Source organism: Caloenas nicobarica, chromosome 22 (assembly GCF_036013445.1).
Source record: "Caloenas nicobarica isolate bCalNic1 chromosome 22, bCalNic1.hap1, whole genome shotgun sequence".
In the NCBI taxonomy this organism is placed as follows: Eukaryota; Metazoa; Chordata; class Aves; order Columbiformes; family Columbidae; genus Caloenas; species Caloenas nicobarica.
The window spans coordinates 3421370-3491564 of NC_088266.1; the positions used below are offsets into that span (position 1 = coordinate 3421370).

General features: G+C 43.5%; 5 protein-coding genes across 5 annotated transcripts; 2 read left to right on the top strand and 3 right to left on the bottom strand.

Moving 5' to 3' along the window:
* Positions 1-6345: 6345 nt before the first annotated feature.
* Positions 6346-13105, bottom strand: MIIP (migration and invasion inhibitory protein). The gene is given in 11 exon segments (XM_065649949.1): positions 6346-6471; positions 6780-6788; positions 6791-6887; positions 7751-7847; positions 8195-8324; positions 8755-8819; positions 9020-9131; positions 9589-9691; positions 10102-10593; positions 11154-11341; positions 12971-13105. Coding segments are annotated over 10 exon segments (1314 nt in total). The 5' UTR covers positions 11325-11341; positions 12971-13105; the 3' UTR covers positions 6346-6433.
* A 525-nt stretch (positions 13106-13630) lies between these two features.
* MFN2 (mitofusin 2) lies at positions 13631-26343 on the bottom strand. Its single transcript, XM_065649912.1, has 19 exons — positions 26266-26343; positions 25759-25906; positions 25349-25527; positions 24556-24691; positions 24040-24202; positions 23372-23496; positions 22941-23049; positions 22743-22850; positions 22175-22328; positions 21868-21935; positions 21577-21698; positions 21113-21239; positions 20690-20794; positions 20085-20187; positions 19218-19438; positions 18920-19069; positions 17805-18001; positions 17293-17427; positions 13631-16656 (listed from the first exon to the last, which is right to left on the bottom strand). The coding sequence occupies exons 3-19, from the start codon at positions 25521-25523 to the stop codon at positions 16587-16589; spliced, it is 2268 nt and encodes a 755-aa protein (XP_065505984.1). The 5' UTR covers positions 25524-25527; positions 25759-25906; positions 26266-26343; the 3' UTR covers positions 13631-16586.
* Positions 26344-26547: 204 nt separating this feature from the next.
* PLOD1 (procollagen-lysine,2-oxoglutarate 5-dioxygenase 1) lies at positions 26548-42695 on the bottom strand. The gene is made up of 19 exons (XM_065649948.1): positions 42534-42695; positions 38268-38359; positions 37990-38126; positions 37272-37435; positions 36826-36938; positions 35436-35499; positions 34219-34316; positions 33785-33886; positions 33552-33683; positions 33156-33277; positions 32373-32477; positions 31807-31932; positions 30844-30985; positions 30394-30507; positions 30060-30125; positions 29604-29708; positions 29061-29207; positions 28634-28759; positions 26548-28360 (listed from the first exon to the last, which is right to left on the bottom strand). Exons 1-19 carry the CDS (start codon positions 42613-42615, stop codon positions 28205-28207), a joined length of 2193 nt encoding a protein of 730 aa, XP_065506020.1. The 5' UTR covers positions 42616-42695; the 3' UTR covers positions 26548-28204.
* Positions 42696-44371: 1676 nt separating this feature from the next.
* Positions 44372-49418, top strand: KIAA2013 (KIAA2013 ortholog). The gene is made up of 2 exons (XM_065650092.1): positions 44372-45484; positions 46237-49418. The coding sequence occupies exons 1-2, from the start codon at positions 44506-44508 to the stop codon at positions 47094-47096; spliced, it is 1839 nt and encodes a 612-aa protein (XP_065506164.1). The 5' UTR covers positions 44372-44505; the 3' UTR covers positions 47097-49418.
* A 2865-nt stretch (positions 49419-52283) lies between these two features.
* Positions 52284-57333, top strand: LOC135997475 (chymotrypsin-like elastase family member 2A). The gene is made up of 8 exons (XM_065650093.1): positions 52284-52326; positions 52927-53015; positions 53500-53597; positions 54576-54704; positions 55495-55631; positions 56321-56466; positions 56608-56760; positions 57274-57333. The coding sequence occupies exons 1-8, from the start codon at positions 52284-52286 to the stop codon at positions 57289-57291; spliced, it is 813 nt and encodes a 270-aa protein (XP_065506165.1). The 3' UTR covers positions 57292-57333.
* Positions 57334-70195: the final 12862 nt, after the last annotated feature.

Sequence of the window (70195 nt, forward strand, 5' to 3'; positions counted from 1 at the left end):
GCAATGGCTTAAAACAAGAGTTTGCAGCAGAAAAAAAGCTGGTTATAATGGTCTGGGGTCATAGTAAAATCCCAATTCATAAGGGAAATCCCAAGTCATTTCAGTAACTGTAGTTTCAGTAGATGGACGTTCTCACAGGGTATTTCTGTTCCCTAGTAAAAATAATAGAAAAAGAAATCAGCTTCCTTGTTTTATATGAAGTTTCATACATATGCAAACCAGCAATCTAAAATAAAAGAACAGACTAGTTCTTGTTTGTTTGCAACTCGGGACTTTTGTCTCAATTAGTTGTGCTCTTGCTGAGCACAGAAAATTTATTGGCAATTAATGAACAACCAACGGAAGGATACACATCCTGGTCTGTTCCCAAGCAATTATAAGGTTACTCTTTTTCTTTTTTTTAATTACAGAATGTAATGTCAAAAAGTACTTACGTGAAACATCCAATTCCCGACTGTGGGAAGCTCAGAAATGCTGTCAACTGTAATTATTTTTGCAGACTCTGAGCCATAACATAGCTATTGGAAGAGTTCTCCAGACAGCAGAGAACCTAGATATACTGGGGGGGGGGGGGGGGGGGAACACAACAAAACAAAAAACCAAAAAACTTCTCAGCTCACATTAGTCTTACTGCAAGAAGTCTTGCTTCAGCCAAGATCTATAAATCCCCCCCCAAAAAGCCCATTGACACCATTCATACCCCCTAGTTTTCATTCCAATTACTTCCAGCTGAGCATCTCCTCAGTTTAAATAGTACAATATATGGCAGTGCTACCCTCTGGCTACACTTCTGGAAGCAGCAAAGTCACTCTTAGTTTTGTTATGCTTAAAAAGTGAAATTTTCTGGAAGTGTAACCATGCATTTCTGCTACCAGAGATTTGGATTTGGTGTTAATATGCAAAACAATATATGATGATATGTCTTGTCATTTTATTAACTTTTTGATTGGATTAAGTCATTCAGAACTTTGACACAAAAACTTAAGCAGCTAAAAATGTGTCAGACTGATCATGTTAATAATAATGATAACATGGCTTAATTTACAATTAATTTCTTTTACAGATGTCATTTATATAAAGTTGATGTGGATAACAAAATTTTATAATTCTGTTTTTGTTATCTCAGCTAATACTACTACATTATATACTATGATAAAATAACCAATGTAACAAAAAAAATCTGTATAAAATGTCTTTTTTTTTCTGCTGTATAGTAGCTTCAAAACTAAAGTGCATTTTGAGTCAGACTGAAAAATGAGAAGAGCTGACAGAGAACTCAGTGCTCTCAGGAAAGACTTGGCTTCCATGAAAGAAACCAAAACCATATCACAGAATTACTATGCCCACAGGCTCACTGAGAGAGAGAGACAACCTTAGAAGAAAGATCACATCATGTCTGTACTTTCAGTAATTCTGACTACAGCTTCTGGAAGCTAAGAGTGGTAGATTAACAGGTTGTCATTCTCCACAGAGAAAGCTCTTGACAAAGATGTTATTATCTGAATATCATTTGCATTATGCCCTTCCTCCCATACCTTGCTAGAAATGGAGAGGCTCAAGGGTGAATCTTTCGTGGTCCAGATAGGACAGCCACTTGATCGTTACAGCTTTAAAGAAAGTGGTGGTAACACAGATTGCACAGGTAACAACATGTGAAGGCTGAGGTGTTTTAAAGATCCTTCATGCCTTTTCTTAACACCTCCCTAGCACTGGTTTAATTTAAAACACAAGTCTTCTCTGCTGCTCGTTTGCTAGAGTAATCATACTGTAAATCTAAAAGACTCGCAACAGCATTATTTGGTTTGGGCCCCTCTCCCCACCCCCAGCCTTTGCACAAATTCATCCAGGAGCACCAGCTTGGACTTCAGCTCAGTCTTACCTCCGGTCAAAGTCTTTGTCTGGAGTTCTGTAAAGCTCACGGTTTCCCCTACCTAACCAGAAAGTGCAGACAGGCTTCTATAAAGCCATCCATTACACAAAAGGACCGGTAAAAAGCAAGAAACTAAGTACATACCTGCCTTTAGCTAGCAAGTTTCTGAGCATACAGTATGTCTGTGCAGAGAGCTAATAAAGCAACTGCCAGTTTACAGTAAATTCACACCTTTTTTATTTCATAGTAATTCTCCCCATGTAGAAAGTTTACTTGAAATACTTAAGTTATGGTCAAGGCAGCACATTCAAGATTTACATTATTTGATTTTGACGGCATAGTTGTTCTTCACAAGTCTGGCATCAAGCTTTACCTGGCACTCAGAAAATCCTGGTTTTCAGCTACTTACCAGCCAAACTCCGCAGTGTTAGAGCAGACATTTGCCTCAGTCTGAATTCTTGAATTCCCCCACTACAAGGTAACTCTTGTATCAGGAATGTGCCTTTCGAGAAGCCATGAAAGTCTGCCAAAAACTGACCAACCTAAAACCTCATAAAATCCAAACCTTGCACAAACTTGATGGTGAATGCATTTGATTTCCACTGTCTCTAAGCATTCTCAAGCCACTCACAGCTCCCAAAGCTGCCTGTTGTGCAATATCTTCACATCATTGAATTCCCACATGGAGCTTCAGAAGCAAAACCAGACTTTCTCTAATGCAATTTCTCCTCACCAGCATATAACTTTTGCTTACAAGGAGACCTTCAAAGCAAAGTTTTGGAAAGAAAGCACCATATAATTCATATAGAGGACAAAGACAGAACCAACTGAAGAGATCAGAAAACTTAGACTAGAAGAAACTCATGAGTAGGACTGGAGGGGAAGGAGAGCAGCTCACTAGGGAAGAAGACAACCGGTGTGGGAAGTTTGGACTGACCTGATACTGTAAACAAAAACCGCGTTAGAGGGAGTGGAAACGTGCAAAGACATTTTAATGCAAGCATTTCTTAAATTTTGAGTAACAGCCTGAGAATTTATAAGGGTGTTTTTGTACTTCAGTCTAGGTGTTACTATTTGAGATTGGTTAAAACTAAAATCTAACCCATAAGATCCAGTTTTCAGCTACAGTTTTTGGAAGATGCTATTCAACCGCGAACAGAACCAAACCAGAAAGTATAATCAGGCACTCAAGAATTCCAGTCTATAAACTCTTGGCAGAAGATGCTAAAGAAAACTTCAGTGAAAGGTACTACAAAGGGAAAGATTCAAGCATAGGACAGAACCAAACTGAGAGGTAAAATAAGCTTTTGCAGAGCCTAGCCATTTCACAAAAGATCTACTTTCAGGTATTTTGTATGTGTGAACTGATAGACAGGTCTTTTGTAGCCACATTCACTTATTTCAGCAAAGTATTTAACCCCTGAAGTTCATCTGTAAGTCAATAAACAGTTCCCAAATAAACCATCTGTTTCAGGATGAAACATTACTCTGTCATTTACTGGAAATTACTTACGATCTTACTTCACTCCCTATATTAACTTTTTTTTTTTTTTTTAACTTTGGGAATAAATACACCATTTTAGAAGATTACTGGAATTAAGAGCATTTCACTTCCTTCCAATAAAAAGAAATTCTGCTCACATTTACATAAATATAAACCCAAACAAACTCTGGTGAATTCAGAGGAACTCTGGATCTCTATTACTGGAAAGACAAAGAATCTGAGTTCAAAATAATAAGAAGATATGCCAAAGCTTTCCTTGTTCACTACCCTTTGTGCAAATATTTTACATTTGTTCACTGATATGCAATTGTTTATGCTATTGTTGCAACTGAAATGCACTCTATGTATATGCCTGAAAAGTAAAACAAGGAAATTGAGAAAGGACCAAGAGTGCAAATTCTACACATTTTTATCCAAAGTTGAAAATAAAAATGTTTGGGGAAGACTGGCCTTGTGGTTAAAACACAGGAGTGGGAGTCATTTGTTCCCAGTACTGTCACAGAGTTTTGGGATAACTCATATCCTTTCCTCGTACTCTAGTTCTCCTTATCTAAAAGCTGAGACTGATAAAGCTTATCTATTAACAGAAGCAAGATGAGCTTTCCTTTGCTGAAACACAAGCAAAAGAAAGTCAGGAAATACTTAATATTTTTGGTGAAAGAAACAAACGGGAGGATTTTCAGGACGCAGTTTTTTCAAAGTGTAGCTGAGCATCTCAGCCTGACAATTTAGGGTCTTCTTTTTCTTGTACTACCAGCACGTGTTTGCTCTGCAGAAACCAATGGAATACACCAGCTGAAGCAGAAAACAAAATCTTTACATTTGCTGTGGCAAAAAAGAAAACTGGTGAAAATACGGTTTTTTAACTCTGAAGAGAAGGGGCGGAATTCCTCTCGTGTTTTCAGATTTGACACATTCTGAAAACAAATTCTTCTGGGCTTTGAAAATGCAAGTTCCAAAGAGATGAAAGCTCCAAAAACCAAAGTTGGCAAATAATTCAAAAAGCAAGCTCATGCCATGTGGAGATGTTTCACCTGAGGGTTCTGGAGACAGTCATTCCTTGACAGGCTGGTAACTAAACAGAATGAATAAATCAGCACTACATTCATTCAAGACTCTTGATATTAATTCTTACAATGTACTGACAGCAAGGAACGCCTGATCCCAAGACATCACCGAAACTATCTTACAATAACTCTAGGGGAAGCAAAGAGATGAAACACTGATGGCAGTCTAACACTGTCACTGAGAAGCTACTATGGACAAGACCTGGCACTGTCAGGCTGAGCCTTGCAATGGAGAGATTAAAAAAGAAAGAAAAAGAGGTTCCATAAACAGGCAGCATTTTCAGTCTGTTTCAGCTTGCAAAGGAGGGCAGGATCAAACAGGCCAGACCCAACAGACAAAGAGACCAACTGAGGTTAACTTGGGTAAGCAGGTGCAGTGTCACCTGTTTCTAGTGGAGGAAGAGTCATAACCCCACTCTCAGTACTTTCACAGGTGTAAAAAATTGAATGCTTTCCCAGCTACCAAGAGACATTTTGAGTTCTATGTTGGTTCTGTCCTGCATCCAGCACATACACCTCATATAAGTCACTTATCTTACATTTTCTCCATTTATAAAGTAGAATAGGCTTGCTGTAATTTATTTCAGGATAAAATAAGAAGAGGTTTTTGACTGAAGGTAGTAAAAGTCTTGAATTTGCCCTATTGGCAGCTAGTGTTTTATATTAATTGGATTCATTTCTTTTAAAAATCAGTACTTTCAATAATGCAAATAATGCAACAAATTCCATTCACTTTACCCTACACATGCACAACCCAAAGCTAAACTGATCAGTCATGCTTTTCATTTTCCATTTTACGTCTCACAATAAAAATTCATAAACTTGCAATATTCCTTCCCTTGCTTAAAAAAAAGTATATTTGCACATTTGATTTAATAACTAATGTATTTGATATATAAATAATAGTGAATGCCAGGAAGCTGAAAATATCACTGGTGTAAATCCAATTCCTTCTGTCAAGTTAGGTCCCAGAAACAAATTTGATCCAAAGTTTCTGAATGCAACTGCTAGTAAAGAGTTCACAATAACTTTCAAAACCCTTAAGGCAGGAATTTCTGTTTCAGGCTTATTTAAGGCAAAATAGAACATCAGTTTTATTTGGTTTAGACAAGGAAAGTAAGATCAGTTCAAACAAATCACACCAGATAATAGATTTTGTTTTGTTTTAAAAACTCAATAATGTTTTTTGGTTCAACTCCAAAACACTTGGAAAATCAGACAAGCATAATTTGCAAACATGTTAGGGCATTATCTAGCTTTTTGATGAAAAAAACCCCTCATTTTACTTCAACATTCTTTTTCACATTCATAATTACTCCGATGTAATGCACCCTGTAGCTACAGACATTGCACTGAAAAATCAGACTCTTTTTGTTTTAACTGAAATATTGAGTAACTCAAGCTTAAGGCACTAGGAAATTATGTGTCATGTTTCAAACATTTGGAAATGAACATCTTTCTATGCATTGCACTGAACCAGGCCATTGATAGGCCAATTCCTCACCCTGGCATTCAGAGTTAACGTTACACTTCTGGTTTACTTAGTTGAGGTGGCAGGTGAACTCTGTAGCTATGGCTGTCCTAGTGGTAACGGTACTAGTTAGTCATCCTGTACACATCACTTTATCCAGCCCTAGGTGGGAAAGCTCACGCATCTGCTTAGAAGTAGCTGCAAAAGGTAAAAAAAGAAAAAGGGAAAAAGCACATATGAGAGTTTGTACATTCAGCTATGTGCATTGGCTGCTCACGTATGCACATGACTATGAAAACTAGGAAAAAATCTGTTCCAAGTTTTATTTTTATCCAAATAGAGTTGTTTCCACACCCTGCACCCATTCCTTCCCCAGGGGAATCAAGTCAGTGGTTCACAGAGTTGAGGCAGTCGGATTTAAATTTGGAGCTGCTCTGTAGCGTCCAGGTTTGCTTTGCTCCCTCTGCTGAGAAGCACTGCCAAATCTGAAGTGTGCCAAGCAGGTCAGGTTCAGAAGTTGGTCAGTTCTGGTTCCTCCTGACAGTCTGGACACTGAGTTCTAGAATCCAAATGAAGAGGATACTAATCAAAGAATGCCAAAGTGACTTTTCCCATTTTGATGAAGACTGATGAGCTGAACAGGTTTTTGCCTGTTATCCAGCTCCATTTGCCTTTTTCTGTCTGTGCACACTAGTTCACACAGCAGCAGAAGGAAAACATTTCCCTGTAGAGATAAGGAGATAATCTGCCACGCATTTTCATTTGTCCAGCCATTGATTATTATCAGACCCTTTAGAGAGACAGGATTGCAATTCCCATCCGTGCAATTCACAGCATCTCCAGGGAGTCTTAACAGGCTGTTCTTACCAGGTGAGGATGGTGAGAAGGGTTCTCTTCCAGTGAAGCTCGCAGATCCAAACAGCTGAGGGTGGGGCTGCTGGAAGGAATGACATTTTCCCAGCCAGCCAGACAATGCTGTGAAAAGAGAGGGGAATGCTGCATTAGAGTGCTTTACCCTTTTTAATCTATTGTGGCCTGTTAGTTCTAAATAATAACTTCTGCACAGGGAGGTTTTAGCAGGTAATTCATTAATTTTTGAGGAGTTTTATATGACTAACAGGAAAGAGAAGAAATCTCTATTGAAGCAAAACTGCATAGCTTCCCCTCTTCCACCTTTCAGTGGCTAGTTATTTCTAAAACAACCTCCTGCTTTGTGAACTCAAGCACCTGACCTCTCTGAACCTTTCTCGACTGACTCATCCAGTTCCCTAAATCTCAAAACCAGGCTTCTTCCTGCCTCTTCCCTGGAAATCTCTAGGCCAGGCCTAGGTCTGATTAATAATATTGCCTGTGGCATTGCGTAGTGGCTGGAATATGTGACTGACTCTATAAAACCAGTTTTGAAGCCAGCTTTGCCACAATTTATTTTGCCTGGCCCTTCTACGCTGTGAATACTTCAAGAAACCTTGTCTTTTAGACTCTCTAACATCTGTGGAAAGAAATACAGGCACTCTTACGCATAGCTCATTGTGTTGAAATGTCAATGCCTGAAATAAGTCAGCTGAACCATGCCCCAGAAGCATACAGCTCCATGTAGCACTTTTTTCCTCAGTGTAATAAAGCATTTGGAGATGTGTCATATACTTTATTCCTGTTACACGAAAGTATGAACTCAGAAGCACACAGCAATGGCTTTTCTTGCTATCTCAGTGACACAGATGAGAAATTCTAGCGGAAACCCTGCCAGGAAGGTAACAGATTCTCTTTCCTTCTTGTGCTGTAAAACAATGCCCAGCCTGGGCTGTGCCATCAGCATCAGTAACAAGACAGCAACTTACCGAAGGTAATGCTAGATTGTCTACTGGTTCAAGGCTCTTCCTGCGATGGGCTTTGTATTTGTAGGCAGGCATAAGGGTGGACCTGGGAATACTGACCCTGCAACCACACAACGGAAAATAATTGCCTATACCTTTGACAAGGCAGAGGAAATCTGCATGCCTTACCCACTTGGAACCCAAGAGTCTAATCCCAAAGTCAATCAAGCAAACCAGTTTTGGATTAGGATGTTAGACACTTAACAAGTACATTCGGATTCTGAGTTCAAAACTGCTTCTGCTTATGGGAAAGATCAGTAGTGAGTTTTTAAGCAGGAGATATCCCTGCCTTGAGAACAGCAATGTTCTACAAAGCTATTTTGATACCATTTTCTCCCTCACACAATCAGTTTTTTCTTCCTCATTGTCTCAAGTTTTGCATATTACAAAGCAATAATTCTTACCTACCTGACATAGGCTGGCTCTTCCAGTGTCTCTGGGGGCTGGTGACTACGTGGGATCTTACACATGGGGCACGCAGATTCTGAATCCACAGGGACAGTGAAGAGGCGCTGGTTTAATTGATAACAGTAAACACCTGCCACAGAGTAACGAACAATTACAGTATTTCTAGCTTGTCAGAAGGTTCCTCAATCCAATCAACAAAGCTGTGTTCTACCACAGTGCCACACATGCATTCTATAGAAAGAGCTGCTTTTCCTGAAATATCTTTTACATTTCCTGTCCCCAAATTAGTTCCTAAAAAGCAAAAGCAAAATTTCAACCTCAGCTTAAAACCAGAACATTAGCCAATTACAAGAAACCCTGACAAAGATGACACTGAGAGAGGAACCCTAGAAGGCTCAAGTATCTTTGGAGTAGGAAGTTTAATCTGGATTAGAAGCTGCAGCGAAAAATAACACATTCTTCCTTGTGTTGCATGATTGTGGGGCTCTCTCAGAACAACAAGAAAATACTGCTCAGTTGTTTGTTCACAGAAATTGGATTAGGACAAAATCTGATCTTACATTTATGGGAACCGGTTATCAAATCTGGTTCTTGTTCAGGATCTATGCAATCCAGAGCTTTGGGCCTAAAGAAACACACAAATACATCAGTTAGTGATGGGGGGCAGGCCCTCTGAACAGCCCCTTTCCAAGCATACATTTCTGATTGGGAGGTAAATAAAGGGCTACAAAACCACTTGTACCATCTTCCACTCCAATCAGATCATACTTCTCATTACTGTAAAGGGATACATTGCTGCTTCAGCCCTTCCCCCTGCCCACTTACTCCAGGTGTTGCTCATTAATACACGCGTCTTTGTTGGCCTGTCGGAACTCATGTAGCTCAGCAAAATATTGATCAGACTTTTCTGCTACTGTAGAGTTGGTATCTAGGAGCCCTGAGAACAGCAAGGAAAGAGAAAAGTTCAAGGATTTAGCAAATTTGGGAAATCACCAAAGTAAGTGTCACGCAAAACAGTCAAAACAACCAAAGGTCTGAAGCACCAAAATGGACAAACGAGAAGAGCATGCCAACATGTCAAACCAGAGATTAACTGCATGGTTTGGGTCCCTTATTGCACCCATTCATTTGAGTGACTTGGTGTTCCCTCTGACTCCACTTGGCTTTGCCATTTGCTGCCTGGATTCCCACAGCGCTGCCACTTCACTGACACACAGGCCACCTCTGGCCTGGACAGGGAATGGCTTCTGACAAAACTGCAGCTCCTCTGCTGACACATGCTACATGGGCTCTAGGTCTGCAGTTCTGTCACATATCAACTTAAAGGGGTGATAAACTGTATTTTAACTCTTCACATTACCACATTATGCCGAGCCTTCAGGTTTAGGATTCACCTGCAAACCAGTCATAGCCCAAGAAAGGACACGCAGACCAGCTGCTCACAGGTACGGTATATTCTTCAGGGTCAGGCTGAAAAGTCACAAGACCAGCTTCCTTCTGGGAAGAAAACAATTCATAAAGATATCCTATACATCTAGCAGGACATTCAAAGGTACATTCAAAGGAAGATGATCATAGCAATACCCTGTTCTTCACACTTACGGAAACAAGCTCTGGAGCAGCAACACTGCACCAGCCTGTTCTCCCTGAGCATCTGAATCATATACGTAGATGGCAAGGAGTCTTACAGCGAAGTGCTCCAGTCTTCTGGACTTTGGTTCAAGGGCTAAGGAAAGAAGGGCCTCAACACATTGCTAACAGCCCCTAGCTGCTAAGGCTGGGAACAGTTCTAACCCCAACTTCCAATTTGCACAGTGAGAACAGGGTAAGCAATGTTCTCCTGACCCTTTCTCCCCATCCTTCTATTGAATTATGAAAATAAGCAAAGCATTGGTTTCACTGTTTACCTTCAACTCTTTAGACTGAGATGTCAGTGAGATCGATTTACAGATGACGGGCTCTTTAATGACCACATGTGGCTTGCCAGTCTCTTCACTTTGTATTCTGCTCACTGATGGGTCCAGATGATCTTCACCCTGTTTTTTCTCATGGAAACCATGTAGCAGAGTGGACTGTTTTCTGTTCTCTCCACATCCCAGACAGAAGGATTCTTTCTCTGGACTTCTTTGACCATGACCATCTCTCTCTACTCCAGAAGTTTCTCTGCCACGCATAATGATTGCAGACGCTGGCATAACATTCTTTTCATTCCCAGGAAAGCTGGAATCCAAACCCACTGCTTCCTGAATCTTCACTCGTTGTTGCTGAGTCTCTCTGTCATTGCTGCTGTATTTAAGAGATGAACAGAGGGCTGCTCTGGCCACGTAAACTCTGGGTTCCACAGACACCAACATTGCAGGGTCAGATGTAGAATTCACAGCATTGTCCTGATTTTCCTTCTGTTAAGGACAGACACTCTCATACCACATGACACTACAAATACCTTTCATTAGGACAGTTCACTCAGCACATGAAAAAAAACCAACCTCTCATTCTGGTCTGCTCACCCCTTTAAATTCTTGTACAGAACAAAACTCTAAATCCTTATGTTATTCATGAGACATTGTGAAGTGTTTGGAGAAGATAAGAAAGGGGTCCACTTCCATCTAAATGCAGCTTTTCCCAGTTTGAGGAACTGCTAAACTTTCAGCCTTTGTGCTTAGAAGAAATAAAAGGATTATGTTCTGCAATGTTCACTCCTACCATAGATTAAAAAACCCTACATTTGTTAGGCAGGATCTGATCTCTGAACCCTTTACAAGGAGAACACATTGGAGACCACAAGATAAACAATAAACAAAAGTCCAGCTACTTTTCCAACAGACTCCATATTCCACTTTCAACCAGCTGCTCCATGTCCATATGTCTCCTTTACCACAGCGCTCAGTAGGCAGAGCTGCTGCCTATCCTACAAGGCCTATGTGCTCCCCAGAGCTCCCAGCACAGACACAACACGTACCCCTCTCTTGTGCACAGGGACAGATCTCTCAGTAGCTGCTCTATTATGAAGAGATGCTGGAACGAGTGGCTTGCTGGGAAGTCTTTTTCTGATCTCTTCCTGCTTCATTCTGAGCCTTTGTAGAAGGTCCAGGTTAGCCTGACGCAGCCTCTTCAGGTGCTCTAACTCCATCCTATGAAAACAGTTTCCTGTGAAGCCAGAGGAAGTGCGAATGATATAAATGGAAGCATGAAGTAAAGGAGACGACTCAGGAGAAACCACTTTCAGGGGGCTTCTCATAAAAACCACTTACACCTGTTGAAACATCGGAAGTGTTGATCATCGCTCCTGAGAAATCAGCCAGTCTCAGAACTCTTAATGCTAAGAACTAGCACCACTGCACACTTCTCTCCCTTCAGATGTACTGTCAAATATTTGCACCCAGAAACTAGTAGCTGACTGGACAGAGACAAGACATTCTTACAGAGGGAACCTTAAACATGAAAAAAGTCACATCTAAAAGCCAAATAAGAGACATCTGATTCAGAGGCTGATTTTTAGGACAACCTTATGTAATTCTGCTTTAATGTTCTTTTTTTATCAAAATGTATATTGTGATAATACCAGGATGCTCATAAGTTCAAAATATAAATTGTGAATATGAATATTTGTACTACATCCAAAAGAAATATTGAGTCAAAACCGTCCTCTATGTTCCATAGGCAGGAAAACTCCAAAAGGCTCAATTATTACTCAGGATGAGGGCTCAGACAATTCCAGTCCCACACATTAACCACTAAAGGTTACTGCCCTTTATTAGAAGGGGGAGGGGAAGTTAATAAATAAATAAAGCTTAGTTTGATTGGAAGGTTGTTATGCTGTTCAGCATGTTTACAACATTATAAGCTCCTCTTCTTTAAATAAAACAAAGCAAAACCCAACCCCTCCCATTGTTTTTGACCAGAGTGATCATTTATGTGCTCAAGTAAAACTGTGCTTCTCTAGGACCTTTTGTTCTGAAGGATCCCTAAACCTTTCTCCAAAACTCATCTGGTTTGTTTTTGTGTCTGCTACCTTGGTGGCAACTGGACGCTTGGAGTCAAATGCATATGCTGTACAAAAGCACTGGGAGGAATGAAGAGCAGTGCTAACAATCAAAAAACTGCAAATCTTTTTGTTACAATAAATGAGAAGCACGCTATTAGGCATAAAATAGGAATATCAGTCTTGAGGAACTGAATTTGAGATCATTTGAACAAAATAGAAGTTCCCACAGTATTCACAGGACAAAGCTAACAGCATCCTCTCATCATTTCTCATCGAAAAGCAAATACTCTGAAAATAACATTAGTCAAGGGACTTTTTGGAAGGGTTTTACCAGATGAGATCCACTCTTGGCATAATCTGCAAGAAGCTGTTAGACCTTCACGCTCAACCCCAGGGGCTCAAGGTTATGAAACTGCTTCGGTCTGAATACTTTGTGAAAAGGAGCTTAGCTTCTCACAGCTAAGAAAAATAAATAGTGGGTGTCTTGCGAACTAAGCATTCTCGTCTCTCCAAGAAAATTGTCTAACACCTATGGAGGGCTTCCCAGAGCTGTTTGTGCACAGGCACGCTGGTTCGGCTCTCCCGTGGCCAGGAGGAAGGGCAGATGGCCGTTGGCACTGTAAAATTCCCCTTCCCTCTTTAAAAGGCAAGTGTAGCAGCCGACAGAGATCTGGTAAAGCCTCCCTGCAGGGTACGGCGTGTGGAGCCTGCCAGTCTGGCCAGGCCAAGCATCTGCAGCCGTTCGAACTCCCCCCACTCCCCTCCCGCCGCCTCCGCGCGTCCGGGCCCACCTGCGCAGCACCCCGGCGATCCCGCAGCCGGGAGGGTCCCCACCGCCGGGGGGTCCCCGCCCTCGCCGCAGCCAACGCTGGGAATGCCCCGGGCGGCCCCGGCCCGGCCGTTCCCGCAGCGCAGCGGGGCTGCCGGCGCGGCTGGGCCCGCCCCGCGCTCCCGGCATGCGCGGGGCTCAGGCACCGCCCGGCCCCGCCGGGAGCAACCCCGGCCCCAAACTTGCTCCTTTTGGGTTCATTAAATGGCCACAGCTGATCTTCTGAGCTCCCCCAGAAGCTGAACGGAAGCTGTTTTGAAAACGCATCACTAGAAATCTGCCGCCTTCTCACACACACCGTGTAATCTATCAACCGAGAGTACTGGTTCACCACAGTTAACACAGTATTTGCTGACCATTATTTCCCACACAATATTCTCAAGAAAGCACTGATTCAATACCGACATTTTTAGTATAGCTTAAGAAGGAATCTCTCAAGCCTCCCATCAGATAATTCAGTATCAGTGGTCTCGTTAATTTACATAGCCAGAATACAGATAACAGGTCACTATCATCAAACATGCAATTTACTACAACAGGGCAGCACATCGTCCTCCAAATGTATTATACTTACACTTGAAGACTTTGTATCACAACACGCAGAATACATCGGGAGAAATGCTTTTCCAATTCATTTTTATTTTGGTTTCCATTGTTTACAGCGTTGATACAGGAATAATTCATGCAAATTTATCACCTTAAATACAGCAGAGGGAAAACTCACTGGTAAGAGTATTTTGAAGAGCTCCATCAACATAACACAAGGAAAAATAAGTAGCAGCAATAAGATAAAGTGCATTTAGCTGACCTTCTTTAATAAGAGTTGGAGGATGATTGTTTTTGAAATTACCTGTTCACAGGATTAGTTTATTATTCGTTATGAAAAGCAGAAAACAGCCTCCCTGCTGATAGTGTTCATTCCTCCACCACTCTGAATTAAAGAAATACAGCTGTATTTTATTTAAGAGGAATCCAGCTCATAGGGCTTTCTGTTAAAAGATCGATTCTCAATCACTCAGGCTTCTAGGGACAATGGTTACACACATATGTAAAAATTCCTCTCTCCCATGTTCGTTTTGCTCCTTAAAAAAATCCAGGTTGTTCTTTCCTTCGTTCTATATGTTGGGTTTCAGCACAACAGTGAGAATGCCTACACCACCAAAATCTGAACAGTGTCAGAAACATACACATTGGCAAGACACCAGATTCTAAGAACCCATCAATATCTTTTCCCTTTACAGATCAGAGATGCTAAAGATGAGCTCATTTATCAGATTTCCCCTAAAGGCTGCTGAAGACACGCTAACAGCACGTCTTCAAAAGCAAGGTCAGCGTTTTGGGTAGCCCAGAGCTGCTGAGCGGTAGTACATCATCATCTCCTTCTACCTGGAATTGACAATTTTGTAGTGTATCAGGGATGTACTTAACATTTTAACTCAACAGCATAGTTCAAAGCCTATCACGAATGTGTATGTGACAGCTTGAGAGACTAGACATCCAAATTTATTTACACAATACCTGCAGCACAGTAACAGTGGATGATTCCACTTATTCTGGTATACTTCATTACAAGCCTAGAGAACACAGTTCCAAAGGCAAGAGCTCAGATTTCTTCCTTACTCATTCTCTGATCTGATCCAAGCCACATTTATGTCCTGGTGGTTGCCTGAGGAAACCAACCAAGGCCAGTGAAGCCCTCTAATGAAAATGGCTTTTCAGTCTGGGTTGGATTCAAAGCTGTCTACTGGAAGTGAAAGGTTTGTTTGCCTCCTGCGTTTCAGGGACATAACAAGAGTCTCACTGCCAGCTCCTACACGATCAAGATACTTCAAGTCTTACTGCAAATCTTAAAAGAGCCTAAAGTACTTACTGACATTTCACTATTTTTACTCTCTCAAGTATCAGGCAGCTGCTTCTTTCTGGAACTTTTGCGACACATGAACCAAGGGACTTGTCACATGCACAAATATTCACACCTGAGCAATGAATGAGGAATCTTAAGGCCAGCTGATAGCATTTTCGAGTGAAAAGTCTCATTGTCAATAAGAAAACAAGACACACTCTTAGTAGTTCTGAATTCAGCTGGAACTCCTCAAAGATAGCCCATATTCTCTAAAGCTTGATGCTGAACAGATTTAGGGTGTCACTAACCTCAGAACTACAGGATATGATTCTGGATTCCTCTGACATTTTGTGGGGAATAGAAAGGTTATACTTAACAACATGGCAAAATACTGACCCACCAAGTGGAAAAGAAACTTTGCAACATTGGAACCTGAATCCAGTACTACTGAAATCAGTGGGAATTTCTCATCTATCGGTTCCAACAGGAAGAGACTCAAATCCTTCTAGTTCCAAAATCTTACACTCCAAATTGAAAATTGCTTCAGGGCAAAACTAACAGATTAACTTTATCTATTTGCAAATAAAAGCCATCTTTAATAAAATTAATTGCCTTAACCTATTCTTGCCCTGTCATGAAATACAAGGGACAGATCTCCCCCCTGTCCCAGAGGAGCTGCACTTGCCAGCTCATTCTCATACTTTAAAAAAGGGAAACAACAGGAGATCAAATTACTGCACGGACTGTAACATCCTATGGGAACTCTACAAGAAGCAAAATCTCTTACAGCTTGTAATCCACATGCTGTTCTTGTGGCCAAACGGTGGTTAATGGAATTCCAAAGGCCTGCTTCCAGAAACACAGCCGTGCATTTCCAAAACAACCCCACATTCATCAATTTATCTCATAAGGCAGTTCATTACATTCTGTCAACTGGCTTTTCTTTCCTATTTTTCTTCCTCAACAAGCTGCCAATTCTCAGCGCTTACCTCCTTCACAGGAGCTAGTTATGTCTTTGCAAACTATTTGTCCATGATGTGAAATGGGCCAGACTGCGTTACTTAAGAGGAAGAACCTAACTCCAAAGACAATAAGCTTACCAAAGCAAAATCTTAGTCCCTCTTGCTCTGGAAGAGAACTGGGGTTTGTTCATAGGTCTAAACATACTGACGGTAATAACTTTTCAATGAACATGGTGATTCTCTGTCATGTTCTATAATAATGGAATATTAACCTAGGAAATGGGCCTGCACGTGTTATAAATACGTTGTGAAACCATCATTACATCTGTGTGCATGGGGTCTGTGTTTAGACAAACTGCTTGTCACACATACATAAACTTGGGGCTTGGAAGTCAAAAGTTTTATCTTTATGTAGTAAAGTGAATGACTCCATAAAGAGGTGTCAGAATAACGTTTAACCTGATGAACACTTGTTTTAAACTTGTTACTGTACTTGATTTTGCTTTAAAAAGCCCCCTGTAAATGTATGAAGCACACATTCCTCCTGAAGTAGCCTAGTCTCTCAAGAAGGAAAAAGAAGAGTAGTAATCAGCTAGTGTTTAGAGGTGGGACACAAAACCGGCAAGCAGAATCCTACTGTTCACACAGCAACTGGAAACGTAGCAATAGGCTTTTGCTCACTCCCTTTAGGGAATTCCATCACCCACCACGTTCTCTGCAGTAATTAAGAGAGCACTGAAGGGGAACAGTGTTGGTTTTCTCTTTTTTCCACACTATCTGCTTTGCTGCAGGTACTGATGTGTGAACATGTTGAGTTCACTGTCAAGCCAACCCGCTTTATTCCTGCAAGGACAGAAAGTTTCCATTAGGCCAGTAAAACACCTCTTCTCACAGCAATCTGAAGGAAGCACAACTAAAACAAGTGAACAGCAAAGCATGCAGAGGAGAGCCAGAAGTCCATTCCAAAATGCTGCTGCTGTTCCTTGACCTTCCCCAGGTCAGGAATGCCTCCCTGCCAAAGTCCCTAGGCTTTGACATTCAAACAGAGATCTCGGTTACAACTTCACATTGATCTTGTTGTGTAGATATGGAATGTTTGAAAAATTCTTCCCAACAACATTTGCAGGGTGAAGAAAAACATCAGACGACTGTGTACAAAGGCAAGGGTGAAACTTTTTGCATAATTTTATATTGGCCTGAAGGAGTTTCTAGGAAGACTGTATGTTTGATAAATGGAAAGCAACTGTAATTCCAAACAAACCAAAAGCAAGAAGGAAAAAGTGTTTTGTGGGAGATTGCTGACAGTACATGGGAAAGTACACTCTGAAAGGGAACACAGCTTGATAGAGAAAGCTGCTGATGTCTGCACATCAAATGCTATGACAGAAGAAGGACTGCATTCAAAGATACACCCTAGTCTGAACATCCTGGGGCAATCACATAAAAATCAACTGTATGCAAATGACAATAAAATCTCACCTGAGCAGTTTTGCTTTGCTCTGCAGTGAATCCAGAACTTCAATTTTTTTATTCAAGGCAGAAATTTCCTGCTCAAGATTCTCCCGTGTGACATCCACTTGCTGACACAAATGAGCAAACGTTCCAGCAAGCTCTCTATGAAACAAAGAGAATAGTTGGATACGATGAAAGGTAAGAAAGGTCAGATCAAGCAGCAAATTCAAGGAATAAATCCCTTGGTGTACACTGATGATGATACTGACTCGGGTATTCATCTTTCCACTTTTGCACAAGCATCAGTGCAACTTGATTTGGGAGACAGAAGTACATTAACACTAAGCCTTAACAGCACCCAAATACTACATTGGTGATTCAAAACCTCTAATGTTCTTTTAAAACACATGTACTATTACACATTTTCAACCTGGAATTCAATATGCAGACTTATCTTGTTTTAACAAGGAACATCATTAAAAAAAAAACCCCAAAACAACAGAATTCAGATAAGATTTAACTGAATGCAGGCAACTCACTGTTGAACTTGGTGGCTGCAATTAGAACCTGTGTAACTGACGATGAGCTGCAATTTCTCACCAGCATACTCTACAAACTGTCGTTTGAAAGCTCTCTCTTTCGCTTTTGTGGTCCAGGTGAGTCGCTCATATACATAAAGGAGCCCATAAAGGCCAAAGGAGAGAGCAATGAGTCTCCAACCCACAGCCTTCCAGACCTAAAAAAAGCACAAGGGAAAACAAAAGACATGATCACCACCTAGGAATGATGATAACTCCTAAAAACAGTGCACAGAGCATTGCCCTTACGTTCTAGGCATGTGAAAATGAACCCTGACTTGCAAGTGGTTTCATTGGTCAGACAGCTTACTACTGAGGTCCAGTCCATAAAATAAAAATACCCAACTTAAACTATTTGGGTTCTGTATGGGTCAACCTTCCCAGTATGTTTAAATATCTGCAAGTGCAAATGAATTTTGTATGTTTCACAGAATGCCTGTTTCTGAAGTAAAAGACATTTTTAAGCAACCACCTCCCCTTTGAGAAATCACCTGTGACACTGGAACAGCATGTAGGTATGGAACTGGCACTAGAGAAACTCAGACCCTTCCTGCAACAAGATTTGGAGTTACCGTGCAACTTGAGCTAGATCTCTTATGCCTCTGCAGGTTGGGGAGATTTGAGATTAAAAACGTTCATTATTTTCAAAAGACAGAAAAGCAGGAGGTACTGATTTTCTCTTAAATAAATCAGGTACAGTATCTAAAATTAAGTGCTCTCTTCCCCTTCCAGGAAGGAAGATACACACGATCAGAGGCTCTTGGTAGATATTTCTGTCCTGACTCCTCTGTAAATGGGAAAAGAAAAATACCAAATTTTATTTTATTCTCATAAGAGAACCAAAGACTATTTAATACTTTTATAATATACTTTGAAGGGTTATCTTCACAACAACCCTGGGTCCAAGCCTAACTATTATGCAAAATAAGCTCAATATTTATACCCAAAGGGAAGAACAAAGGAGGAAGTATTTCATTATCTGTGGATAGCAAATATTTACACTCAGCAGTGCGAGCACTTTTCAAGTTAGTGCTCCAACTTTATTTATATAAATACTGCTCAGATTGCCAACGCACCACGCCACCAACCACGATGATCCCCATGGAAGTTCGGGAGGTTAATGAGGCCAGTCCTGTCACCATCGACACCATGAGCTCTTCCTGTGTCATAGAGCCCTGAGGCAAAGGAGGCAGACTGGGATTTGCTGGTGTTAAAGGCCGCTGAACCTAATTAGAAAAACAGTGACAAAACAAAAACAAAATACAGAATAAGAGAAGGCAAGCCACTGCCCTTCCCACCAAGAAGACTTCAGCAGCCACCAAAATGATGAATATCACATCTACCCCTGACCACTCAATGAGGTATCCTACCTACCTGGTCATTATAGCCCATCAAGGCCCGACGACCATTCTTTGGTCCCAAAAACCTGTTCACCAGCATCGTCCATCCAAGAGAGAAATGGAATTCTATGTCCTCTTGGAAGTCGGCACAAAGCTTGTCACAGTTCAGATCATAGCTGAGCATGAAGCACTGTCGGGGAATTAACATGTCTACCTGGCCCCGCAAAGAGACTGGGAGAAGGGGTTTTAAACCATCTGCACAGATCAAAAACAGAAACATTCAAAAAATGGATGTTGAGTTCACAAAAATTAACCGGACTTGTATTCTGTAATCAGAGTGGTTCTGGGTTGTTCCCTCCTCCACAGTTATTTTTCTTAGTACCTTAAATTTCCTAAAGTCAAGTACTTTGCAAAGCAAGAGATACACCACAAATTACTATTCAATTCTTAGTTCTTCAGATCAACTCAGAAGGAAATCTTTCCACAGACTCTCCCAAACCTTTACAGGTAGCTGGTGAAGTTTACAGTTTAGCAATAACTTGGAAAAAAAGAATCTGAAGGCCAGTTCTAAAAGCGTTTAGACACCATACTCCTCTTAAAGCTTATATTCAGACAGGCACCTAGTTACAAGTCATTCACATTTCATTAGATCTTGGTCTGTGAATCACCCAAGTTTCCAATGTCACAGTTCCTCTCTGTCATGAAGGATTAAGCTGATTGTATGTATTAGTTAGCAAATCACTGCACAAGTCCAGACAGAGTGGAAAAAAGCAGGAGTAACTAGTCCTGATGCCAGCTGCACATCAGCCATCAGATTAAAGAAAAGCCCAGAACACCTACCTAGTTGGTTTGCATTACAGTTAAAGGAAAGATAAAGGGAAATATTGTCTGCTGAACCGACCTATCATTTCTTGTTGCATTGCCTGCAGGGAAGTTGCAATTGCATTGGAGCAACGATCCGACATGTTACGACCCAGGCCTTCCTCAATATGTTTATGCAGCTCCTGACAAACAAAGAAAGGGTTATTAAGCTTAAAATAAACATAGGCAAGATGCAGGCTGTGGGTGCTAGAGCTTGCCAGTTAAAAAAACCCCCCCAGAATAGTAGCATGCATTCCATCTGCTCACTGTTCTAATATTACTTTCATTTTTCTTCCCCATTCTTCAGTGGAGGAAAAAGCAAATCAAGAAATCTCACATGTACTCTGTAGTCTAGGAAAAGTTCTGTTTGATCTATACAATGTGATACAGCATATGCACATCAATTTATCACTAAGATTGTTAAAAAATAATCTATTTTTTTTTTTATGACGTTTACTCTTCACAGAAGCTATCCAAACATAAGAGACATTCTAACAAAAGATTTTTCACAATATGAAAAGCTTAGCTCATATCCTACTTGAAGAATGTTAAGCATTTCAAAGAGCTGGCATAACAACTGACTCAGAGCAAAAAAAGGCCACTTTAAATTCCTTAAGCGACCTGTAAGACACAAACATCACTTACGCTCTTATAAACTTTAAGAACTACTTGAGAAGGATGGAAGTCTGCTTGGTATTCATCTACCAACACTGAAAGCCGTCTGATTTCTTCTGCCATTGCATTTGACACCTAGAAAAACAGCGCAAGACAGTTTCTATACATTCTGTCCTAAGGAGAGATGGAAAAGCACCAAAGACATGCACTTCTTAGTAAGCACTACTGAACACCAGACACTATGATAGTGCAGTGCCATGTGGCCATTGTGTGCCAACTGCAAAATGCGATGTTGGTGACTTGCAAACAAAGAAGGTGGCTGAGCAGCGTGTAGACCTATGCTCTGTATAACAACATGGACAGAAAAAGACTGAGGCAATCTAACACTTGTGAAAAATGAAGTGCTGGTAGCTGTTCTGGACAATCTCTTTTTCTGCAGCCACTCTTCCTTACCTGCCTCTCCACTTCTTCTGTGATCTGTTTTATTTTCCGCTTGTAGTCTTGAGTAAGGAGCTCCAGCTGTTTGTCAATAAAACCTAAACGTTCCTGTCGTTCCTCTCGCATTTCCAGACAGTAAACTCTGGTGAAAAAAAAAAAAAAAGTGCCCATCAAAAAGCTAGATAAATGCACTTTTGATCACCAAATACCATATGAATCCTAGAAAAAAGACAGAATCTCCTGCTCAACAACAAAATGTGTCACTATCTACAATACATTACATACACATGGCACAGGACAAAAAAAGGTTATTCACCCAATACTTCCACAATTCAACAGAAGCAAGACTACTGGTACTTGTCCTTCCCACTCCCAAACACGCTGTATTCTGCTTTGCATTTCAAATGCTCATATTCCCTTAGATTTCTCCCAGAATACAAGCCCCAGTTACACCAGCACCAAGCATCAGCTTTCCTCACCGCTGTTCCTGTGCAGCAATATGCACAGAATCCATGATGAGCCGAACGTCTTCCGCAATCTGCTTTGCTCTCACCGTATGCTGCTCAAATTTTGTTTTTACTGCTGACTGTGAGATACATTCCTGTATACGAAAGGCAGCCAAGATTAGAAGGCAGAAGTACACTAACACAACTTCCCCTTCCTGTATAAACTGTTTCCAAAATGCGATCCCACTCCATGTTTATAAATTTCAGTCCCTAGTCTTTCAGGAGCAAAATCTAAACAGAAGGTTAGCACACATTTACACTCACCTCGAATCTTCTCTCAAAGTTCTGAAACTCAAACATTCTTACTTGAAATCCATCTGCCAATGCTCCACCTGAGAGAAAGTACAAAACAACCACTTGAGTTTCCACAAAGCAATCACATGTTGGACATCAGGAAATGCTTCTGCTTTACCTTGAAGACAATGCAAAAGTGCTGCTAAGTCACTTCTTTTTTTTTTGACCGTTCTATTAATAATCTGATCTGCCCCAATTTAATCCATTTTTTTGGAACAAGGTATTCTCTATTTTCTTCCGTATAAGAAAATGGAAAGTTTCTGTTAGCTTTCCTCACCTCCTTCTGGCATCCCTTGAGCCTTCTGAATCCTGGCATTCAGCACTTCTTTTGCTGACACAAAGAAAATTCGATCTCCTGCCTGGGCTCGATCCACCACACCCAGCTCATCTACCAGGAAACTGGTACAGCGCTCCATGTGCTGCCGACGCACCTGAAATATAAACAGGATAAACTCCACATGCAGTTAAATCCACTTTATGCTCCATTTCTTAAAGGTTAATCCAGGTACCCAGATGCCCTCTGCTAGTCTAAGCTACCAAAACCAAAGAATATTAAAAAAAAAAAACCAACTTAGCTTCTGGCAGATTCCATAAAAGAGCAATCTAAGTGATCTAACTTTGAAAGTCCCCTGTGAAACTCCTGATTTACAGCTCAAAAATTCCAAGAGTCATGTCCTGACCACTGCTCTACAGTCTATACTCCCTCTAGTCTCCACACTGTGGTAATAAAAATCCAAACTGTAAAACAATTACATCCAACACTTTGATTCTACCTGCAACAACCAGAGTCAAAACGGACTCGATAATATCCATACAAAGAGAAGGAATTTAAACACATCACAAACCTCTTCCATGTATTCTGGTTCAGAGGCAGATGCATCCCAGCGGTTATTTAAAATAAATATATTGGGTCGAGACAGACGTTCATTCACCTTGTGAAAGAACTGTTTCTCCTAAGCAAAATGGGACAAAACCTCTTAAGATTAATGTCATTTTTAAAAAACTTTTAGCTAAATTCACTGAACAAGTGGACTTGAACGTACGGTTTGCATCAACGTTGATTCAGAATTTGCCACAAGGACAAATACGTCAGCATCTAGACAGAATTTGTCAATCCAGCTGTCCAGCTCTGTGGTTACATCAATGCCAGGGCTAGCAATAAAAAGAGAAGAGACATTACTATGCTGTGAGAACAGCAAAAAATAGAATCAAAAAGTTAATAAGAAATATGTTTCAGTTTTTCAAGGCATTAATTTCCCACCTCTGAGCTACATCGTCCTGAGGCGACACAGAGTACAGACTAAAATGAAGTACCCATCAAGAGACACTCTGACTGCTAACTACAGCAAAGGACTTTAGTCACTGTCATAGATAGAACAGGGTCAATTTCCTTGATGTCTTCCAATACAAATTTAACGAACATTTCTGTAATTAATCTGTGATAAGCAGGAAAGGAAAGAAAGCTATTTCTCACCTGTCCATCAGCACCAGGTCATCCTTTAAGAGAGGACATTTGGAATTAGGCCACATTACGCTGACTAGGCTGCCAGCATTCAGAAGTTCATCTTGATGAAGGGCATGAGCCAGCTGGTTTACCGTCTATTAAAAAGACAGATAATTTATAACATTTTGCTTATACTAAGACCCATTAACACAATTATCTCACCTTCAGGGCTGTTCACAGTCAATTCAAGATAAAACCCAACTCCAAATCACTTTCTCATAAAACATAAAACTTGCTTGAGTCTCCCAGTCAAAAGGCAACCACCTAGGCAGAGTTTATGAGAAATTTTCCTCAAGAAATTTTCCTGTCACAAAAGGCTACCGAGGAATTATCAGGAAGTCTGTGCCTTCTGTCGGTCACACAGAGCTCAGAACCTGAGTCATCGTGCTGGTTCCCTGCTATCACTAACAAATACAACATATCATCTTTTTCATAAAATGAACAATTTCCATGCTATATCTTGCTCCATTTCTCCCTTCCTACATCGTAAAAAACCCTATTCTTCATCTCTACTCCTTTAATCATTAAAATTCTTAACTGCGAAATCTATTAATAGTGCTTTAATTTTCTTGTTTCTTCCCAGTTCTGGCACTTCTGAAGAGCTCTTCTCCTTTATCTTATACTTAAGGAAATGGTACCTTAACACTCTTCTTTTCCTCTGAGCCTTCCGTGAGCAGGAAAGCTTCATGTCCATCAGTCCCTTCTACACGCAGGAAACAATTAGTCGTGTGTCCAATTCCTGAAGGAAGGACTTTGTCCCATAGCATGGCATTTATCACAGTGCTTTTTCCATTGCTTGTCCTGAAGTCAGATTAAAGAACATTATGGCTAGACTTCCAAGATTCAGATATACTCGTTTTCATACTACAGAAAGCAAGTTCCCTAAAACAAGCAGTATCAAAAGTATTAACAATTTAGATGCCACAGGCAACTTTAAAGATGACTTTCCTATTTTCTAAGAATTCTTCCAAATCAAAGAATTATGTGCTGCAATATTTGTTTCCAATTTACAAGAGGACTAATACCAGGGACATGCAAATTACAAGCAAAAGGAGCACTAGGGTTTCTATAAATATTTTTTACTGGCTACAATCCTAAAAATGCCAGTCACTTTACTGAGTGGGAAGCGTAGGCAACATAAGCACGTGACTCACCTTCCAAAAAAAGCAACTTTCATGTGTCGTCTTGCCAACACTTCACTAATGCCACTGACTTTTGACAGGTAGCCTTTGACTTCCAGTACCTGCTCTTCTGTGGTGACAGGATCAAGCTCTATGTTCCTGTGTGTTTCTAAAACCAAAAATATATCACATCTCTGAATTCCAAAAGTCACCTGCCTCAGTACTGGGTGTACTTTTCATGATGTAACACACACAACTAGAGGCTTATCTGTGTTCCAAAGACCGTGTGGGTAATCTTGACACACGCAATTACACCCTGAGGCAATTTTATATCAGCTCGTCTCTTCTGTGTATCTAATAACCACGCTCATCCTCAGGACTGCCTTAAACAGAACACAGCCAACCCTTCCAACACTTCAACACCCTCAAAAAATATCTTCTGTCTGTGTCTTAAGCTGCTAAAGCCAATTTTGGGCATAAGGTACACATCACTAGCAATGACACGTCTAGGCAAGAATATTGAAAGAATTACAGGTAAAAAACCTAAAGGGCCTTGTATAGCTCAAGCGTAGCTTAATAACTAGCTCTGTTTCATAAAACGTTTGTGAACTTGTCTCCTTTAAAATATGAACCTTGAACCTCATCCAAATCCAATCAAATAATTTTCTGTTCTTCTTGTAAATACCAACATATAAGCACACATGCACATATAAATAAGTACAGGTCGAGCGATGTCATTTAACTGAATAAGGGTTTTTGGTGTGTGTTTGGGGAACTGTATGTGAGTGAAGCAGTAACACACTTGCAGTTCAAGAATCCAACTTACCTTCCAGGAACGAGGAGCTCTCATTGATGTATGCAGCCAGCTGTTCAAAGATACCATTGATTTTCTTCTTTGCAGTGACAAAATGTTTAAGCGGAGAAGCATTTACCTCAGCCATGTGTCTTTTATCCTTCTTCACTGCAACTATTGACTTGGAACGAGTGAACAACAGGGACATTGCGCTACAGGGAAAAATCCAGCAAACGGTGGCTCACCAAGTGCCAGCTAGCCAACTAAGCATCCTACCAAGAATTAGATACACATTTTAAAAATAACCTTCTTTCTTCCACAAAGAAATCGTTCCACTTTCTACATGAGCAAATTACTCAAATATCAGAAATAATAATAATAAAAATCCATTGTTCTCCCTGCAGGTCAACAGCCCCCCAGCGATCACGTCTCCCTCCGCTTACTTTCAGGATGAGTTATGTTTTCACAAGTCAGGCATGGTCAGCTCGAGTCCCTCTTGAATACGAACGACTGCAGTTCTCCCGCCTTGTCCCTCGCCAGCCTCCGGCCCGCAGCTCTTTCAGTGACACCGAGTCCAGCCTGTCCCTGTCCCTGCGGCAGAGCGACCAGGGGATGAGGAACACGGGCTGCCGAGCTCCCTGATGGCTCTGCTCACCCGCCATCCCGGCGCCCAGGGGCCGTGCTGGGCTGCCGCTCCGGGCGGCCCCGCCGCCTTCTCCTCACACCTCAGGCGAAGGGCGGGAGGGCGGCAGCCGGCGCGCGCACGGCGAAGGGCGGGAAGCGCCCCCCTCCCGCCCCCACAGGGCGCCGCGCACCTCGGAGGGCAAAAAGACCCTGCCCCGGCGGGTCCTCCCCGTCCCTGCCGCCCGGGAGGCGACCCCCCCAAGAGCTCGGCCCGAGCTGGAGCGGCTCCCGCCTCCCCTGTCATGATGCGCCGCCCCGGCTCTCACCTTCACCGCCGCCACCGTGAGGCCGCCATGTTACCCCCGCGCCACCGTCAGGCGCCAGGCGGCGCGTGTCATCGCCGCGCGCCGGGCGCGCCCCCTCGCGGGGCATCACGGGAGCCGTAGTGCGCGGGCGCCGCCCCGCAATGGCCGCCACAGGCTCGATCCCCGGAGAGGGCACCGGGCCGGGGGTTAACGCGGGTTCCGCCGGCCCGAACCGCACACCCCGTGTGACAGGCCCATAAGGAACCCCCATCACCGCACCGAGCAAGGAAACACACAACAAAATAAGTGAAAAAACAACCTTGCTGAATAAATACATACACATTTTTGACATCTCAACGATTGGCCTATCATGGCCTTCCATTTGGTAACAGTTCTGACTTCACTTAGCAAGATTTATTACTGTTTTATTTTTCAAATTGATTGTCTCTGGCTGGATTTTTCTCTCCCTTGTGCACGCGTGAGTGTGTATCCTTGAAATAGACCTAAAAAGCACGTGGAAAGCAGCAGAAAAAGGTCAACGTCGCCTTCCTCAGGTCCATCAAATTGTATAAAGTTCCCCGCTGGAGTTCACAGGTCTAAAGCTATTCTGCCTGCATTAACGCAACCTGTCTGAGACAAACCTGGCAATTAGACAGTAAAACTGGAGACACAGAGAACTAAGATGAAGATTTTTTTTTTTTTCCTAAGGACAATCATGATATTAATTTACTGCTTGTGAAACCTGTTAGTCTGAGACACCCAGAGCATAACACTGTCTGAGAAGCAGAGCAAATATCCCACAGGCAACGGCAGAAAAGGTTTCTCCCAATTCCCTCTCTAACCATGGGCCTAGTCTAGACAGATTTTTATACCTACGAGCTCACCACGATCTCTCAGCACTTTCCAAACACCCATTTCTATCAGCCTGGACCCCACTGCAGAAGTGGGGAATTTGCATTTTGGTTTAGAATCTCAACTAAGAACCACTGAATACGGATTTTCTCTAAATACTAGAGAACAGCTCTCTGATGGTCTACTCAAGTTGGATGCAAAGAAAATTATCAAAACTATCATTGAGAACTGGAATGAGGCCACTGGGGCCTCTGGGTTATTATCCAGATTGATCAGAGCTTTTGAACATGGGACAGAACTGAGAGGATTCAGCAGTGAAGCCCTCCTGACTGATCCAGTTGTTCTCAGCCTTCCCTTTCTTAGATTTTATCTACACACACTGATATGGTCTGTGTTTGTCTGGCTATGCATGCTCCTTTTAGCTACAGTAACAGAAAACAGGGAGGCTTTTATCTCTTCAGTCTAACCCCAGAGGTAAAATATCATTAGCGGACTTTCCTTTAGCAAACCAGAAGCACTTATATTGCCACTGCTGCTGAACTTTGCAATACGCTTCCAAGGACTGCAAAGAGGTAAAGAATCAGATGATCTTCAGGCTCTTATTACTGAGTTTCATCTGGTATAACATTTAACTGCTATGACTCCTGGAGTCAGCTCCCCGATTTGTTTACATTTGGAATTGTATCCAGGAATTACTGTCCAGTCCCATATATATGCTGTGGATGAAAATGGGCTTTCAGCTACTTGGAGAGGGAGCTTGTGACTTGCCTCCAAAAAGCTGGATTTCCAGTCCAAGAAAACATTTTTGTAAAGCCAATCAATCAGTGAACGTTCAAGTAAATCGCATTTCCAAGACACAGCAGATGAGGAGCAGAATCAAAAATGAAGGCACAGAATCTCCTTCCAAATTCTACAGCAATATTCCTAGATATTACCTGCAGTATCAGAGAGGGAGATCTTCCAGTAGTGGAGTCTTAAAATATTGTTAAAAATCAATATCCAAATAGCTTTGATCAATGCCTCAGAAACTCTCAGTAGCATTCCCTGTTTCCACTCAAAGTCAGCAGTGAGCAGGGCGAGGGAAAGGTCCTTCCTGTGAAACACGGCTCTAGGGGTCAAGGAAAGACACTGCGATATAACGAGTTCCTTTGGTGGTTGGAAGACCCTCGTGATAGTGGGTCAGGCGTCCTGGATGCATAAGGGTCCACCCTTTCCGCGGAGCTCGAATGGAGCAATTGTAGCGCAGGAACCGGCAGCCTCCTCCCTGGTGGAAACAAAACAGGACACACCAGCTTGGTAAAAGCACTTCAGGGAAAGAGGCTCTGCCTTCTCCTGGCAGCCCCTCAGGAAGTGTGAGAAGGTGCTTGGGCAATCTCCTGTGTTCTGATGCATTCAAAAATCTTTTTCCTACCCTAGCCCAGTCGTTATTTGCAACCTGTGGTGTGAAGAAGCCAGATATGGATAAGGAAAGGGTTTTCAGCTGCCTGGGCTGCTCAAGGGGCTGTACTGCACTTTTGACACACTGGCACACACTTACCTCATAGTCTATTCCAACTCGGTTCAAAGCAATGTTAATGGTAAAGGTGGAAGCATCGTGATGGGGCATTAAAGACGGCTGCTCATCAGGTTTGTAGCGAACTACAAAGGCCAGCTCAAACTGAGCCTGCAGGAGAGAAGAGCAAAGTGCACATCTGTTACAGGGCTATACCAGCCCATGGCTACTGAGCTGCAGAGCCCAGTGTAATATTTAAAGTGCATCTCACTGCTAAGAGGGAAAGGCAACAATAAGGCAAGAAAATGTCATTGTGAAATTGCGTATTTCCTGCTGCATATACTTATGTCATACTCCAGGATCAACTGGGAAGTACTATGCATATCGCTAGAGGAGTCCAGCAGACTTTTCAAGTTTGGAACTGGAGGAGGTGCTGAGCTGATCACAAGTTTTGATGCTAAACTATACATACCTTGGTATAGTATCCTGGGTACAGCTTCTCTGTGATGGGTGCAATATAGTCCAGGAGAAACTTATACCATTCTCTTTCGAAACCAATTTGGTTCATGTGTATGTCAATAGTTGGGACGTTCTCATATCCTCCTTGTATTCTGCTGTCCTGAAATAGAACCATGAAAACACCCATGAGGATGGATTTCAGGAATGAAAAGCATTTGCTTCTGGTAACTACAAATAAATATGACATTTATCACAATTTCCAGGATGGAAAACTCATTTCAAACAATAATTAAACCCCAAGGTAAACAATATCACCATCAGAAGGGCTGAACACTGTAGCTTCAAGAGGACACTAAAGAGGACTCAGAAAGATTAATTAACTTTCAAGAATGCAGGCAAAATCACAGAGTTTATCAGGAACAAAATCAGAGTATTTCCTCTGGTTTCCTGGTTTAACTGTGAGGCTTAATGCCTTCTTACAGGAGTCACTGCTACTACCAAATATGCACAGATAATGATGTGACCCATAAATCAAAAAGCTCCTGCTTTTTCTTACCGTGTTGTCACCTGTGGACCACTGGCCATAATGCTCCATTTCTTCCACCAGCTCATCACAGGCAGTGTCAGTGAATATGGGGAACCAGTAAACATCTGGGCAGGGCTGCAGAAAGTAGACGGGTGAGAATAGCAGAAACAAGGGCAGGTGCTTGAGGCAAAAGGAACAAAACTAAACTGACTGTAGATTGAGTCAAAGTGGAAAGTAACTGAAATATTGAGGATAGAAATTTGTCTTCTGATTTACAGGCCCCAGTTCCACTTAAGAGAGCTGGAGATACACTTCTACAAAGAAGATTTAGCTCTAGATACACTTTCGAGGTCACGTTTCCACTGGATTTGAAAGACTACAAGGTCATGCTGAACTGCTTATTCCTGAGAGTGACAATAGTGATGATATCAGCATTGTCCTGACGCCAATCTCCCATTCTGATGGATAAGAACAAAGTTTTCTTACCACTTCTACCAATTTCCCTTTCAGAGCTGCTGTGTAGTTTTCATGGATGTACTTTTCTCTCCAGTCCTGCAGTTAAAGGATAAGAAAAGCAATTATTTCTGTGGGGCCTGCCAAAAGAGGCAATAAAAGGCCAGGCACTTGTGCAGGAGTGTTTCATAGGCTTTGAAGATCCAGATATTATAAATCACATAAACACCTTCTCTTTAAATTCTGTGACTATGCTACTCATCCCACCTGAGAGATACCTTTATTACAAAGCCTGGACTCTCCTTATTCGTGAAGCTACTCATCAAATCTTCACATGCCACACTGTCAAGCCTGCAGGTTATCTCACCTCAGGATTGCTGAATATTTGCCAGAGGTCATTGTGGAGGTGAGTTGTCTGATAATTCTCCAGGGACAGTATGTGTCCAAACTGATGCCGATTTGTCAGGTACATAAAGACTCCCTGCAGAACAGAGGGAAACAATCAAGCTTTGTTTCCAGGCCTCACATTTCTGTAAGACACTGAGATTAGGTTTTTCCTTCTTACCCTGTCAATCCCATTTAGAACAGCCCTGAATAGGCCCAAGAACAAAAATGTTATCTGCATTTAGCGGTCCCTGGCTCTGTGTGGTTTCACGTCAAGACAGAAATCCTGCACTGTTCCAAGCCTGCACAGTACTGAGTAATGCCAGCTCATCCTGTCCCATGCCCCAGCAGAGCTGAATGCCTTGAAAATACTTGATCTTGCCACCTCCACCCTGGCACGCAGCTCTCCCCTGCCAGCCTCTCCTCGACTGACCTGATTCCGAACGTTGTGGCAGAAAGCCATGTCAGCATCCAGCTTGCCACTGTGGAACAGATCTGTCTGCCCAAGCTCCGATCGCAGAGCCTTGGCTTTAATCATGTAAACGCTGCTGATGTAGGGAACGTTCCAAAGCCCGCTGAAACACAGGGGTACAAGAGTAAGATTTGAAATACCACTAAGACAGAAACTGCTGGAGTTGATGGGATGGCAGGCAGCACTGCAGTATCAGCCAGGCTTGTCTAAATAAGGCAGTTCAGAACAGTAAGGAGAAATCATACCAATAGGAATTGTCATTTCTATTTTCCAGGAAAAATCATGTATATTGGCCAGAGCTTTTAAGCTGCACAAATACTAGTACACTGTGAAAGCAATTGATTGGTACTGCGGGTTTTTTTTTGCTAGGGGTATAATTAATGGCTTGAATCTCTTCCCAGAGAGATCAACATATTTTTTTCCAGTGATTTAAGAAAACAGAATAAGCCAAAAGTGTATAAGCTGATTTCCAGTATTTATCACATACATAATGGCCTAACAAAAAAGGCAGCCCCTCAAGAATACAAATGAACCAACAATTGTATTTTTTGAATTTTCCATTCAAGGATCACCTGGTATCTCATGAGGACTATCTGATAAAGATTAAACAGCACTTCACAGGATTTTCAGGATGACACTAACTATAATCCACAGGTGGGAAAACATGACATTAGTAAAATTATTTCAGCAGAGTCAGGACTCTTAAACTCTTACTCTGATCATAAGATAATCTGCCCAAAGTAGGTTATGGTCTCTGCTGAGGGGAGAACATAAAGCTGCTTCTGAATGGGAGTACAGACTTATTTTCCTTTTCTATACACAAAGACTGTGGTTCTTTGACATTAGCTGGTTTGATGATAATGTGCTGTAGCAAGCTTTACATTTGAGGGATTATATCAGCAAGAAACATTTTTGCAAACTCACACCCTCCGCCTTTGAACAATATCCACATAATCTTCTGAACGGGCATAGTATCCATCAGGGCTCAGCGCTCCCCAGAAATTTGACCACAGCTTCTCATGACGGCTCACCAGTGGGGCAATCATCATCCTGTGAGCACAAACAAAAAGGAATCGCAGGACAGGACGTTACCACAGGAAGAAAAGGAAAATATTTACAAACCACAGAACTGTAAGAGTTGGATTCTCCCTCACAGAGTTGCTGCTTCTGTCAACTCTGTTGGAATGAAATTCCACATAAGAAAGGGCAAGTATAGTCACAATCTCCTAACTGCACCCTGCAGCAGGTCTCCGAGAATCTGATTTGTTCTAGTGACTATACAAAGACAAAACTAGGGATGATTTACATCTACTGCCTAAAACCCAGGGATTACAACTACAGTAAAAAAAGACGAAAGAAGAGGTGTCTCTCTAACATTCCATCTCTGACACATTTCTCCTACTGCCTTACGCATCTCAGTGATTAAAGAACTCATTGTATTCCTCGTGTGAAAGGTGACCAGTAAGGATTGCTCAGACCAAAGAACTCACTTGTTCTGTTCGATCAGGATCCTTAGAGTCTCTGTGTTCTTCAGAACTATCTCAGCATCCAGGCTAAAGTAATAGTCACAGTCAGGATCCTTTCTGCATAAATCCCTACAGCCAGAGAAAAAGAAAAGTCACATCAAACTCCTCTTAGAACAGAGCAAGACATGGGACAGAAAACCTTGTAGACTAAAGGTCTTCTTCTGGGTGCTCAGAGAAGTTCACTTTAACCTAACAACTCAGAAAGCTAGCATAGGACAAGCACATCAGAGTCAGGATCCAATAGCACACGCTGAGACACAGCCAAAATCAACATTTAGCAAACTTTCTCCAGCACAAACTGAAGAGGTTCCCATTTACTGTTAGCCCAAATCCAGACCTGAGCTCAAACTCACACCTCCCAATCACAGACAGGAAGATACTCTGCCACTAGCTCTTAGTTTTACTACTACACTTCTCTTCAGGGATGTAGGGGCATATTCTTTGTGATCTGTGACTGGGCACATAGACTGCTTGATGAGGGTGGGAGCTACAGGGCTATCATCTAACAGAGCAAAGGACCAGTGAGAACTTGGTTTCTGAAACTGGAGAAAGGGAGCTGGCATTTGGCCTGATTTTTTCCCAACATATAATGGGCAAGGGGAGTTAAAGATAGGAAAATTGAAAGAAAAGGGTGACTGAAAGAAGAGAAGCGTCCACTTGACAGTGACAATACTCAGAAAAACTGGACTGCCTTAGTCTGGACACAGGTTGACTCCACTAGCCCTCCAGTATGGCCTCTTCACTTACATGCCCAAGTTACGTGCCTCAGCATTCTCCACCTCATCATCTGGCCCAATCACTTTGACGGCTAGATATTCTTTGCCATGCTCTTCAACAAAAGAGTCCACCTGCATCAAGTGATGCTCCTCCTATGCCAAAGGAAAAATAAGGAAAAACAGATGAGATGACTTCATCCCAGGCTGCTCAGTCTCCTGTTCTTGAAAATGCCAAACCAGATGAGCAACAGCTCTTCCAACTTCCACATCTTTACATCTGGACAGAGCTATTTTATAGGTGCCATTGCAGATGAGTCCTGGGATTACAGAGCCTGGAAATCAAAGGCTGCAAAGGTACCCACGGGACAGGAGGACATACACATTTTCCCCACATTAGCTAGGACCTTCACAGGACAACGTCACTTACATGGTTGTGAATGAAGAGCTGGATTCGTTGCTTTGGGTAATGAAGGTTACGAAGCCGTAAGAAAAACTGGGAGAGGAATGGAGTGGGCTGCTCGATGAAAATGCCAATCAGAATCATTGGCAACGCTTCATCCTACATTCAGTGAGAGAAGTGATGATTCAGGTAACACATCAGACATGTAAGATCCCATTGTAAGACCCATCTTGAGAGCTTTGAATAAACATCAGCATCACCTTAAAGCCTGTGAGGCTGCGCAGACCTTCATCACACACAGTGCAGCCCGTCTCAAATGTCCATATTTGAGGAATGTAGTTCCCCAGGTAGTTCAGCTGCAGCTGCAGAAGTGAATTTGCCATGTTACACATTACAGAGCAGGGGAGTTTCTCTGCATCCACCCCCAGTGTAAGATCACGTTTCATCAGAACTTCATTTAACTTCTTCTGGACTAAAGAATCTCAAAAGCATGACAGCCTGAGGGTATAATTACATGCTGATCTTTGAACCAGGCCCATCTTGCAGCTATGGACCTGGACCACTTACTGTTTCTCAGATGTAAATGTAGACAGGGAAAGTCAGTATATGGGAAGACAGTAAACTGATACACTCAAGCCTAAAGGATCACTGCAACAAACGCATACCAAATCTTTCCCTCAGGACACCCACTTACCTTGGTGGGTCCATTTCCATGAATCACCACAGGCAGAGTGTCATATAACAAGTTTCTTGCTCTCACTCGTGAGTTTTCAAACTTCATAACTACCTCATCTGCAAATGACATTGCCATCATGTTATCAGAGGAAGGCTTTTATTGATAATTAGCAGCACAATGCCTCATTTCTACTGAACAACTGCTGAAAGATGAAAGCATGGGTGTGGATAACCACGCACAAGCAGTTTAAAGGCTACAGGCCATATCCAGAAAGGAGAAAAAAAACATTCAGAATGATCCTGTGAAGTAACAGGAGGATGGTTGGGAAGTTGGACAAGGAATGCAGCTTGCTGGGCTGACAAATACACCTTCTACTGGGAATTAGCAGAAGCCACACTGAAACAGTCTTTCGAAACTGGCATTGACAAATTGTGCTGTGAGGAACAGCTATTGATGGCCAGAAGGAGTCAGACCCTTCTCACCTAAGCATTCTATGCACCTGCTGTCTCTCTTTTTTCACCTCAGAAAAAGGTCCACCCTCCTGGCAGAGATCATCTGAGATGTCTCCTCACAGAACCACACAAAATCCTTCGAAAAACAGACTAGTACAGATCCAATCTCCATTGTTATAATGAGCACAAGAGCCAAAAACTACACTGCCATTATAATTTTTTACCTGACTGGAATAAAGATGGAGTCGTGCAAGACTCTAAAGTGAAAACATTAGGCAGTAGTGTCAGGACAGTAAAGGAATCACTTTTGCCAGGACTAGCAAAAAATCTATGAATCAGCAGGTGGTAGGGTCAGTGAGCAGCACAGACAGTGCCTAGCTGCATATCACCTCCTGTGCATTCTACACATTGCTATGGAGCGGACAGGCAGGAGAGCCCTAGGCAGGGCTGTGTGTTATTACTTGCACTGAAGTCCCTCCCAGTCTCAATCCCCAAGGCTAATGCGATCTGACATGCTTGGAGATCAAAGGGGCAAGGAGCTGTAAGATGGAAAACCTGACCTGCATTTCCCCAAGTGAATAGGGAATTACAATGAGAACCTCGTTTGTTGCAGTGGAATTGCAAATAAATCCCAGAACTCTGACAGAGGCTTTTTACTGAGGCTTATTCTGCAGGGCCAGGAATTTCCGAAATTTAATCCCTTCAGCCATAACACAACTTTATTTCTGGTGTCAGCATGCAGTTGTATTCCAAGGAGAAATGAGCTTCCTTCTTCCATCTCACCTAATGCTCCATTTAGGTTTTGGAAGATCCGGCTTCTCTGGTCTAGACTGATGTTGATACTTTCCTTTAAAAGAATTAGATAAATAACCTTAATTAAAACACAAGTGGGCACCCTTTCTTTACATGTGAGAGATCCGACGTTGAGTGAAGATATATCACATTCCTGTAATCATTTCCATACTCTCCAGGCTCTGAAGCCTATAACACTCCCAGCTAATCCTCATTTTCACTTGAATCGGGGACAATTCGCCATTTTCTAAAACAATTTAAACATATTATACTATGCAAAACCATGCAAATAAACATTTTAAAGCTCTCGTGGGTGCGCCAATAATAATATGCATCATATTAATGAAGTACACTTGCAGCACAGTCATATGAAACCCACACATAATATGCAGGAATGCCAAGATAGCAAAAACACCTGCTGTGAAGACAGCTTCTTGCCATCTATTCACAGGGCAAGCATTACCCCAAATGTTGCCCCAGGTACCAGTGTCAAACCAGAACACAGTCAGGGTGCAAAGCCAGCTTGTACAATCTTTGCTTTTATCCCTTGCTGCAAGTCACATTCTGACTAGATTTTTGTCAGATTAAAATCCAGCTGACTTAACAGAGTCAGTGTCCCCCCAGGCACCCACTGAGATGGATTACTGGAAAGGACAGCAGGGCGCTAACATCCGCTCTCTGAATGCCAAGTCAGTGGAATTACTCAGCCTTTGTACGGCACAGGGCCAGAACTGCAGATGAGAACATTAAAGGAACTGGTCATGTTAAAATATCACAGGCCATATTCAGATTTGGGGAAGTAAAAAAGCGCAGCTGTTCTGAATTTTTTGCCAGCCCTGCTGGTAAAAAAGTGCAACTCCTTCTCTAATTAGGCTGAAAGCAGTTTCCTATTTCTAATGCTTCCTCTTGACGTTGCTGTCACAGTTTGCCTTCTTCATTCCCATGCATTGTGCTGTCCCTCAGGGACAGGCTGCACTGCGTAACACAGAACTGGGCAGAGACAACAGAAGCAGAATCAGTCACACTTCAAGTTTGGGTTTCACATTCCCTGGGTTGAGGCTGGTGAGTTCTGCCACACTCAATAGCTTTAAACATCAGCACATACCAGCATGAGTTTCCAGTAAGACTTGTTTTAAGATACCTTGAGTTTAAAGATAAAAACTGCTAATAACAGAACCAAGGTGTGGCAGCTAGAATGCACATTTTCAGAAGGGAAATGGGTAACTAGACATACTACTGGCCTTTTCCATGTAAGGATGCCAGAGCAGTAATTAAGGGGCAATATGTATGCAATTAATTTCTTTTACTGTCAGCACTACATAGAGGATTAACAGCAATGCTTCTCAGACAACTCCTAATCTCAAAATCTAGCTACACCTACCCTTTTTTCTGGATCCAAGAAGACATTGGTATAGAAGAGTTGGTCACTGTCATCATCCTTCCCTTTCCACTCCTCCACAAGTTTCTTCAGGTTTGGAGCATAACCTATGAAGCCTGTGGGAATAAGTATGAAGATGTGTTGCAACTCAGACAACTAAAAAAGGAATGTTCTCCTCTAGACACATGCTCTCACTTCTTTCACACAAAGTCTTGCTCCACTCTGCGGTGCTGCAGGGATACACCAGCTTTCAGCAAAAACATGTATAGACCACACTTCCCGACACAGAATGACACCAGGATCAAATCTGCAACCTTTAGCATCAGAAAAGCTCCATCTATAGAGACACTTTTTCCACAGCTAGTCGCTTGCTACTTCTCCCAAAGTCCCTCCAATAGGAGGAAAAAGCTGAGAGAGGTTCTCAGCTAAAAGAAGATTCTGCATCTTACCTCCAGAACCCAGGAAGCGCTTTCCATCTCGCACCTGAGGGTACTTGGCTTCCAACTTTCTGTCAGGATAGATGTAGTTCTCTGCTGAGAAGACCACCTTGCTCTTAGCTTGTTTGAACTTCTTTAGCAATTCCGTGGGGCCCGATGCAAAGAGTACATCATAGCTAGAGCAAAAGACAGACAAGAAAGGGACAGAAAAGTATGGGGTCACAAAAACAGGTCAGCACAAAAAGTTTCTAGGAACAGCTGCTTCTTTAGGAATCTCTTTCTTTTAGTTCTGCTTCACAGTATTACTGTCCATTTCCCTTTCCACATTTCTCCAGCAGACTAAGTCTTGCTCTCAGGATTGTGTTGCAGCCTGCCTCACCTTATAAAACAAATAATTCTGGTAAGAAAGGCCTGCCTAGATCCATTTAAATTGTCTGCTCATTCTCTGCAGATAAAGACAGCCAAATTCCACCCTGGCAGGAGCAGGTATAACACTATCAACTTTATGTAACAGTTGGAATCAGCCTGTTCTGGTCAGACCTTCCCAGCTGCCACGGATGCAGCTCTGAGCCACCCTCTGGCAACTGCAGAGAATTCAGGGGGGAAAAATGGAGGAGGTCTGGACACACCTTCCAAAAGCAATCTACTTCACAGTTAATTTCTTCTCAGTAAGAACCCATCCAAATAGCCTTACGACTCAGTTCATGGCAAATACTTTCCAAACCATTACCTGTCTATGAAAAGGATGATCAAGTCTTCCTTATCCGCATACTGCTTCAAAGCTGATTTCAAGAGACGGACCTTCTGCCCGCCTCCTGCTGGCTTCTTGTCATCTCCACCCTGCCATTCCTCATCCAGCCCCAGCACCTAAAGAATGACAGGCACAGGGTCTCTTGAACAGGTCACCTTCCCAGCAAGACTCACAGGAAAGGACCACAACCCACAACCTTACTGGTCCTGATAACTCCCAGTACAAATCCCTTCGACTAACCACCACTGAGCCATCACCTGGACTTTGTAGTTGAAGAATTGGGCTGATCTTCTAAAGCGCTGGAATCCCTCAGTCTGCTTTGTGGCAACAGTAAGAACCAGCAGGTTTTCTGCATACAGGAGAAAGCACAAGAGACACATTCAACTTGCATGGTTTCCACTACCAGCTGTTCCATACTTAACTAAGGAGCTTTACTATCAGATACTGAGCCAAGGTAGGGATCAACAGCCCTAGAAATACTTGACAGATTTGACAAAGAGAAGTCAAAATCCAGCTGATGAGAAGTGACTTTCCCACTACATTCTTTAAGTCGATCATGAATCCAGCAACAGAACCCAGGAGTCCTGACTTTCGCAGTCACTGCTGTTCACGGACACAGGTTACGTCTGTTCTATATAACATTAGACAAAGTAAAAAGAAACCGTGGACATAGTCAGTGTTTTACTGGAGGAACTATCACAGGGGACAGAACAGGGCAAAGGTGCCCTCAAATTTCAGTGTCTGTTTGAAGAACTCAACACTAATTGCAGCACAAGCAAGACTGTTCCTTTGCAGTGGAGATTAGAACCTGGTCCGGGGTATAAAATGGGAGATTGTAAGAAGACACAATTTCACTGTCTGAGTTATGAGCTAGAAAAAGAAAATATAATGTATTGAGTGGTTTTTTGCCCTGCTATTGAAAGCTACAATTCTCTTCTCTCACATAGGGTATGGAGGAAATTAAACTTGAGATAAATAATTGAACTACTATAAAAACGCCCATTTGGAAGTCATCTATTTAGTGCAATTGGCTTCCTGTTCCCCACAGAGCTGCTTTTTTGTCACTCAGCATTGACTGGGTGTAGGGAACACCAAAATTAGGCTGAATGTTATTATTCCCTCTCCATGGCTGCTCCAATTTTCTTCTGCATTCCTGAGGTGTTTTCCAGATTTTTTCATACATATACAATATGAATTTAATTCTGCCATAACTTTCATTTACATTCTCCTCCTAAACTTGCTTTTCATTTCCAGTCCCTTAAAAATTACAAAGCTAAATTCAGAAGTTCCCTTTCAGAAGTTTCTCAATAGTCCCACTGGAATATGATTTTTATGTGGAAGCTCTGGTTTCTTCATTGTGATGATTAAATGCTCTACTTCATCTTAACACTCCTGCTTAAGTAGGAATTCATATCGGCTCTGGCAACAGTGCTTAAATGTGAATCCTGGCCATTCGATTTTAACATCAGAAAATACCAGGAAAAACTGAAAGCACATTCTCTTGGCTGGAGCAGGCTTCTTTTGGAATAATGATTTTTTTCAATGGATGTACCAGATGCATCTTCCTAGTGTAACAAAACTGATATTGTCTGATCTTAGGGAGGAAGGATCTAAGAGCTCAGGTCCTAGATAGATCTGACAAAGGCAGCAAAAGTAAGAAATAAGTGTTAAGACCCCAAGCTAGGAAGAAAGGGGGTTTCCCTATGAAATTCCTAAAATCCCTTACCTGCATCGGAATAAAAAGAGGAGAGACTGAGAACAGTCAAAAGAAGGTCAGCTCTAATTGTATTTTCTTAGACATTCACACAAAGGGAGTAACAAATAAAAGAATACTAATCCTGCATTTGTGTGGTTTTTTAAAGGCAGATTTTTAGATGTATGAAGTGCATTCCTAATCCAGCTCCTCTAGCACATTCCAGTTCCTTGTGTCCTGTCTAGTCAGAGGGTGCAAACAAATGAGTAAAATGTCTATCTCCCCAGGGAACGTGTTAAAGCCATTATAGTTTCTCGCCATAAACCATGGCAGATTTGTTAAAGGGCTCGGAGCTCATGGTTTCTGAGAATGTGCAGATCATGCTGCCAATGCAGAGCGAGGCAAATGTGGGCCTGCCAGAGAGGAATGTGAAGACAAACATCAAATTCTAGTACCTGAAAGGAGAGGAGAAAGCATATGATAACGATAAAAGAAGAAATAAAAGAGCCTGACCGCTATGTAATTATTTCAGCCTGAATTCTCAGACATCTCATGTGAAATAAATCGCTAATTCATTTTCATGTTGCCATCCCAAGAAAGCAACCAGCTGTTTATGATCTGACTGCCAGAAGTTTGCTGGACCAGATGTGAGAGCTAAAGGCTCACACGGATGAACGGGAGGCGGTGTCCCGTTTCTAAGACAGAAAAGGTTTCACTGTGCTGCTTGTGAACTCACTGATGCACAGAAAAGCCGGAGACACTGTCCTCCCCAGCAGAATTCTGCATTACAGATTCCCTTCTTATTATTCATCTGGTGGGGTAGGACTCAGAGACATTAAGCTCAGTTTCTGTTCTGAAAAATCTCTGCAGTAGCGAGAGCTTTCCATCCCAAGAGACATTCTTTCTGTCCAGTACTACGAGCTTGTGCTGAGCTATGCTGCCCCCGCTCCTTCTCCTTTAACCCTTTTTGCTCTTTCTCACTGATTTTGCTGAACACTGGTGCAGCTGATTGGTTTTTCAGGAGACAGAGCAGTAAACTCTTTTAATCTCAGTCCCACACACAGGCATTTTAAAACCTCCAAAAGCAGATGTATGCTTCCCTATTTTCTGTGTCACAGTTACTTTTCATATGTAGAAACAGCAGCCTGTTCTGTCAAGCTGGGCCTCCTGGGCCCAGGGACTCCTTGGGCCGTGCTGACAATTAGAAATAGCACAAAATACATTTATTAATGGAATGGCTACAAAATATGAACACTGTGGTTAACACTGGATGAGGAACCAGGGCAGCTTGACTGTACTGCACAAGGAGCCAGTCTTGCTATCCCTCCGTTTTTCCATCTGTAGAGTGACAATAGGGGACATTTGCTGCTTTTGTGAAGTTTTTTGAGCACTACAGGTGAAAAGGATTCTGTAGGAACAGGGATTCTGTAGGAACAGGGACTCTGAGATCAACATCACAGTGAAATGATTGTGTAGAATTCTGACTTCTTACAAAGAGTAAAAAACAGTGACTAGATGAGTTCAGTAAAAAAAAAAAATAGAATTATTTACTTCTTTTAGAGCTATTTACTTCTGCCCTGACTCTACAGGGAAAGCTCAGCTGCAGCTGCATTTCAGGACAAGGAATGAATTTATCCCCAGGCTGTGCTTTGGGCAATCTTACTGTCCCCCTTCCTGTTAAGATAGTGTCCAAGAAAATACCATTAATACAGAGATCAAATAGAAAAAAAATTACATTTATGAAAGTTTTTTTAAAGATTCTATTAACTACAAATAACTATGCTTAGAACTTTTGCAGAGATCTAAAAGAATGTACAAGAGAGAAGACAGGTATCATTATTCTCATATTACTCTGAGGAAGCTGAGGCACAGAAAAGGTAAGGCATTTTTTCTTTGAGCCATGCCAGAAGCAATGGGTTGAAAAAGCAGTTAATTCCAAATCTCTCTTCCTAATCAACATACTTCATTCTCTTTTCCCAGCACTCAATTTCATATCTCTAGTGCACTCTAAAACCTTACTAAAAACCTGGAAGATTTGGGGTGTGTAAGGAAAACAGGATAGCACAGAAAGATTAACTTCTTCTATTTGTCTACTAGTTCTCCTAAATGCTGAATTGTTTTGTTTAGTTATGCCATTGTAACTAAAGAACTCCCAACGCTCCCATGGATACACATTAACTGCATTATTTATTAAGTAATACATAGTAATGGAAATTATACCAGAACCACACATTGTGAAGGCAAATATTGTAGGTAACAAGATGAAATCTCCACTTAATTGCCACTTCTCTAATGAAGACAGAGATAATTATCCAAACTTCTTGGCAGAGTGACAGTGTGTGAACCTCTTTGTCGGCCTGGCTGACATTCTGTAGCTGCCCTGATCCTCCACTGTTTACCAATTACTGTTCACAGCATCTACCAACTGTTTATGTTGGGGATAGATTTATTTTCGGAGCATCCCGGATCTCAGGTCACAGTGTGGCCAGTCTGGGATCAAACGCTCTCCGTTACCAAACTCTTGAACTGATTAAGTTAAAAAGCAGGAAGGGCTGACCCGGGTGGGACACAACCCAAGGGGCTGGGAGTACTTTAGTGGGATGCAGTGGGTGTCCAAGGCTCACCTCAAACTCAGGGCTATGAGCGCCAGTCTGGTAGCTGAGGCACTCGCTAAGCATGTGCGGACACCCCCGCCAGCTGCGCACCCCTGAGAACTCAGCAGCGGGCTCAGCCCAAGGGCTCAGACTCCGCGGTCTCGGTCGGGCCATGCCGAGGACAGCGGTGGCACCTCCAGCCCGGCCACCGGCTCCCCCCGTAAAAGCCCCCTTACCTTCCTGCGCGGAGGCTCCGCCGCCCCCCGGCCCGAGCAGCGCCAGCACCGCCCAGGGCAGCAGCACCGCCGGAAGCACCATGGAGGCGGCCCGGGAGCCGACACCGACCGGCGGCTCTAGAAAGCTCCGGAGCCTGTGCCACGCACCAGACCCGCCCGGCGGGGACGGGCGGAGGAAGCGGGAGGCGGCGGCTCCTCCTCCCGGGCCGCCCCGGCCCCCGCAGGAGGCGGGGAAGCAGCTGGGGCCGCTCGGGGAGGGGGAGCAGGAGCCGCTGGGGCCGAGGCTGGAGCGGAGCGAGGGAACATCTGCGCTTTGCAGGGGGAAGAAACGTGTATTGAGCAAACGTGAGGCTGTGCGGGAGCAGGGGGTCGCTCTCTGCCCCCCACTGTAGCTAATTAATATACTCCATGCTTCACGATAGCATCCTCGCACAGAACTACCATCACTGTTTGGTCACTGGGAATATTCTTGAGGGTGTTCAAAGCACTTTTTGTTTCGGCTCCCTCTCCCCAAAGCAGGAATTCCCTCATCGTTACCAGGCAAACAGAATAGTCCTCATGCTGAAACGATGCACTGCAGGCAACGATCCAAGGAAATACTAGTTCTCCCTAAGGTGGTAATTTCAGGAAACTTCCTTCTGCAAAGCTGCCAGTTTCACTAAATAAACAGAAAAGAAAACAGACTTTCCCTTTAGATTTCTGCAGTACTTTGCAGGCCCCGATAAATCTTTAGCAGCCCCAACACCGTAAAACAGAGCCTTCGAACCTCAGACTGAGATCTGTGACTCAACCTGGAGTTTTAAAAACTGCAAGTTTCTCATTTTAATGAAGTTAAAGCTCTCCATTCTAAAATGAAAGGGGGTTTGCACACTAGAAATGATGAATGCATCATTGTTTATACTGCTGTTACTCAGACTGTCCCTATTTGACAGCTCTGTTTGCATTTTGCAGCTATGCCAACCCAGCAAGCATATTTTTTTTTTCCTGTTTCTATGTTTGTCCTGCTTCGTGTGCTCTGGCTGGAGTGGGCTGGGCTGCGTGTCTTTTTAAGCAGAGGCAGCTGCCAGTGCAGATGTTCCAAGGAGTACGTGCAACACGTGCTTCCAGCACAGCAGCAGCTTCCTAACAACTGGAAGGATCAGAGCTCAGTTTTTAAAGCAGCAACGTGCAAGGAACAAGGTCTTACCCACCATTTTTACAGATTCCAGCCTGCCCCAAATCAAACAGCTCATTTGCAGGAACAAGTTAAGAAAGTGTCTCCTCTGCTCCCCTTTGCTAAGCTGGCTCACTGGTTCTGTCCTGTCAGGAATTTCACACTTCATTTTCACTCACGTTGTTTCTGCTCGGCTTGCTACTCTCCTTGCAGAGCTGAACTGGACTACAGAGCTGTCTGTGGCATGATGTGCACATCTACATCACGTCCAGTTTGTTCCTCTATTAACTACACAGTGGAATAAAGTTTAATGGAGTATAACTTGCTTTCCCACACCAGGCTCTGCTGCGGTAACAGGAACAAATCGCCACTGGAACTATGGAAAACACCTCCAGATTTTTCCCGCCGGTGGCGGGACGGACAGAACGGCGGCCGTGCGCGGGAACGGGCTGGAGCTGCTGCCCGACAACGCAGCTGCGGCGCCGGGGCCGTCTCGCCCGTCCCTCTGCCGGCGGCGGGGCAGGGGCGGCGGCGGGGCCGCAGCCGGGGGGCCCAGAGCCGGGGGGCCGCAGCCGGGGCCCCTCTCCCGGGCGGCGGGGCGGGCCGGGGCTTCCCGCCAAGCACCTCCTCACAGGGCAGTGCGCCGCGGCTGTCGCAAAGCGCCGCAAAGCGCGGCGGGGCCGCCGCACGGCGCGGTGCTTCCGGGCGGCAGCGATGGCGGCGTGAGGGTCGCTGCGGCGCGGCGGGATCGGGGCCGGGCAGCGGGCGCGGGGAAGCGCCGAGGCCGCGGGACGGGCCGGGACTCCCGCGCCGCCCCCCATGTGGCTGCAGCAGCGGCTGAAGGGGCTGCCGGGGCTGCTCTCCAGCAGCTGGGCGCGGCGGCTGCTGCTGCTGCTGGCGCTGCTGCTCGTCGCCTACTGGTACCTGGGGGCGGCGCGGGCGCGGCGGGGAACGGGCCGGGGGAACGAGCCCCGCGGGGCCGCCGCCCTCTGCCTGCAGGCGGCCACGGGCGCCTGGCGGGCGCAGGCCGAGCGCGGCGATGCGCTGCCGCTGCCCGAGGAGGCGGCGGGCGAAGGGGAGCCGGGGCCGGGCCTGGCGCTGGCGGGGAACGGGTTCCTGCTGCTGGACGTGGCCGCCGGTCGCCTCTGGGTGTCGGCGGCGGGATCCGGCGGCGGCCCGGCCCTGGCCACCGAGTACCCGGCGCTGGTGCGGCTGAGGGCGCTGGGCGGGCGCGGGGAGGCGCGGGCGGCGCTGGCGGCGCTGCGGGACGGGGCCGTGCGGCGGGTGCGCTGCGTGCAGAGCGGGGCCGGGCCGGGCGGCGGCGACTGCGTGACGCTGCGGGAGGAGGTGGTCGCCCACCGGAGCCGGCCGCACCTCTACCTGCAGCGCATCCTCATCGCCAACCCCACCGAGCGGGTGGCCGCCTTCGAGGCCTCGGCCCCGGCTTCCGCGCCCTCGCTGGGCGGCCGCTTCGCCACCAGCCTGGAGAAGGCGGAGGAGCGGCAGTTCCTGCTCTCCTCCGGCCGCCTGCTGCTGCCCGGGAGCACCAAGGTGGTGCTCATGGTGGTGGCGGCCAAGAAACTCGTGAGCCGGGTGCAGGTGGCACCCAAATCCCACTTCGATGAGACCCTGCTCTCCGTGGTGTACACCTCCGAGCCCATCGAGGCCTCCAGGCTGGAGGAGACCTTCAGCAAGCTGAGGGAGGCGGCCAAGAAAGAGATACTGGAGGTGATGCAGATGGGGGTGGAAGATCTTTTCCAGGAGCACCAACAGACCTGGTCAGACCTGTTCATTTCAGGTAAGGGAAGTGATGATCAACTTCCAAAGTTGCTTTAGAGAGGAGCTGAAAGCTCAGTGACCTGGTTGCTGTAAGGTCTCCAGAGGCTCTGCTTTTCATGACAAGTTTCTCTCGGGGCCAGAAGGCACCTTGTGGGATAATAAAACAGCGTTCCCACTTTGGAACCCAGCATACTCTACAAAAGTGGAGTATTCCTTACTGCATAAAGGAAACGATAGAAGAACATTTCTAACCCTAACTCTGGATGTGCTGGCTTTCATGTCTTCAGGAACTTCGCTGATTGTCCCACCATGTCAGCTCTAAGTTGGAAACAGAGTTGACCTCTAGTGACAGTATAAAGGACAGATTTCTTCAAGGAAGTTAAGGACTGTCCTACAAGGATGCTTTTTCTGAAGATTTTAATGCCCTTGCATAAAAGAGTAGCTGCCCAAGTAATGTAGGACTTGCTATTTTACAGCCAGTAAAAAGATAGATGTTCCTTTGACAGATCATTCTTGCAGAGTTATAGTGACAGCTCCATCTGTTTATCAAACTTACTTTGCCTTTAGTGGGAGCTTGGCTTTCAAAATCGAAGTAGCAGAGAAAGCGTCTAAGAAAATACAAGGAGGCATTTCACTTGAACGTTTCATAGGCAGAGGGTTCTTAGATGTTGTATTAGCCTGTGTGTTGAACAATGACATGCACCTTTGATGTTCTTTTTCTTCTGTTTCATGTCTATTCCTCTGACTCTTGGTTGTTTTCTTCTATTACAGGGGTTGAAATGCGAAAGATCACAGATGCGCATACGCCATCCAGTGAGACTGTGAACATGACCCTCTACTACGTGCTGTCAACCATGCCAGCTCCTTTGCTCGATCCGCTCATTAGTGGTGAGGACAGAGAGAAAATGGAAGCCAGTTTGAACTACGCTGACCACTGCTTCAGTGGCCACGCGACCATGCACGCGGAGAACCTGTGGCCGGCAAAGCTGACCAGTGTCACCCAGATCTTGCAGCTCTCAGACCTGTGGAAGCTAACGCTCCAGAAACGGGGATGCAAGGGTCTTGTGGCAGCTGGAGTCCACGGACTTATGCAGGGAATGGTGCTTAGTTTTGGGGGTCTGCAGTTCACAGAAAACCATCTTCAGTTTCAGGCTGACCCTGATGTACTTCATAACAGCTATTCCTTACGTGGGATCCATTACAATAAGGACTTGATTAACCTAGCTGTTCTGCTGGATGCTCAAGGAAAGCCCTTCTTGCATGTGTCTGTGAAGTTCCAAGACAAGCCAGTTAAACTCTATGCGTGTGAGGCAGGCTGTATGAACGAGCCTGTGGAGCTGACCTCAGAGGCACGAGGTCACACTTTCCCAGTCATGGTGACTCAACCCATCACCCCACTGCTTTATATATCGACAGATCTGATCCACTTGCAGGACCTGAGACACACACTCCATCTAAAAGCTATTCTGGCTCATGAGGAACACATGGCCAAGCAATACCCAGGCTTACCCTTCCTGTTCTGGTTCAGCGTGGCTTCCTTAATCACATTGTTTCACTTGTTTCTGTTCAAACTCATCTACAACGAATATTGTGGTCCTGGAGCCAAGCCGCTCTTCAGGAGTAAGGTATAAGGCTGCTGCACTTGGCTGCTGTCCACTGAGTGTTGTCAACTTCATTTTCTGTCAGCGGTGCCTGGGGAGGTTCTGTCTTGGGACTGTGAGGATTTTCAGTCTTTCTTGCAACAAGTGAGCTGTGACCTCTTGCAAGAAGTAGGATTAGGGCAGGGATTGGAGTGGTAGGGCTCATGAACATTAGAAAAGATAAAGCCATCATCTGTCCTTCTTAAACATGTGTAAGGCTGCAGATCAAGGCAGACAAGATGATGTTTCTTGTTATGCAGAACCGGGATGCTTGTGAGAGAGCTGCTGTACTTGTCTTTACTACTGCGTGGGAATCGTGCACACTTGTCTGCCTGGTGTGACTGTGTAAAGAACACGCAAGTGCAAGCTGGTGTTCTCAGGTCAAGGTGCTGACTTGTTGGGACTACTGGTAAATGTTCATAGATTTATAGGCACCGTGCAGTGCTCCATCAAACCACGTTTACCACCATCATTTTGGAGAAGTGCCGAGTTAGTGTTTCTCCCATTCAGACAAAATACATAGCTGTGTTAAGAGAAGCACTGAGTGCTTTTTATTGTGAGTTGGAGGTTCTGACTTCAAGCTCCACCGCATCTCACTTCGGTGTAAAGGATTTGAAATTGTTTTGAGTTGCCTTAGAAAAATTAGTGCTAGTAAAAACTTAGCACAGAATAGACAACAGATGGTGATTTCTGCTCTTAGTGCTGGTACTTTCTGGTTGTGTGTTGATACAGAGTGGAATCAAAGACGAGACTGGGATTTGCCACGTGAGCTAGCCATATTGTTCAGAGGCATCCCTCCTTTGGGTTGAACAGAGTTAAATGTAGCTTGTGTTTAAAAAAAACAAAAGAGGTGTCGTTAAATACAGCTGTCAGAGGAAAAGTCCTACCATTAGATTGCCCTGATTTTCCAAATGATAGAAAAATTTTCAGAAGGTACTGGACTAAACATGTTTAAAGTCAGTTGGCAATTTCCCTCTCAGCTCACTGCCTTTGTAACGTTGAGCACTGGAGATCAGGCCTGATCCCAGGCAGCTCTGAATACCTGCCATCCATTCAAAGAACAAGAGTGGAAGGTGCTCGTGGCTAGACAAACTAACCTAGAGAGAGGTGGAATAGATCCGTCTATCAAAGACACCTGCAGTTATAAGCCTATGATCCTGATCGGAGCCTTAGTGCAGAAGGAGGAAGTGGTCAGGCAGTGATTTAAATTGTTGTGTACACAACTGCACCCTGATACGTGTCCTGAAATATGTCCTTGAAACTATAAAATTATGTCCTTTTCTCACTGCTGTCTATCAGGTTGCCTTTGCCACCCACAAGTCTTGCCTTCTGCCTTTTACAGAATGACTCGTTAACCATTACTGCAGGTAACTGTCCCTGAGACTGTGCTCTGACATGCTGAGAAGCTTCACAGCTGCACACCAGGGCTGATGTAACAGCTCGTCCTTCTTGACACTGCAAAAAGCCTTGCAGTGTACAGCAACCAACTCTCTTGCCTCTTCTTAATTGGACCTACTTAATGAAGATGATGCAGAATTTGATTCCAGAAGCAGGGAGCAGAATCTTCGTAGCAGGAAGCAAGATTAATGGTATTGAAATAACGACCTGCTTCATTAATTGAATGGGAACATCCCAGTGTCCAAGTGAACTTAGTCCTGCTTTCAGCCTCCATTTGCACAAGACATCTGACAATTTTGCAGCTGAGAACAAGGACCTTTTGAAAGCAACAACCTTTTTGTGCCTTGTTAAGAGAGGAATCTGAGACTTGGAAGGTGTGGTTCTTCAAGAGTTTATCCCAGAAGCTTGTGTAACAGATGTTTCTTTTTCCTTGTAAGCTGTTCAGTTCCCTAAGAATAATCCATTTAGTGAAAATACTTGAAGATATACCAATATTTTGATTTTTTTTTTTTTTAATTTTACAGGAAAATAAAGAATGATGGTTCCCTTCAGAGAGTTAACTAGAAACCTTTAGTGTAACCTCCTTTCTGGTATACATTTTCTTAATTTATTGCTCAGGGGGAGGGGGAGGATGTTAATTTTGCTTCCACTTCAGTAACAAGTCAGTCAATTGAACTGTAGATATCTACGTGCTGGTAACAGGTTTTTCAGACTTTATGATTGCAGAGTGCAAAACCAATTCAATGAAATTGTTTTCTGGATTTACACTTGGAAATGCTGATCTGCAGGTTTCCTATCCCGAGCATATTGAGACTTTGTGCATTGATTTGTTTTGGCTACGGGGGGAGACATCCCACTTTCTAGTGATTTAAAGATTGTTTGGTTTTAAAATACCAAAGCTGTTGTTTCTAAATAAATATCTTTCAGTCTAATCTGATCACCAAAGTATGGTTGGGTTTTTTTGGTCTGTGTTCTCTCCTCGCCTCGCTCCCTGCCCAGTTAAAACAAGCAGAGCCTTATGTTACATCTGTAGCGAGTAGTGACTGCAAAAGTGCTTGGATTAAAAGGAAATACAGCGTGGAAAATAATACATAAATGGGTCTAAGCTGGGAACAGACAATTTGGAAGGCACCATAAGAGACTGAAACACACGGGGTGGTGCTAATCTCAATTTCCCTGTCTCTGTGTAGCCTTGTTGTATATTGAGGCATGCGGGCCAAGCTTCAGTTTTAGGAACTCAGAAATGAACCCAGGGAACAATCAAGTAGCAGATTTAATGGCCAGCAAATAATGAATCTGGCAGATTTGATGCTCCCAGTGAAAAGCCAGGGCAGGATTTAACTTCGAGTTTTTAAATAGGTTACTGTCTAGTTTCAGATTAAAAACATCCCTCAGAAAAGTAGATTTCAGTGTCTGTTTTTTATCTGCAGACCATTCTGCTTACTAATTGGTCTAGCATAGTTACTACCCTACAAGGGAACAGGCTAAAGACTGTGAAGCAATTGAGTACATTATAAATTGTACACTATGTACATTGTGTAAAGAAATATTAGCTATTGCACTTTAACAGAACATACCAGAAGTTCCTGCTCTTTCTTACTGAAGGTCCATGAGCTCCTCAGTTTCTGTGAAACATCTGGTATGAAGATGATAAGAGCTTCTAGGGACCTGTTTCCAAGCCACCATGGTACCAGCTGGAAGCTGAGCCTTTTGATGTTCACTTGCAGAAGTGCCAACAGTATGACGCCCACTGAGTCCCAGAAAGATACTTCAGCCTATTTAGACTAGACCTGGAAAAGATGGATAAGCAATTGTTACACAAAGCAGAGGTGGAACAAAAACAAAACAAAAAAGAGCTTTGAGAATGTTTTACATTAAAAATATGATGATTCTTATGAGCCTTCCCCCCATAGAATAAAATAACTGTTTCGGTATTTCTTTGCAAAGAAGAAAGAGAAAAAGAAGGAATAGGGTTTCTCTGTTTACAGTGTGCAAGATAGCAGAAGGTCATTCGTGAAACGATTGCAGAAATGCTTAAAACACTAAAGAAAGTTCCATGTTTACAAGCACACCCATAAAACAGGAGAGTTGAAATAGTAACTGAACATCCAAAATTTATACTTGGTTGGTATTCAATGAAATGATAGTGGTATGGAAGTTAAACTGAAAAGCATAGTATGTTATTTAGCTTGTAAATTGAGCCATTAAGAAGAGAGCCAACTAATTAATGAAAAAAAAATTTAGAATCTCAGTTCTGCACTCAGTTAATCCTGCTTTACGCTTTTGCCAGATAATAAATACAAGATGCCACAACAGAGTTGGGTTGATTCCATTTGAAATTCAGAGTGCAGCTTTCTTAAGTGCCATTGTTTGGTAGGATAATACATTCTTGAGAAGCAGACAAAACAGCAAAGTATTACATATTTCTGCTTTCCACATGTATGCTCCAGGCATCTTCCACCCAAATCAGTACCTACTGCTGAATGGAAGCTATGAAAAACGGGGATTTTGTTGCTTCTTAAGACTGACGTTAAACAATAGATTTATTTCAGCTTTTCTGAAACTTCTAATTTGGTCTGTATGTACAATGCAACTCTGGTTACGAAACTGGCACTATGATATTTGTTTCCATTCTAATAAGTTTGCTCCCTGTGCGTGACGTGGCTTACGGGATAGCGATGTTTGTTGTTTAAACAACCAGTAAAAGTTTTCCAGGTGAAGGGCGGGCAGATGGAAACATGCCTGAGGATGGAAAATTCCCATAGTAGAAATAAAAAAGGAAGGAAAAGGCACAAAGGTAAATGTTGATATCAAGTCATTGATCTCGAATGTCCAGTAATGAATTAGGACACTTCCTTTGGGGCAGCAGCTCTGTCGTGGTCTAAATGCCTGCTCTTGCCTCATTTGACCTGTTGGTGAAAATAGTTTACCCTTTTTCATTAAGAGGCCCACACTGCATGATACCACGGGTCAGCATGCTGATTTGGGGTGTAAAAATACTCATTTGCAATACTACAGGAACCCTATTCTCTTCCAGGGATGTGCTACTGATCTAACAATTAAAGGTAACTAGGAAATAAATGAAGTCTGGCTCACCAGTGTGTCTCTTTCATCATGGACAGCTGGTTCTCTGTATCGCTTGAAACATCTTCCACTTCAAAGTGATTACAGTTTATTGAAGAAGTATGGCACGCTAAAACACATGCAACTTGAGCTAGAAAAGAAGATCCAGGTTTTCAGTCAGTACAAAGTGGTAGCTGCCATCAGTCACAAAACCAACCAGAACAAGATAAAATTTCAAGCAATCGTAGAATCAGACAATAATTAAGGTTGGAAGAGGGCCTCGAGAGATCGTCTAATTCAGCCCCGCTGACACATCTGAATCTGTCACTATCTGAATATATCAGATGCTGTCACTGCTGACAGACCATCAAGTATTAGAATAATTCGCTTAACATTTTCCTTCTGAAAACACCTTTGTGGTGAATTTCAAGACAATGGGAAAGCAAACAGCTGCTACAGATAATATGAAACTCATTTGGAACTTTTTTAACCAGGGTATTAGTATAGCCTGGATCCAAGGTCCCTCTAAACTGGGTTTTTTTTAGGCACTTGTGCATATAAAAATTATCCCACAATTACACAACTTTTCCAGAATGGTATCAGAATAGTGCTGGTACCAGAATAGCACTGCATTTTAACTCATGTATCCCAGAGATAAACGATACCGTATAAAATGGCTTGCGAAGCAGAGCCTGCAGCACACAGGTAACCAGCACCATGCTTGGAGTCCTCTTCGCTGTGCTGAGTCTGGCCGCTGCAGGTACGTACCCAATTTCAGCATTAGCTTTAAAGGAAAAATGAATTACAATCTAAGAGCAACTTCCATTTTTTTAAGGGAAATTAGACATTCTGCAACAAAGCAGAAAGAGATACAGCATGGGCAGTTAATGAAAAAGTTCTCTCAGAACAGTAACTATGTGCTGTGCTATTTTGTTCTTAGTAGAGGGGCTCGATTAGCACTCCTGCTCTCAGCCTTTAGCAAAGAATATTCTAAGTTATCTTACTTGGCCTGAATACACTGAAATACAGTTAATCCACATCAAATTGCTGCACTGGCTAAGAGCTGCATCTCAGCTGACACATGAGAATTTGGTTAAGCCAACCTGATTTCATTATCTGTCAGAAAAATGAAACCGTTCAAACCAGCTTTATGTAACATTGGTCGGTTTTGCCTGATGGCTGTATCTTCATTTGTATCACATTAAATCACAGCCTATACTTGGACCTTGCAATATTCTGTACAAACAGTCTATATTAAAATAAAAACCAAACCAACAACAACAACAAAACCCCCTCTCTTATAGCCACTTTTCTAAACTTCCTACTTTTAAACCCCACATCCTATTTTCCTGTCTTCCAGCCTCTGGCTGCGGGGTTCCCGCCTACCCACCCCTTGTGTCCAGAGTTGTTGGAGGGGAAGATGCGAGACCTTTCAGCTGGCCCTGGCAGGTTGGTCACGTTGTGCTTTCTCTGGAACAATTTGGGTTGTGCTACCCTCACACAACAGGGCTGAACAAAACCAGGTCTTACATTCATTTGATGCATCTTGCCTGTCGTATCTTGGGATTTGAATAGCACATTGTGATCAATCCCAAAGTGTCCAATCTTTTTAAGAAAGCTCTGAATGTGCCACATCTTGCTGCTTTTGCAAGTTTTCCTGTTCTTTCAGTAGTCTTGGGCACCATCCCATGTATAAGCAAGACTGAAATTCAGCGGAGCATACAATGCCTACTGGAGCATAGTTGTACATGGAGTTTAAAAATACATTTCTGAAGCAAATGAAAAGCTCTTTTTGGGCCAGGAGTTGGAAACCCGTTGCTTAAATGCCTTAAAAGCCAGCAGCAAGTTGTGTTCTGGGTGCAGGAAGTGCAGCAATGAAAAAAAAAAAATCAGTAAGCAAAAATCTGAGCCTTACTTGACATGTTGATCCCAGGCTTCCCTTCAATACAAATCCAATGGCCAGTGGCGTCACACCTGCGGAGGAACCCTCATTGCAACCAACTGGGTGATGACAGCTGCGCACTGCATCAGGTAAACCACAGAGCCGAAGGCTGCGCCCGGGCGGCAGCGCAGGGCCACAGGTGGATGGGGCAAAACCACATGAATGCCAGCTCTCCCTTTCCCACTTAAGAGCTCCAAGCTTCACATCGTATCTTTTGATTATAACTAACAGGTCAGAAGAAGAATGACACCTTTTCATTTTCTTAAAATAAAAGTAGAGGGGAAAAAAACCTCCTCATACAATTGCCTGAATTATACACTCCTCATTTTCTGTAAATAACTACAAACATAATTATATTTTCAAGTTGCTATTCAAATTCAGCTGCATTGCCTGTTTCTACAATATATGTGGCAGTGAGATCCACAGATTATCTAATCGATCCACTCCCTGAAGAAATAATCACAATCAGTCATTTTCAGTAAGCTCTCCATGTTATGGGGCAGTATAACAAAGAAATGATCAGGTACAGCTATGACCTTTCATCATCAAAACCGTTTCCACAAAGACAACCCCCTTTTGGTTTGGTAGCATATGTCCTTGAACATGTACATACAGTTCTTGGTTATTGTAACACCAAGTTGTAGAAAATGTCATAATAAGAAATAAGAAGGATTGGCTGCATGTTCTTATTATAAATCCTACATATTATATTTATCATACAGCTATTTGTCAGTGAAGCTGTTTATTGCTGTCAAAAAAGCAGTCTAAACTGAAGAATAAGAGCTGAATCCTGCAAAGATTGGAGGCATCTTGAGTTTGCTAATGAAGCCTTAAGCAGGAGCTGACAGGACAGCCTGGAGCAGAAATTACTATTCAGCCTTGCATACAATGCTTTGTCCTTAGCACATCTGTCAGATATTGGCTCAGCTCCACAGAAATCATGCATGTGATGCAAGATTACAGTCTTAAAAGATATTCTTACTGAAAATCTCAGGTGGCAAAGATGCAGATGCCTAAGCAGCAAGCCAGCAGCTGCGTAACTGACTGTTGGTCCTTTTCTTGCCCAGTTCTTCTAGGACATATCGAGTATATCTTGGAAAATACAATCTAGCAGCTGAGGAAGCAGGATCAATTGCGCTTAGTCCAGAAAAAATCATTGTCAATGCGAACTGGGATTCAAACGATGTTTCAAATGGGTAAGTTGGTGGCAAGTATTTTTTCAGTTATTAGCTGCAGGGCAAAAATCAAACTGTCTGAATCCCACCCACCCTGAGTTGTGGGAGCTAAATGCATAAATGTTTAGAGTCACCTGTTACAGCTTACAGTGGTACTTCTAAATGTTCTCTCATAGACGAGAGTTGAGTCTCCAGTTTGTACCTTTCCCCCTCAAAAGAAGATAAGAGTTTTCAATATGAATTGCTTATTGATTGTGTTTTCAGATGCCATTTTGCATGTTCACGCTCAGGTGGGAAGCTGTTCTATGCAATTATTTCTTGCATACAGTGGAAGGGAATTAATTAATTCATAAAACACTCTTTGAAGCTCTCCTACAAATAACATAAATACAGAGTATTATTGATCAATGGTATCAATACCTTTGTTGCTGAAGGACTCCCAGGTCCTGCTGCGAACTAAGGGCATTAGCAAAGAAATCCCCTCGGTTTCCAGAACCTTGGAGTTAGCCCTCACGTGTTTGGGTTTGGTGAAAAGAACCTATAAAAGGCAATTTCGAGAAAGCTGACAGCAGGAAAGTGGACAGTTCTGCAGGGATCAGTCCTCCAGTTCATGGATTTCCACATTGCTTTGAGGCTGGAGGAATCTCTACTGCTTATGTACCGGCCTCCTTGCTCCCTTCCATCTCTTTTGAATAGGCTGAGTGCTGTATAACTGCTAAGCATTCATGCTGCTGTGCATTCATCTTTTTGCTAATCTCTTCGCCCCTTCCCTTTCTCTTCCCCGCTCCCAAACGTGTGCACATGGCCACAGGTACGACATTGCCTTGATCAAACTCCCTCAACACGTCACCTTGACCGACCACATCCAGCTGGCCTGCCTGCCCCCGGCACAGAGCGTCCTGTCAGCCGACACCGCCTGCTACGTGACGGGCTGGGGACGCCTGCAGAGTAAGTGCCTGGACATTTGCGGAACAAAATCTTCCAGGACTGCCTTCACCTTTGGGATCGATTGGGAAAAGGCTGCTGATGGTGCTCAGATCCCCTCAACCTCACAGTACTGGGGTAGTTTATCAGGCCCCACTTCACTCCCACAATGATTTTTCCTCGCCTTTCATTTATTTTTCTTGTAATGGGGCTACTAACACACTAGAGGGCCCTGTACTAAGCTTTTAGAAGCTATTGTTACACAAATGTTAACGGGGTGCACACTGGTGAATTTACTAATCTGAACATACCCCGGTGAATAACTGAAAAGACACATAAGGGAATAGATGGAAAGTGAAGAAAATCTCAGAGGCTTCAGCAGAAATGTCAGCTCGGCTCAAGAGGCGATTCCTGCAGCGATAAGTAAATTCCAAACTCCTGAACAAAGAGCAGCCCTTTATTTCTCTAACAATGAGACATTTTTAAATGGAATGCAAATTATTAGTAAATTAAGACCTTTTTTAATATATATAGAGAGATAAAAGAACAGAGCTAAGGAGTGGATTATACAGCCTCTCCTTTAGTACAGCCCCTGTGGAGTTACTTACCTGGAGGGATAGTACTCAGATTGTGGGAGAAACATAACAACGCAGTTTTATTCTTTGTTCAGTGCCAGCTGGTATCATGACTCCTCTGTTTCTGTTCCCTCCCAGCAAACGGAGCTCTCCCCGATGACCTGCAGCAAGGTCTTTTGCGGATAGTGAGCTATGCCACTTGTTCCAAGGCCAGCTGGTGGGGAAGCGCAGTGAAAACCACCATGGTTTGTGCCGGCGGGGATGGAATCACCTCCAGCTGTAATGTAAGTCCTGAGAACACTGCTTGTAGGGCTTGGTTTCAGACACAAACAGGCCTGATGGGAAGGAAAGCTTAAAAAAAAACACAATAAAGAAGAGCTACTCACACTATGACTGGCATTAACTGTTTTCCCCCTTTCTCCCAGGGGGACTCCGGTGGCCCACTGAACTGCCAAAATGCTGACGGCACATGGGAAGTGCACGGTATCGTCAGCTTTGGCTCTAGTCTTGGCTGCAACTATTACCGGAAGCCGTCTGTCTTCACTCGGGTCTCTGCTTTCGATAGCTGGATCCAGAAGGTAAGGTTGTCGGTGTTGCTGCAAGAGAATACAGACACTCGGAGCTGTGTGGCTTCTGATTCAAATGCTACTTTACATACAAGCAACCCCTGTAGACAAGCCATTCCCAGTGCAAAAGCAGTCTCTACGGCAAAAATAAAGTATCCCCTTCTCAGTTATTCAAATTATTTTCACTTTTAAATAAGCCTCAATGTTTAGGAGTGCATTCTCACTTTATACTAGCGCTATATTTATAGTCATAAAGATTTTACTGGTATGACTTCAGAAATGGTTACTCAAATTTGTACTCATCAGTAACACTGGTAGTTGCAATTGCATCCTCGCAGGCAGCACACGCTGCTCAAGTCTGGGCATCAGTTCTTTTTTAATTTAATATAAACTTTAATCTAAAAAGTGACTGAGAGGCAAAAATTTTATTTCCCTTATTTAAATCCTGCATCTTGGATGCAACATATACTGTTCACAAATTCCTGGCTCTCATGATCTGATTTTTCATGTTTTACATTTTTGTAGGTTATGGCAAACTACTAATACAAAGAGAACTAGATGATAGATGCCAAGAGGGAAAACAGCTTGAATGAAGTCATAATCATGACACTTCTGATCATAAAGAGATGGAAAATTATGCTTTTAACAACACAAGTATTATACATAACCATACTGCAATAAACGCTATTTTTCGCAACATGAAAGAAAAACACGTGTCCCTGTCACTTCTTCCTGGGCATCGTCAGGACCAGAGCCTGTATTTAGTGACAACGCCGGAGCCATTCCCAGCCTTGGGCTGGAAGTTGCTCCCCTCACCCAGGGGAGATGCGAACCTGCTGTGAAGAGGAGGCAGGAGGAAGAGTTAGAGCCACAGGGACAGCTCGGGGGGTCGGGGTGAGACCGCAGGGCTGCGGGCAGCTGGCGGGACCCCGAGTCTGCAAGTGGGGCGATGCCCAAGGGGAAGGCAGCGCGGGTGCAAGCGGGTCCGGGCAGGTGAGTGTGGCAGTGCTGCAAAAAGCTTTTACAGAGAGGTTTTGAAGGAGGAGAAGGGTGAGATCCAGCGGTGAGTGCCGGCAGCATCCCCGCAGACCCATCTCCTTCAGATCCCGCTTGTAAGTCACTCAGACGCCAGGTGAAGATCTCTGGACTGTCACTGTTGGCTGACACGGACACAAACGGAGATTTCTTTTCCAAAGCACAAGCAGAATCACCACTATTTAGCCTGGTACTAAATTAAAGCCCCTCTTTATATTTCTCTCATTGTAATAAAAGGTAGGTAGTATAAAATCAAGGTGGATTTTTGTTGCTTTTTTCTTCTCCCTCCTGGCACATATTTTGGCGGATTCAAAAGCAAAATGAATGATTAAAAACTGAGGACGAGCGACTCAAAAGGTAAGCAGTAGACAGAGTAAGGAAAAGATTGGAAGTTCATTCTGAGAAGCGAAATGCACCTGGGTTCAGAGATAAATTTGTCTAGGCTTGCGGTTCCTTTCGGTCAGACATTTTGCAATTGCTACCTTTCGATTGGAAAGAAATATACATATAGATATATAATTAAACATAAATTGTAATAAATAAGAGAAAACATGGCTGTTTTTCTTCTTTGGGGACTATACTTTTATAACTTTTCTTCTACTTTACAACCATGGACGACCATTCTGCTGCAGAGAGCCCAGCAGGAACTTGTTTTGCCTAATATCAGCCTCTGCTGAGAAATAGCAGACTTGATTGGGTTTTTATTTCTCTTACTAAAGTGTAATTTCACCCGTCTGAAAGAGCAGGGGATCTGAGGATGGCTTTTTTTTCTATCACCTCTATTATGTAGAGGAAAAGAGAAAAAATAAATCAGAGGACTGAGCTGAATGGACCGATCAGCAACCCAGTCCCCTGGTTTGTTCTTTATCAGTGGAAATAAGGGTTACCCAGTCATTCGGGAGCCGCCAGTTTCAGCATAACATCCTGAGTTGTTTTCATGATTATCATTAACCTAAGATTGTAAATGATTAATAGTTTTGCAAATGAAAATCATTAGAGGTTACTTTGCGGTATGGAGCATGAATGACAGTTACGTGCAGCGTGCAAGAGAATGACAGAAGAGTTAATAATGAAGCTCAAACAGCAAAAATTGGATATGTATATGCTTCTGTAAAAACTGAAACAAAACTGAAGTTTGATCCATTTTCTTTTTCAAATATTTAGACAATATTGTGAAAATGTCTGAGTGCATTTGAACATATTAAACACTAATGATTCATCACCTGGAAATCCCTATTAAGAACAAATTCTAAAAGTTTGATTTAAAAAATTCAACAGTTCCAGTTTGTGATCACTGAAATAAGAAACCCATCTTTTCATGGGCTCCTTTAAGTTTTGGATAGAAGTACCACAGAGAATAAAAACTGCAGCAAATTATTTTATCAGTCTTAATACTCACAGAAGAACTGTTATTTCATTCATGTGCTTTTGCAGCTTTGAGTGTGTCATGGAAACAGTCTCTTTACTGTGTCTTTTCTTTTAAAACAAAATGTCAGGTGGAACAAAATATAATAAAATAGGTCTTTCAATAACGTTCAGCTACAGCATGATCCCTGTACTTTGTTTCAGAACGCATGAGAATCGTTAAATATCACTACTAACTCTAGTTATGTTTTCAGGAGCTGCAAGAAACACCCCAGGGATCAGACACCCCCACTGTTGGTTTGGTTTTCGGTTTTCATTTTAGATGTTCTCCCTCCTCCAACGCTGGCAGTAGAAAACCAGTTGGAAGGATTTTGACAGCATGCGTGGTCTCCCTCTGCAGCCTCCTCGGGGCCGTTTCTTTTGATTTGAGCAACATCTTGGAAACATGGAGAACCACAGGGAAAGCCCTTGAAGAACTTGTCTCCTGTGACAAGCTGTGGGCTGTTCGCCTCCTGTACGTCCTGCAGGAAGAACGGCACAGTGAGACAAACACATTGTTTCATGCTCAGCTACTGGGGAATTTAAACTCCCTCTGCAAAGCGAGTGAAGCGGAACCGTATTGCGAGAATTGCCAATGCAAGAAGGAGAAAATCTCCATTTGTAGATTTTACATCACTGACGTGAGACAAAAATTAAACAGCACAGGGGATGCTGAAGCCAGCCAGATGCTGTCCAGAGCCATCTCTGAACCGCTGGAGCGTTTCAGTCCCCAGGAAGACCTCAGAGCTATGAGATACAACCCTGACTGGGCAGACATTGTAGCTTTTAAACTCATCCTTCAAATAAGAGAAGCCATGCTTAAAGCTCATTTAATGCCAGCATCTCCAAGCTTTCAAACAACATTGCATCCATTTTTTGCCACTCTGAACTATGCTATCTTCTCATCAGAGAACGTACACAAGTGCTGGGTGGATAACGTCAATCTATCACTTCAGTTCGCCCACTATGAAGGAATCTCTCTTTTCATCCCATCCCTGGGCTCAGATGAGTTTGTGTCCACTGAAGCCTTGGCAAAGGGACTGCATTCTGCACAGAGCTGCCTACTGCAGAAGGGACAGGAAAAGCTGGCCACGAAATCTAATGAAATCCTATTCACACTGAGCCTTAAGACCAGTCTGTTAGTGGTAGCCTGCCTCATATACCCCATAATCCTGATGTCCTTCAAGCAAATGACAGATTGGATACACAATTATGCCAGGAACCTCAAAGAAAAGACAGAGGACTTGAAAAGAGAGAGGCGGCTGGCTGAGGACCTCTTACACCAGATGTTGCCAAAATCTGTGGCCAAGCAGCTAAGGAAATGCCAAAAAGTTGAGGCAGAAAACTATGATCAGGTTAGCAAATGGAGAGGATGCTGTCACCAAGGAGAGAAAAGCATTCACCTAAAAAAGCACCTACCTTGCCACCATTTTGAAGAACTTGGTTTTGTGCCCATAGTTCAGTGTGGATGGAAATCCGAATATTCATGATGGGTTTTGGAAAGAGCTGAGCAAAGTGCCATGAGGCACTTGGGCTGATGGGGAAGGAAGAAGAGTTGAAATTTCCAGAAGTGTAGCTTTAGATGTCAAAGATCCTATATTAGCATGTTTTCTTCTTTGCGTTTATGAGCCTGCTCCTGAGAGCCAGCCAGCATCATTAGATCACGAGCACATAAGGGCAAGAACAGAGTTTCCTCCTTGTAAAATGGGAAGAACCACAAAAAAACCCCACCAAAAGTCTGTACTTGTCAGTAAGATTCCATAAATACACCTGAAAGGAGGGCACGGGACTTAGAGAAGGATGATGGGGACGGATGATTTCGTAGCCTCAAGTGTGTCACTGTACCAAAACCTGTCAACATAAAAACAAGAGCAGGGTTGGGCCAGGCACCCATTTATTTGCAGCTCTGCCTCACACGCTGCTGGCAATGCTGAATTTAGCAGCTGTGCTGCACAGCCCACAGCCAAAATCCTCATATTACAGTAATTGCAATTCTATTCTCTTCTTCCCCTGGACACTCTGTTAGTTTTAGCTGTGGAACACAATAATAAATATTTGCATTCAATTTGTAGGTGTTATTATCAAAACAGCAACCTGTAATTGCACAATTAAGTATAATTCACAACTGTCATGACATCAAAAGTAGCTGAACCAAGACAGAGAGTGAAAAGGTGGCTCTTCTGGATTAATTGCTATTACCAAGGACGAATAAAAGAACAATTTCACTTCAAACGCTGACAAACTTCAGGCAGGACAGAGAAGAAACACTGAAATCTTTGCCAACAGCTACAGCACATGTTTCCCTTCCTCAATTCAGTTATTATGGTTCCTGTTGTTCTTTCTTCTATCAATCTTTTTTTTTAAAGTGAACTTATCTGTAAATTACTTGATCATAACAAAGATAAACATCACTTGAGGAGAAACAAAATCCAATTAATATTTCCCAATTCAACAAGAGCAGATATAGCAGTTGAGTTTTTATTTTGTAGTTTGTTCAGATACCTAGTTTTGATTTTTACTACAGTTTAAATCACCTTAGAAGAAAAATCAGGATCTACTTCTTAGAGAAATTTGTTGATCACTGCTCACAAGATTCAAAGCATTTGATTTTCAGTCTCTCATCTAGCACAAGGTATTCAGAGAAGTGCAGATTATAAACTTTGGAGATCAACATAACTGTATCTGTCGAACTAAGAGAGAACAATTCGCAGCCAGAGCTTGTTAATTTAGGATTCTATCTATTCAGTTCTGCAACAGTCGTTCTGTGTGCAGCCTGTGCCTTAAGCTGTTCTGCTCAGAATTTCACAAATCCCCAAAGTCCTCAAAGGCTCTGTCACTGTTGCCTGGAGACCTCACCTTCGTGCTTTCCCTCTCCCTGTGACAGGTGACTATCTTTTTCTCGGACATCGTAGGCTTCACAAGCATTGCGGCCTCCTGCACTCCCTTGCAAGTCGTTGAGATGCTCAACAATCTGTACGTCTGTTTTGACAGCAGGATTGAGTCTTACGACGTTTACAAGGTGAGTACAAACCTGCAGGCAAGGAGCCTGGAACCTGCTGAAATCTTTCTTATTTTGTTTCCTAGTGAATACCAAATACACCGGGTCAGCTGGCCAAAAGCCACAAAATCCAAGACCCCCCATCGCACAGGGACTACACCGCAGCTTGGCAAGTGGTGGACAGCCAAGATATATTTTATTCTGCTCTCCTTTTGAAAGAAAAGCTTGGTGCGTGCCACTTAGTGACACGTGCCTCTTCCCATCAGGTGGAAACCATTGGCGATGCCTACATGGTGGTGAGTGGCCTGCCGGAGAGGAACGGCACCAAACACGCCGACGAGATTGCCAAAATGTCTCTGGATCTGGTGGCAGCAGTTCGGCAGGTCGTGATCCCCCACATGCCAACGGGCAGACTGCAGCTGCGGGCTGGGATACACACAGGTACGCGGGCTGAGGCGGAGGCATGAGACAAAGAGAACAGGACACAGGCTAATTGTGTGAGGAGAAAAGAATTCTGCATTTCTGTATGAGCCACTGACTCTCCGCAGCACCCCAGGATGAATATTTCTCCCGCTTCCACCAGTAACAGTGAGGTGAAAATACTTTTGCTTGCATCAGTGTGGAAAGGGCTGTGAAACAATTCAATATTGGCAAAGTGCATGTTGCCCTGATATCAGCACCAATTAGCTACGGCTAATCAAAACAAGACGTCTCTCCTTAGGTAAAGAATGTGCAGCCAGACCTGAGATGCGCTGAATATTCCCCATTCCTGCTGCTCCCTGAGGACCCAGAGACCAGCAAAGATACCTGCACTGGGCATCTCTCTGCACTTTTCCCACTTGTTTCTTATTGGGTTCTCTCTGCCTTGTATTTTCTCAGGACCCTGTGTAGCTGGAGTTGTGGGGTACAAAATGCCTCGTTATTGCCTTTTTGGGGACACTGTAAACACAGCCTCCCGCATGGAGTCCACCAGCTTGCGTAAGGCATCTTCCCCTTCCTTGGGCGTCCTCCTCAACCTGACATTTTCCAAAGAGGAGGAGGAAACACTGGGCTGATAAATGCAGGAGGGCTGGTGTGTGGTCTCTGGGAACAGGGGAATCATTCATTTCTAATGCTCTGTTTTGAATCCTAGCGCAGAAGATCCATATCAGTTCTGCTACATATGACGCCCTTCTCACAGATGATGCATATGAAATTGAACCGAGAGGAGAAATTGAAGTCAAGGTAACAGCTTTTCTGTAATGTTGCAACAGTAAAGGCGTTTAATGAGATAGGAAAGAGAAATGAAAGATTTGGCCACTGCTCTTCTGTGAATTGCAAGTCAATTTTTAACCATGGCCCCAAGGTTCTTTTCCTAATTCAGCTGGAAATGGCTATACATTACTCCTCCTAATTGATGAAAAAGTGTTACTGTGTGCTTTGAAATGCAGCTGCTACGTCTGCACCTGCATGGAACCACACAAATGTGGGTGGAAGTGCTAGGATTCAGTTATGAAGACATGTAGGTATAAAGCCGATTTTAAACCCCTAGCAACACTGCCAGTGGCCAGCAAGGCCTTTCTCTGAACTGAAAGAATTATTAGCACCTAAAATGCATATAAATTAGAATTCTTTCCCCAAAGAGCAGCCACTTAAGAGAGAAGGAGAGGTAACAAATGCAGTACAGGTAGTAGCCCTGGCCATAGCAATTTTCTGCTCTGCTTAATCTCCCATGAAAATAGCTGTTTTCTGCTCTCCTTTTCTTGTCTCAGGGCAAAGGGAAAATGAAAACCTACTGGCTTCTTGGTAACAAGAACTACAGCATCCAAAATGACAGCCTGGTGTGCCACTGGAATCCAGCGATCTCCAAGAAAAACTCAGAGAAATCAAAGCAAACTGAATTACTTCCCGATGTTGACAATTAGTAACTCTACACAGAGTTCAATTCATTTGTAAGTGGGAGAGGGACAGCTGGGGACTGTGGGGCAGCTCAGGGCCACCCAAGCCCCACGCTGCCTCTAATTGTTATGAAAATCCTGGGTCAAGATCAGAGGCAAGTTATTTGCATGGAAAATTGAGCCTGTTCTGATCTTCATCTCTTCAGAGGCTTCGGTGCAGATTTTTAATTTAGAAAACAGTAGAAAATGGCCTTGTGTGCTTGATGATAGACGGCAATTAGTGTTTATTAACGAAAAATGCTTTGGTTCAACTCTGAACAATCCCTCTCCAAAGAGGAAAGGGGAAGTGATGAGCTGCTTTCTATGCATATGGCTGATGCTTTGATATGGCGGCTCATTTCCAAAGATTTTGGGGTTTTCTATGCCTAACATGCAGCAAGGCTTGGAGTGGGTGAAGGCTGAGGCTGGACCAGGTTGACTGGCCTAACTCTGAGACTCACCTTTGGTAAGATGAAATATTTTCTGGACTGAAAACCTGGGTCTGGATCAGACTAACACAAAGTCTCAAGTTTACTCTATGATGGGGTAGTGGTTTCAATCTGGTCAAAGGCACAGAAATGGACCTTCAACAAGACAAATCCTGTAGGGACAAAAACCAGTTTCAATTTTTGAGTTTGATGTACAAAGTTAGTTTCTCCATTGCCTTCCCTGAGTAAAGCTCAAAGGTTACCCCTCATTTCCACAAATATCATACGGATTATTGTAGCCATCCTGCACCAGTCATACTGCTGAGTTACAGGGGTTCAGAGTCTGGATAATAAGCTGTCTCCACAGATCTAGAAACAAGAATCTCTGTCTCCTTCTTCAGCCAGCCTGTTCTCACCTGAATTCTCACAAGGCCAGAGCAGGACAGTACAATAATCAGCATTTTCCTACGCTGAACGCCAGGTGTCATTACAGACCTGCCTGATAAACAGCACATTCACAAGAGAAGACTGGACTCCAGTCCCACACACACTTTGTCACAGGCAGTGAAAGGAGAAGAAAGGAATGTCATTGAGCTGCCACAACATTTTCCTCTTGAGGTGGAGAAGGACAGAAGTTAGAAGAGCAAAACAAGTCTTTTAAGACAAGGCATTAAATGGTAACATGCCCTTGAAACCAGAAAGCGGGTAAAAAGGGAGGCAGATTAGGAAGCTGAAATAGAAAAGAACATATATCCTGGAGTAGTTGGGATGATCTCTATGGCCCAGATGCAGAAATGGAAGCCAAAAAAGAAAAAAAAAGAAAAATCAAGGCTGATCACTTTACTGTGCTAACATCTAGTTCAATACATTACCTAATCTGTGGGCTCTGCACTGCTTTTCAGGGTGTTAAGAAGGTTGTTCTTAAAAGACACATGTCAAAATGAGAGGGGAGGTGGGAAGCTGGAAACAAAAATAGTTAATTTAAATTAATCAGTTTGACAAAGTTTTTGCCAGTGACATTTCAAAGATCCTGGATGATACAGCTAGAGAAAGTGAGCGAAAGCTACCCCAGCCTGTGCAGCAGTTGGGGTAATTCAGCTGCTCATCCAGAATGGAGAAGCCCTGTCCCCCAAGTCCCTTCTGTCCTTTCATTAATGTGCTGGTGTGCTCCCAGCTCCTGCTGGGATGCTCAGCACACAAAGTCCTGCTTTGTTCTCATCTATTAAAGCCCAGCTGGAGCCAGGTGCTGGGGGTTCAGTTTTTAGAGTATTCAGTAACTCCAGCCACTTTGCACTCACTTTACATGAGCCAACAGTATTTTTAGTCCTCTGCTGAATGATGGCAAGCTGGGAAGCTCCCCCAGCTAACAGTCTCGCACCCAGTGGAGACCAGGCCCTGCAATGACCCTGGCAGACCCCAAGGCTATTGCTCTTTGTCTCATGTTCCTGCTTTCAGTCCTGGTCAGAAAAGGCCCCTTGGACAAGTCTGCCCAGGATCCAGTTGGATGCCCAAGGGCTTTTTGCCTTTTCCTATTTATCCTTCAGGACATGGTGCACTAGAGACTGCAGGGAGTCCATTAGCTGATCAACTGACCTGCAGATACGAGGAGCTGCTTAATTAGTAGGTATAAAGGAACAAAAGGGATGTGTGTCAATCGCAAGAGAGCAACATAAAGACAACAGCTGCCTGAAAACATTTTTTCCTTTCCTATTTAGAGTTATTTAAAGATGTGGCTTTCTACTCTATGCTAATTAAAAACAGCAGTTCAGGTTTGCAGTGATCCTTCAGTACAAGAGCTTGCGTATTCAAGCTCCTGGAAACAGCAAAAGGCAGGAGCATAAAAGCCCAGTGATTTTGTGGAGTTTGTGCTCCTTGACTCAGCTCACAGTAATTCCTAATTTTTCTGTAAGTTCTCAAAGCAGGTCACTGTTGCACATGCCCCTCAAGGACAGCACAGACAGATGCAAACTGACCTTGCTATGGGATGGAACCACAGTTTATTGACTCCTAGGCCAGTGCTCATCCAGTTAGGCCCCAAAAAGAAAGGATGGTGATTAGAGCAATTGTCCTAGGCAAAACACAGAGGACACTGCGTAAGTCCATTCGCCATACTTCTAAACGTCATATCTGGCTGCATCCAGTCCAGAAAACAACAAATTATTTCTATTGCAAAGTCCTTGAAATACAGAACAACTCATCCAGACTGGACCGGATTGATACAACTTTGTAATGTGCCATCACCTGAGTTTCTGCCTCTCTGAAACATTCCTGTCCTCGCTCAGCTCAGCATGGGTCTAGCAGTGACAACAGTTTCCCCATGGCACTACTCAATATTTCTTGCTGCCCAAATTTAGGCTGACGGAGGCCTTAGCTATGGACCCTAGAGACTGGAGATTTTGTTTTTAAACTCTCAAGAACATGCACAAGGCAGGAGAGAATCAGAGTCTATTTCAGGGAGGTGTTTGCAGCACTCAGGCTAAAATTAGACCATTTGTTCCTAAAAAGACCATGTAGAATGACAAGGATTTGGCAAGAGGCTCTTCAGTGGGGAATGTGACACAGGAAGCGCCGGCAAGGCTGCTGGCACTGATGTCACCCGGCTGCGGGGTCCTGGGAAGCTCCGCAGCGAGCACTGGAACGTGTTCAAGCCACTCTGTATCTGCAGGCGGCTGAGTGCAGGGCAGGGCGCGAGGCAGAAGTGTCGACAGGCTCCACCGCTTAACGCTCCCCGATAAGGGAATCTGTAGCCGCGACAGAGAACTGTTATTCTTGCACTATTTGTGATGGGCTCTTCAGCAAAGTATCGGTCCCCTCTTCCTGTCATGCCCCCTCCTCTTGCTGCTCCAGGAATCGCTGCCTTCTGAACGTTCTGCCTTCCCCACGTGGCTCAGCAGCCCTCGTGCTCAGTGGCCTCGAGTTGGCAGGATTGTTAGGGAACAAATCAGCGGGCGCCGGGCCCAGGAGCTCAGCCAGGAGGGACGGGACATTTTGTTGTCTCAATGAAGGTACTCGCTTTGAAGCTAAGTTAAGGGGTATCAAATCAAGCTCTCGGACCTGTAAAAGTAGGGATCTGTTTTGAGGCTTAAATACGGTAGTATAATGATTAGGGATGTTCACAAAGTAGCTCTGGAAAGCCACACGATGTGACAGTTAGGAGGTATAGAGGTTTTAAATACCTTTCCTCCAGTAGAAGCTTTCTGGTCATTGATGAATTACCGAGTATCTGCAAAAGCTCTCATTCATTCTTGCCTCTACAATTGCAAAGCTGCACAGACAACAACCTGGTTTAATAACATCCATGTGAGACAGGGAAGCATCAGACACACATTGTGCAGGAGGTAAATACAGAGACAAACAGTTGCTCAGACTGCAGGCAAGACTGTGAAAGTGATGCACATTTCCAATTTGCAAAGCAATACTTTAATCACTGGTCAATCCTATGTCTGACATAATTACACAATAAAAGACCGAAAAGAGGCCAAGCCTTAGCTAAATCATCCTGCTCTCAATGCTTGACACAAGGAAACAAGGAGAGAGAACAACACAGAGAGAGAAATGTGCTCTAGCAATTTGGAGAGCAGATTATTTACAAAACCAGCAGTGAGACAGCATGAGATGTGTCTACAAGTCAGGTCTGTTTGGACTTTAATGAAGGGCTCCTGTGCTGCGGGCAAAACGAGATCGACGTGACCCAGCCCGAAGGTTTGTCTTGGCTCTGACTTCAGTGATAAGGCCCACAGCTGTCGGAACCTTGGACCAAAACAAGCCCTCAGCTTTGTAACCCACTGAGTCAGACCTCAGAGAGGCTTTACCTTACAAACCTCACCTCCTTTTTTTTTTTTTTTTTTTTTAACTGACTAATCCCCTTCTGGTTTACATCAGTTCAAAACTAGTTGAAACTATTCAGTTTATGAATCAATACTTATAATGGTTTCTTTTTGAAACAAACAAACAAAACCAAACCACCCATTTTCTAAAACATGTAGTTTGCTGGTTTTCTCCTATTACCACCTTCCCTGCCTTCCACCCTCCCAAAATAGCCATAATCATTAATATATGTGTCTTTCCTCACTGGTAGTTTCGATGTGTCTGGAGGTAGTTATTGTTCTAGCTGTGGTTAGAGATTAGGACTCAGAATTCATTTTAAACCTTCCAGAATTAAAGAAAGGTCAGTTTTGGAGCAGTTTAGCTGTTCAGGCCCATGTCCCCTTTAGTCCTTATTATCAAAGGGCAGCTCTGATTTATTAGCATGTCATTTGGTGGATTTGCACCCTAGTTCACCTCTGCCTCTCACAAGCCACCTCTCTGCACTAAAATATCATCATGTGCTAAAGTGCTAAAGATGTTCTGGTCCTATTACATGTGTCAGGTGCATCTGACCTATCCAGGCCAAAGAATGTTGCTGTATCACATCCCTTCTCTCCTCCATTCACTCTTCCCATGGCCAATATTTTAGGCCTTCTTGGTCATTTCCTGATCTGCTCTGGTCTGAGATATGATGTCATGGCTCACAACGGTCTTCACACTTCAACACTAGGCAAAAAATGTGCTGTTATCCTTGGGGAGGTGACATGGTCAAACAAATCCTCTTGGTCAAACAATGCAGAAGTTATGTGAAGAATTTCCAGTGGGCAAGGGACACTAAATGCATTCTCTGCTTCCAAAGTTTGGTGGCATCTCTCAGCTGTGCGAAGAGGAGCCGTGCTAGCATGCTGGTTTTAACTGAACACAGTTAAGGGTTTAAAGCATAGACACTTCTTCATAAGATGTTTTTTTTTCAAATATGGGGTTTGGGTGCCCAAATGAAGACCCTTTGGAGGGTTCTCCTGCATTTTAGAAAACACTGAAGCACTATTTCCTGTAAAAAGGACTAGTAATGTGTCCAGCTCAGACAGATTGTGTGGCTGTATTCTTACCCTACCTGTCCATTACTGCTTACTATTGCACAGCTTTCCCATCCAACTTTCTGACAGCACATTTGGTGTTTGCACTCACAGGAGGAAGCAGCCCCGCTGCTGTCCATCCCCTGACTCCCAGCACAAGCCCTGACATCCAGCTACTCCACCTGTTTCTCTTTTGTCCAGAGGGCAATGGCCAGACAGCACATCCCAAGGGGAAGTGCCCGAGTCCAAACAAAGTTCAGGATGACAACCCTCAGTGACAAATCTATTCCGACCCACAACATTTCCTCCAGCCACCTCAATGTCACTGCAAGGGCACAGGGAGCAATACAGCCCCCGGGGACTCTGCAGACAAAGGCACAGGGCCTGATACCCCCATGCTGAGGCTTTGCAGCAAGTGTCTAGTGGGAAAGGCAGGACCATGGGGTGCCTAATGTGACAGGAGAGGTGTGAATGCAGCACTGACAGTGGAGTTTATCTCAAGCACGAACACAGGCTCCAGCCCTGTAGCCTGAGCACCTTATCATAGCTTTAGAAGTGCTAGTTTTTGAGATGCTACTCACCCATCTCGCTGTGCTGACAAGCAACAGCTAAAATATCCTGCCCCTCTGGCCCATGGCCATGCCATTCTCCACCACGAAAGGAGGGAGCTATTTCCAGAAGCTTGGCGAACACAGTGAGTATTTTCTGGGAAAACAAAGAAGGGTTGTCAAATCAAGAACAGTGGGTGATAAGAGTCATCCATAGCTACACTGAGTTACTAAG

Bases quoted from the DNA above. Each gene is read 5' to 3' on its own strand.
- MFN2 (XM_065649912.1), bottom strand. From the start codon at position 25,523: ATGTCCCTGTTGTTCACTCGTTCCAAGTCAATAGTTGCAGTGAAGAAG. The intron at 22,851-22,940 runs GTACGTTCAAGT...CATTTTGCTTAG, and splicing joins AATCAACGTTGATGCAAACC to GAGAAACAGTTCTTTCACAA. The intron at 17,428-17,804 runs GTGAGTTGCCTG...TTTGTTTCATAG, and splicing joins TGCAGCCACCAAGTTCAACA to AGAGCTTGCTGGAACGTTTG.
- LOC135997475 (XM_065650093.1), top strand. From the start codon at position 52,284: ATGCTTGGAGTCCTCTTCGCTGTGCTGAGTCTGGCCGCTGCAG. The intron at 54,705-55,494 runs GTAAGTTGGTGG...ACATGGCCACAG, and splicing joins TCAAACGATGTTTCAAATGG to GTACGACATTGCCTTGATCA. The intron at 56,467-56,607 runs GTAAGTCCTGAG...CCTTTCTCCCAG, and splicing joins GAATCACCTCCAGCTGTAAT to GGGGACTCCGGTGGCCCACT.
- PLOD1 (XM_065649948.1), bottom strand. From the start codon at position 42,615: ATGGTGCTTCCGGCGGTGCTGCTGCCCTGGGCGGTGCTGGCGCTGCTC. The intron at 32,478-33,155 runs GTAAGTGAAGAG...CTCTGGCTGTAG, and splicing joins GAGGCACGTAACTTGGGCAT to GGATTTATGCAGAAAGGATC. The intron at 30,508-30,843 runs GTCAGTCGAGGA...TCTGTTCTGCAG, and splicing joins GCCACAACGTTCGGAATCAG to GGAGTCTTTATGTACCTGAC.
- KIAA2013 (XM_065650092.1), top strand. From the start codon at position 44,506: ATGTGGCTGCAGCAGCGGCTGAAGGGGCTGCCGGGGCTGCTCTCCAGC. The intron at 45,485-46,236 runs GTAAGGGAAGTG...CTTCTATTACAG, and splicing joins GTCAGACCTGTTCATTTCAG to GGGTTGAAATGCGAAAGATC.